Raw genomic sequence first — 60,948 nt, 5'->3', positions numbered from 1 at the left:
AAGGTTCAGACAGGTCAATGTCTTTTATGGGCTCAGCGCTGGCTCCCGAACAACTGGCTTCCCCATAATCTTTCATTAGATGAGAAAAAAGATGTTTTTAGAGAGCCAATAAAGCTGTTGTTGTTTAATTAACGAATGGCTTCCATGTAAATTGATTTTGTACTTTCTCTGTTGACCTGTAACTTTTGAAGAGCTCAACTTCTTTCTTGGTTCGGTCGGCCACTTCCGAATCCTCGTCGTCTGCCGACTGTATGAGTCGTTTTTATACTTCCGAATAATTTGCTTTTGGTAGGGCCTGAATCGTCGCTACAGCAACAAGAAGAAAAATGACTGCTACAAACAACAGAATGTTCGAACGGCTCACTTCAATTCACTTCGGCTCACTTTCACTTGAACAGATTTCAATAATACTCGCTTGAACTTTGCGTCATTTGGAAATTTTTGCATTGTATGCCCAGCTTTGTTTGAATAAATGCAAAACTGGACGACACAACACTTTACCGTTATGAAAAAATTTGAATATATTGAAGCAAACCCTAAGTAAAAAAATCATGACGAGACCGGCAAACAAAGGCTGCGGAGAAGGCTCCTACGTGTCTCACGCCATTATAAAACGAAACTTTGAAGGTACCACCCGTGGCGTCACAGGAGAGATGCCGTCATTCAAGACGGCGAATGTTTCGAATTTGGAAGAGCTTTTGCAAAGTGAAAATTGACTTTTGAGGAAAAAAGAATGGTACCCTTGGTGTACTTGATATATTTACTAAAATCTATGTGAAAAGAAAATAAACGTTTTTTGGGTTTACATGTCCTTTAAACAGAAACCAGACAGCTCGCTATTACGTCAAGTTGAGTTAATAGCCTTGGTTCAGCGAGCATCAGTTTACTATTAATCAGAGAAAAGGTGACATTAGAGACCTTTCATTTACGTTTTTGACCGATTAATGGATATAGTATTTCTTACACAATCATCTTCCAGACAGTTCCTGTCGTCTTTCTTAACTTCTTAAAAATAGTCATCCTTTTCAGTTGCCCGTGTGAGTTGCAACCAAATCACGTTAAATAATTTCACCCTGTGCGATACGAACTCGCTTTCTGTATATTTAAAAACACGAGGAGCCCTTCCTCTTCTCTGTAAGCTCAATTTGTCGTGCATTTATCAAGAAGAAGACAAACCACCCATAGAAAACAAAGGCAAAGACGTTTCAACGAGGGATCTGCGTCATTCTTGGAAACGAAGGAAGACTTGGATATATTCCGCCATTGGAAGTTGCGGCTTCAGGTAAACATTTACTTGCGTTCTACCATCGGAGACCAAGAAATAGAAATATTTCTCTGCGACCTAAAAAAGAAGGATTTTAAGAAAGAAAATGAAGAAATTGGAAAAAGGGATAATAGATAAGAAAGAGTAAAAACTGATAATGTGGATATTATCGAGAAATAAGATATATTGCTTGATTATTCTGTCAGAACAGGTAGTTATACCTTTCATTTATTTCATTCATTTCATTTTTGTTCTTTTTTTAAATTTTTTTTTATTTTAAAGGGGTATTCTTGCATCAAGGAATAAAGCCACATCAACCAGCTGCCATGAATTTTAACTCGTGGAACGTGTTTTGGCGCTGGTGTTTTGCATCATTAGCGACTTTGATTGTTTTTGGAAATAATTTAACCATCTGGATATTTCTTGAACAGAGACGTCGCAAACGTGCTTCTTTTCTTCTAATCAGCTTGTCTTTTGCTGATTTACTGGTTGGATTGTTTTCAATCCCTCTTTTGATAACAGCATATGAAACATCTTCGGTGGCTATACGCAAGATATTCTTTCTTGTTGACGTTTTCACAGCCTTAGCTTCCATCTACACCCTTGGCGTCATTTCCCTGGAGAGGATGTCTGCCGTCGCTTGGCCTCATCGTCACAGAACTTTGAAACTTCGTACTTACACCTTTGCCGTTGCCACACCGTGGATCATGGCAGCAATATTCGCTGTTCTATTTTTAACACTTGACAATATACTGGGTCTTCTTATTTTTTGTCCTGCCGCGCCTCTTTTAGTTATGTGCATTGCATATCATGTTATCTGGAAGAAACAGAGATCATCGATAGGTAACCAAAATCATTTCGGCTTAAGAGAAGCGAGATTAACAAAAACTCTATTTCTGATAGCAGGAGCTTCTCTTTTCGCCTGGCTTCCATTTCAAATTCTAAATGTATTGACATATTTAGGTGTGACCGCACTTTTTCCTCATTTGCAATTGACAGTCTTGCTCGTTAGGTTATTACAATTTAGCAATTCTCTTGTAAACGTTATAATCTATCCTTTCCGAATGCCAGAATTTAGGAATACCCTTTGGCAAATATTGCGCTGTTACCGTCGATTCAGCTCTCGGGTCCATCCACTGACTGGGTCTGGGTCAGTTATATCCCTTTTACGATTCACAAACTTTATATTTTCCTCACAGAACCCCAATCAGGATAGCCCAGTTTGATTCCTTTTTTTATGTCTCTAGTCTTCGATTAACATCGCGACATGCATAAACATAAAAAATAAATTACAGCACGTTTGGGGTTCTGTTTGCTTTTCAGCTGAGACTGTCAGAGTAGGATTGGAGTAAGGCTTAGATTTATAGTGTGGGGTTGATAAAGTTTCCTATTGCTTATAATTAGAAAAGGAAGCACATCTAAATTCTCCTTGTTACGAAAATACTGCATACAGGAATTCTAAATGATCAATGTCTTCAGAACTGCCGGGGAAAATGTTTATTGAAGAGCAAAGTCTGATTTGATAATATTCAAATTTTTAATGAATTTTAAACATACAATGAAAATTAAAAATACCCTTATCCCATAAGTATTCACCTCCATGCACTCGAATTGGAAAAGAACAAAACAGATAAGATTGGGTATATAAAAGCTCTTTGATAAATTTAAAAACAAATATTTGGATAGACATAAGCATTTGGATATATCAAGCATTTGCGCGAAACTGACAATCATTCAATAAAAATAAGAGATAACGTGATGATTCATATTTGGAAGAAACTACATGTAAACGTAATTTTCCATTCATTATCTAGCTTGAGTCGTAGATTAAGTTAAAGGGATGTTACTAAAACCAAGAACGGGGCACTGTTGGAGGGGTGTCGACATTTCCTGAAACAACGCATTACTGTATTTTATTACCAAATTTGATTACCACTCAATTTCTTTTCTCATTTGAATTTAAGGACAACATAATTTTCATAACAGATTCTTATAAATACCCTCGAAATACTTTGATTAGAAGATTGTACTTCAGCAGCGCCTATATGCTATATAACAGAGAAAAACAAAGCGATCTAAAATACAACAAACCACAAACGGCAACCTTTGGTCCCCTATTCAATCGTATTTAGTAAGACTTAAAGTGAAAGTTACCTTTGACTGTGTATTTACTCTGTTTCCGCCTATTCATCCGCCATGTTGGATATTTATGAGAATTGTCATGTCTCAGACTCCCATTCCCCGTTCCTCTCTCCCTGTTCCTGATTTCAGTAACATCCGGTTAAAACCGCACAGGAGTACACAATATTTTTTATTGTGATCAAGGGATGCACCAGGAGACTTCAAGTTACAATTGTAACACAAATCATGCAATTCTGTCGAGTGGTTACCGTCTGTTGTACTTGGAAAAATTTGAATACTCTCCATGTTACTCTACGTTCCCGCGACTTTCAACTCTTCTCAGCATTATTTACCTCACCACTTTTCTATTTCCTATAAATGAGAATTTACAAGAATAGCCTTTAGGAATAGTTAATGGTAATATTTCGTATTATATCATTTCATATTCCCGACCATTGATAAATGGCTTGATTTCCTGTTGCCCGCGACAGAACTTTCCGTGGTCAGTGGAGTAACACTATCTTGCAGGGAAGCTCCGGCACGATACGCCTGTGCACGTTCAGAGAAGATTATCATACACTGATCCATCAGTGGAGGATCAGCATTGAAGAGTTGATTTTAAAGGTACTGTTATAAAGGTACTACTGATTGGAAGTTACATGCAATGCAATTCGCTTTAGATAACAGCATTTGTAGCAAAAATTACTTATCTGCTTATGCTCATTCGGCAGTCATGACGCGGACATTAGCGAAATATTTTAAGCGATGCTGTTCCTGGGAGAATTACAGCTCATACACAGAACCTAAGTTGTTTTACGATTTTGACATGTAGATATTCATACTCTTCAGGTTTGACAATATGTAAGGAAATACTGGAAGACCTCGTATAATTTTTGGGTTCGTAACATCCTTTAGGTAATGGTAGCTTGACAAGAGATTATAAGCTGTCCAGATCGGTCGTTCCTATTCCAGTATTGATATGCCGGTTTCTGGCTTTATTCCTTCTAAAACCAAACCGTGAATAGAAACTTCAAGGAAGTAACGTACCCTTTTTAATGTCGAAAGATATCGAAGATCAGTAGCTTGAAAAAATAAACTGAATCGATCGTCAAACATTGGCGGATTATGTAAGGCGCATTAACAGGTCAAACGTGAGTTCAATTTAAATTTCGAAACCTACCTTTTTATTTACAACAACTTTTGAAAACAGTTTATTTTATGGCTATAATTTGTGCAATAGTCCGCGCTTTCCATCGGTTTACTAGTGCAATAAACCACACGGGATGTTGGGAGAACGTGAGAACAGTTTGTAAATTAATAGCCGGAGGCGGGTGATTTTACAAACATTCCGACTGTTAGTGAAATACGAACACGCCAGCTAAGATAGGAGGAGAGACAGAATTTTCATCAACGTAGAGAAAGAATTCGCCTGATTTCGAAAGTTATTGTGAATGGAAAGATGTTTCAGAATTAAAACTAAAATAAAGTTTGCCTGGGTAAGTTGGCCCTGAGTGCCATAATTATGCATGTTTGTTTTTAAAATTCTCCCTCTTTTGTGAGTTTGGTATGGGAAGAGAACAAACCCGTCATTGACTGAGTCTTGTTGACCATAAAAAACCAGGGAGCGCCCAGGTTTGAATAATCGCAATTCGTGCTCGAATTTAGTATTTCCCATGTCTGCTATGTAAACCGGCCATGTATACTCAGTCGTTGCGTTAGCAGATTGCGAGGTAAAATGATCGTATGCAAACATTTAGGTCACCTACGAAAGCTCTGAAAGATTTTGACGTAAAGAAAGTGCTAACTCTTTCATTTGGTGTGACAGCGAGGGCTCGAAAGTTGGATAAGTTTGGTAATAGTTACTTTAGCTAAGAGTTTGTTTGAGCTCCTTTCAATGATTTCTGCCATTTAGTATTTCCCATGTCTGCTATGTAAACCGGCCATGTCATACTCAGTCGTTCGCGTTAGCAGATTGAGAGGTAACACGATCGTGAACAAACGTTTAGGTCACCTACGAAAGCTCTGAAAGATTTTGACGTGAAGAAAGTGCTAACTCTTTCATTTGGTGAGACAGCGAGGGCTTGAAAGTTGGCTAAGTTTGGTGTTAGTTACTTTAGCTAAGAGTTTGTTGGAGCTTTTTTCAATGAAGTCTATCATGAGTGTTGAGCAAAGCGCCTTCGCTAAGTAATGAAAACTAAAACTGACCTTATAAATGTCTCTTGATTCGTGTACTTGTGTCTATGCGGTATATATATATATATATGAAACAAGAGATTATAAACTGTTGATAATCTCTTGTATGAAAGTGATCCACAGTAACTTCGCAATTTCAACTTTCGCTTACATAATCTTAAGCGTATTTCTTTCTTTCTTTCGTGATAAAGGATCACACAATAGAAGAAAAGGTTTCTGAATTTTCCTTAGACTACGAGCAGTTTCTCCTTCTCGGCGAAGTCCGTCGTGCAAGTCAAAAAAAATTTAAAAGTATTAAAAAAAAAAATTGATTTCAGCGTGCCGCGGGGAGCTCTGAGAGCGACTTCTTTTTTACTTGCGCGACGGGATTCGTAGAAAGGAGGGACTACTCATGGCAAAAAGTTTCTTGTCATCATTTGACCATATTTTGTAAGTCCGACACAACAAAAGAATAAAATTCGAACATTGAGGCAGCCCAAAGGTCACTCTCTTTTCTTCTGATTTGAAATTAAACTCGCTTTGCAAACTCGTTCTCTTTTGAAACCCAAGTGAATGATTTGTACTCCACAATTTTCCTTCCTTCGCTGAACAATAAAACAAACAAACAAACAAACAATCAAACAAAAAAAGAAAGAAAACAAGGACAGCAACAATAACAACAAAAAAAAACACCAAAGCAAGACTGAATAAAACGTGGTTTATTGGTTTCTTTAGAAACAGAAATGATGTCATCACGACAAGAAAACGAAAAATTTCTTTGTTACTTGTCACATGGAAAAAGATGGTTAAATCATTTGGTATATTTTTATAATTTTTTTTTTATTTTTCCACAAAAAGGGTAATAGTGTTGCATCGTGGGAGGAAAAAACAGTTTGCTGCTATGGATTTGAACTCGTGGAACACGTTCTGGCTCCTGTGTTTTGGATTGTTGGCGATACTGATCGTCGTTGAAAATAGCCTTGAAGGATATCAGTTATAACACTTCTTTGTAGAACTCATTTGAAACGTTTTGCTTGTTATTGATCTTTGCTAAGACATCGTCACAGCGAAGTAAATTTTCATTCTACGCTTACATGCACTGATGAAGGAGATTAAAATGCAGTCTCTCTTAGAGCGGTCTTGTGCATTTCGGCTTAAAAAAATCGATGTCTTCTAAACCTCACCCACGAATCTGTCCTTGTCTAAATATAGTCTAAACCACCTTGATTTTTCGAAATATTGCAAAGTAATTTTCTTCCGAGCGAAAATCGCTTAAGCACTCAAAGGCCCATTTTCAACGGCGCCGACATTAAGTAGGTGTCTCATAAATTAATTAGACTACAACCGATTCATGGGTAAAGTTTGAAAGAGATCGATCTTTTGAACCGAAATGCACCGGACCACTTGTAGAGAGACTGTATCTAAATTTCTTGGCTAAGGTTACTATCGACAAAGCAGGGTGCCTTACCGCAAAATCGTCTTACGCGTGTTACTTTAAAATAATTAAAGCATGGAAAATAATAACCATAAAGTAAAGATTCTGGCATTGAGGAAAAAAAAGGTTTTAAAAAGGTTTTTTAATAAGTTGGCAGGTGCATGCCCTTAAACACAAAACTTCAGGTGTCCGCTTAATTGAATTGCCAGCCTCCGCGTTATCGCGGACGTCCAAACTGTATATCTTTTGGAGGATAATAGGCGAACAAAAGTGAGCGGCGTTTTTTTTTATTCCTTTGGTTCCTAAGCAAATGTGTTTTGAAGTTGGACAAAAGAAAATAGATCGATTGTCCTTCTTGTTCTTTGAGAATTATAAGCAGAAGGAAAAGTAGGCAAAGAAAGCTAAGGAAGAAGAAAAACGGTAGTGTGAACGAGCTTTGTCTTTGTGTACCTAAGGCGACGTTTATCTTTATTTCACCCTTTCCATGAAGGATTGTAGTTCTCAACTGAAACTGTGTGGAGCCGTATTCTTGGACCTAGCTAAGGCCTTCGATACGGTCGACCACACAATCATGCAACGAAAGTTGTCATCTTTTGGGGTGACTTCTGACACGGCTAAATGGTTTGAGTCATATCTTAATGGACGAATGCAATGTACATCTTGCGGTTCGGAATTGTCTGATTTGTTATCTGTTACGCATGGCGTGCCTCAGGGCAGCATTTTGGGCCCTTTGTTATTTCTTATTTATATAAATGATTTGCCCACTTTCATCAAGCATTCGGAGGTAGCCCTATATGCTGATGACGCAGTGCTTTATTGCTATGACTCAAACCCAGCTGGTCTGGAGTGCGCCCTAAATGCCGACTTGTTGTTGTTATTTTGGATTAGGACCTCTCTGTAGATCACCTACGGGTGAGAGAGCTTCTTGTTTAAATATCAAATATCAACAAATCAAAAACTAAAATAAAAGAAACGCACCAGTACCGAAAGCGTTCAAATATGAAAATACAAAGATAAGACTTACTTAAGCAACGTAGACTTGAAGGAAGTCTAATAATGTATTGCTCAACATCATCCGCAGCAGGCCGAAAAGACTAATTAGTAAAAGAAAAATGCGTAATACATTAGCGCCGATATCTGATATGCAGATCCAAGTAAAGTGGAAAAACAAAGTATTGGAACTTTTCTGCTGACCAGTTCTGAACTATGATTGTAATGATGATATGTAGACGTGATTACAAGAATGATAAATATAATAATAATATCGACAACTATAATAATAATCATGATTATAATAATAAAGATAGTAAGGATAATAAGACAAGCAATGAAATTGGAAACAAAAAAGACAAAGAAAAATGTTTGATGTGTGAGCTCTTTACAATATTTCCAACACTAGTAATCAATCATGCATTCCATCCGAATATATTGTTAGCATCCTTTGTTTTACATGAGGAAAATATACAGTATATCTTCAGAGGCATGGATTTTTTGTATCTGAAGGAGATTTAGAAAACATCCAATGATTACAGAAATAAAGAAAATACGTGAAAAATACTGAAAAGGAAACAAATCAAAATGGTATAGACAGCGGTTTATAAAGACCTCATGTGATCGATCTGGAAACACATGCAAAACTGCAATCTGCCTTTCCCTTTCGTAATATGGAAATTTTATGACAGGCGTCGGTAGGACGAAGCAATGCATATTCCTATTCCCTGAAATTCTAAAGACGTAAATCGTGATAAATAAATGCTGTTGACAGCAGTCAACCTCTATGTGAAAATTGTGAAGACGGCGAAACATAAAAAATATTTTTCGCCCCTCAGATCCAAAATTTGGTTGTTTTGCGTTTGGACTTTTCTTGTGCTTTACCTTTTGACCGGTCGAGCGACAAATTTTCTCAGTTTTGAATTCGTACCTGGCTTTGACGTGTGCGCCCTTGGTTTCGCAAATCAGAGGGTTCGAGTCGTTCATTTTTGCATAACATTCGCATTGTTTTTCATTGTACGGCTATGCAGTAGTATATTCAGCTACTACAAGGTATTATCCACTACCCATCAACATCAATTGAACACAGCCCCATCGCTCGGTGACAGGACTAATTGTGGAGGAAGGAGTTCATTGAAGGAGATACACGCTACTCGAGTCTTGTTGTACGTAGCCGCTGGATTTTTGTGTTGCTGGATACCAATGTGGGCATTCATCCTTTGGAAGCGTTTCTCTCCAGAAACCTGTCCTAGAAGAGCAGCAATTCTCGTCACGTTTTTCCTTTTTCTGAGCGCTACAATGAATCCTTTTATTTACGCTTTCACAAATTGTGGGTTCCAAACCGAATTTCGTAAACTTCTGTGCTGTGGTCACACATCAAACGAAGTTGTCGCGACTAATGTCAACGAAGCGATCGGAGAGGTGGAGGACGAAGCGAATGTGTAATACTTAAACAGACGGCAAGACCATTGATTTTTCATTTGTATTGTAAATAAGCTTCAGTTTGAGTTCAATCCTTTTTTCCCTTTTTCCTAAGGATAACCACCTTTTCGCCATAGTTTTATCGTAAATTGATTAAGATAATTTTGACTCGGGGGAAGTGAAAGTTTTTGTTCAAATTACCACGAGACATGTTATAAAATGTACCGAAAAACTCTTCTCCTTGCGTGAAACCTATTGTTTAATCGTCTAATGGTCTCGACGTAATCGAAAATTAGCCATAAATGGCTAGGAAATAACTCATTGAAGTCTTTTCAGTTATTTTCATGAATGTACAATCTGTTTTCATACTTGTTAGCGTATTAATAAAACAAATTACGACATCTGAAAATATATCTCCTCAAAGCAGAGAAGTCGCGGTCAATGGAGATGGAAATTGTTTTTACCGAGCTATTGTCTGTCATCCAAATATTGATGTCAAGGATACACGTTGGAAGGACATATTTAAAATGATGACATATCATGACGCTCAGGGAATAATCGAAATACCTCTAACTTCTTTAACATTAACGCTGATCGTTGGAAAACTTTAGTTTTCGACGCGTGTGTGCCTAAATGATAAAGGAAAAAATAAAAAGCAATATAGTGCCCTAATGTGTGGGATGATAGCAATCCTTGAGAGGCAAAATAAAAATACAAATATAGCGAGATAATGTGACGCCTACAGCTGACATGTTCGAACAAGGCAATAAATTTGAAATTTAGAAAGACTCATTGTAACTAGCTTTCCTCGTCATCTGTCACTTTCCAGAACGCGCCGTCAAAAGTTATTTTGAACTGATAATTAGTCAGAACAATTTTTCTTTTGACCGGCTGTTCAAAGGTAATAAATAGTTGGCTTCGTGATGCAAACGCCTTGCTAGACTATGAGCGATATCGCCGTAGCTTTTAAGCGAAACTGAGGATCTATCTAGGAAAGTTCTTGAAAGTGAGGTACGTTGAGACAATTATTTATTTACCAAGCTCCTTCGTTGGTATTACAACAAACAAAAACATCAGCTTTAGAAACTTTTTACGGTGGCCAATATACGTTACCAATTCAAAATTTTAGTTTTCGATGCGTTTGTATGAGCAAAAGGAAACCTGAAAGTATATGCCCTTAGGTAGGATAATAACTATGGTAGTTGAAGCAATCGATTCCAAGTCTCGTGTAAAGTGCAAAAATGACAAAAGCTACGTTCCTAAAAATAAGCTATGTCCTCAATGATATGCAAAATCAAACGATTGCTATGTCATTGTTATTCATTAAAGCTTACGCCACCTTAGCCGAATGCTGTTCTCTCGCTCGTTTCTCTTTTGTTTGATATACCTTTGAAAGTACGCATTTTGGATCAAAGAAAATTTCAATTACGTTGAAAAAAAAAGTGCAGGTAAGACTTACGTATCTTACGAACAACAAAATCACCATGCGTAGACAGCCTGCCTTTGCGTCACAAAAATTATCTAAATAATTCTTGTAAAGACCCTCGAAAAATTTTGACTCGAAAATTGTATTTTAGCAGCGCCTAAATACTATATAACAGAGAAAACAAAGCGATCTAAAATACAAAAGACCACAAAGAGCAACCTTGGGTTTTTCTATTCAATCGTATTTAGTGCGACTTAGAGTGAAACTTGCCTTTGACCGCATATTTACTCCGCCTATTCATCCGTCATATTGGATATTTACGAGAATTACCCTAAACTTCCGTTCCCCGTTCTCCGTTCCTCGTTCCTCATCTTCCATTTCCTGTTCTTGGGTTTAAAAACATCCAGTTAAAAGCGCACGTTAAGAGTACAAAGTATTTTTTTTAATTTTCTTTTTATTATTATTTTTATCGGGATTTAATGGATACACCAGGAGACTACGAGTTACAATCGTAACCAAAATTATACAATTCCGTCGAGCGGTTACTGTTTGTAGTGCATGGAAAAATTTGAAAAGTTCTCTCCCTGTTACTCTACATTCCAGCGTCTTTCAACTTCTTCCTGTTTTTAATTTATCGTAATACTTGGCTTTTTCCTATTTATGAAGATTTACTTGAATAGCCTTTAGGAAAAGTTTATGGTAATTTTTCTTTTTATATTTTTTGCGTATTCCCGACCACTGGTAAATGGCTTGATTTCCGGTTGCCCGCGACATAACTTTTCGTGGTCAGTGGAGTAACACTGTAGGGAAGCTCTGACACGACACACTTGTGTGCGTTCAGGGAAGATTATCATACACTGATCCATCAGTGTAGGACCAGCATTGAAGAGCTGATTTAAAGGTACTATTATCAAGTTGCTACTGATTGGAAGTTGCATGCAATACAATTCCTTTCAGATAACAGCAGGGAAAATTACTTATCTGCTTATTCTCAATCGGCTGTCACGCCAAGAGGCGGAAGTTAGCGAAATATTTTAACTTATGCACGGGACCTAAGTTGTTTTACCATTTTGACATGTAGATATTCATAATCTTCAGGTTTGACAATATGTAGGGAAATACTGGAAGAGTTCGTTTGATTTTTGGGTACGTAACGTTCTTCAGTGATGGTAGCTTGACAAGAGATCATTAGTTGTCTAGATCGGTCGTTCCTATTCCAGTATTGATATGCCGGTTTACTTTATTCCCTCTAAAACCAAACTGACAATAAGAAGTTCAAGGAAGAGACGTCTCTTTTTTAATGTCGAAAGAAGTCGAAAAAACAGTAGCTTGACAAAAAAACTGAATCGATCGTCAAACATTCGCGGGTTGTGGAAGGTACATTAACGGGTTAAAATGAACTTTCAAACTTTAATCTGTGCAATAGTCCGCGGTTTTTATCGGTTTACCAGTGTAATAACCCACACGGGATGTTGGAAGAACGCAAGAAAACTTTGTAAATTGCTAGCCAGAAGCGGATGGTGGATCAGTTTGATATCAGATACTTTAGCTAACAGTTTCCTTGAGCTCTTTTCAATGATTTAAAGCGTCTTCACTTAGTAATGAAGACTAAAAGTTACCTTATAAATGTCTCTTGATTCATGTGCTTGTGTTTATATGGTATATATATATATATATATATATATATATATATATACATAGGCGACATACATTACGCGATCATCGGACAGATTTCATATATATATATATATATATATATATATATATATATATATATATAACTAACTGCAGACATTACTGTTTCGGCCTTCTGGGCCTCATCAGTGCAGTGCTGATGCTAGGATGGAGGTAAGGCTATATAGCCACCCCAAGTGATCTCACACGTGTGGTATCATCTAAGCCATGCCAGAGTGCTCAAACTAGATAAACTAGTGAGCATGCATAATGCTAGCAGCAATGACTCATCCTAATAGAGTGCTCAATTTGGACATGAAAGCAAAGCTTTGTATGCCAAAGAGCTATATAACTATATATAAGTGTGTATGTGTGTGTATGTATATATATGTAATTGTGGGAAATTGTAGCAAATGCTGTTGGAGAGTGCTCAGTACACATGAGTGAAGAGCGAAATACAGTTCTAAATGACTAAATGAAGCATGCATAATTCCCTGTAACTCTGAGTTTCGTGCCTTCGCACTCGTCAGATTTAATTTACGTCAGATTCAATTTACGCACTCGTCGGACAGATCACGAGTGCGTAAGCACGAAACTCAGAGTTACAGGGAATCATGCGTGTTTCATTTTAGTCATTTTGAACTGCATATATATATCTATACATGTATGTGCATATATATATATATATATATATATATATATATATATATATATGTATATGTAACAATCAAGTATTATCTTTATGCAAATTTATAAAGTTTATCAACGACCGTACGAAAATTTTGAACAATAAAATCCTCTGCTGAGTGAGCAACCACAAAACAGGCTTGATGAAAGTATAGTCTCTCTGTTTTTTCCCCTATCGCAACAAATATCACGTTCTACTTTTACGTATCGAGCACTGTAAAACGGAAAAATCAATACACAGACTTCCTATATGTGTATGTATATATATATATATAATATATATATGTGAAACAGATTATAAACTGTTTATAATCTCTTGTATGAAAGTAATTCACAGTAATTTCGCGATTTTAACTTTCGCATATATAATCTTAAGTGCATTTTCTTTCTTTCTTTCTTTCTTTCTTTCTTTCTTTCTTTCTTTCATGGTAAAAGATTACGAATGAAGAAGTTTCTGGATTTTATTAGACTAGAAGCAGTTTCTCGTTCTCGGGTAAAAAAAAAAGTGGAAAAAAATTAATTTCAGCATGCCGCGGGGAGCTCTGGGTGCGACCTCTTTTTACTTGCGCGACGGGCTTGGTAGAAAAGGAGGGACTACTCATAGCAAAAAGTTTCTTGCCATCATTTGACCATATTTCGTAAGTCCGACACAGCGAAAGAATAAAATTCAAATATTGAGGCAGCCCCAGAGGTCACCCTCTTTTCTTCTGATTTGAAATCAAACTGAACAAAACATGGTTTATTGATATCTTAAGAAACCTATAACGATATCATTACAACAAGAAAATGAAATATTGCTGTTTTACTTGTCTCGTAGAAAAATTTATCGTTAAATCATTTGGTATATTCTTATCTTGCTACAAAAAGGGTATTCTTGTTGCATCGTGGGAGGAAAAACAGTTTGCTGAAATGGATTTGAGCTCATGGAACTTGTTCTGGCTCCTGTGTTTTGGATTGTTGGCGATACTGATCGTCTTTGGAAATACTCTAACCATCTGGATATTCCTAAAGCAGAAACAACGCAAACGAACTTCTTTTCTTCTAATCAGCTTGTCTGTTGCTGATTTACTTGTGGGATTGTTGACCATCCCTCTTTTTATAGCAGTATATGAAGCATCTTCGGTAACTGTGCGCATGGTATTCCGCCGTGTTGACGTTTTCACAGCGTTAGCTTCCATCTACACTCTTGGCGTCATTTCCGTGGAGAGGATGTTTGCCGTCGCTTGGCCCTATCGTCACAGAACTTTGAAACTGCGTGCTTACATCTGTGCTATTGCCACACCATGGATCATGGCAGCAATGATCACTGTTTTAGTTTTTACTCTTAGCAACGTATGGGGCCTTCTTATTTTTTGTCCTGCCGCGCCTCTTATAGTTATGTGTCTTGCATACTATGTTATTTGGAAGAAACAGAGATCCCCGATGGGTAACCAGAATCAGTCAAGAGAGGCGAGGTTAGCAAAGACTTTATTTTTGATAACGGGAGCTTCTATTTTGACTTGGCTTCCATTTCAAATTCTTAATATAGTGTTATACTTTGGCGTTATAGGAAATTTTTCGTACTCGGCATTTACATTCCTACTCGTTAGGGTCTTACAATTTAGCAATTCTCTCGTGAACGTGATAATTTATCCGTTTAGAATCCCAGGATTTAGGAAAACTCTTTGGCGGATGCTCCGCTGTCATCAAAGGTTCGACGATCGGGCGCCAACGCCAGCTAGGTCAGAGTCTGTTGTGTCCCTGGGAAGACTAAAGAGTTCCAAATGTTCAACAGGGAACCGTAATCAGGAAAGTGCACTGTAAATCCATCATTGTCTCGATTGTTAGGTAAACTTATCTGCTTTTAGTATGGGGGTGGGATTTATGTGAGGTTTAGTGCTGGGATAGGTTATAAATTGAAGAGGGGCTTAGTCTCTTTTCTTAGAGTCTAGCATCTCATCGGGGGCTTTAACATGTTAAAATGTATCTGAGAAGAGAAACATCAGGTCTTGCCATGGAACTTCCCCTTCGCTTCCACTCTTCTACAAAGCCTCAGTTTGAGCTCGTCAATCGCGCAAAAATTACATAGGTTTACTCCTCCATTAAGTTCTTCGGGGAAGGTCTCAGTGCGGGCAATTTTTTGGCGAACAAGTACTCATTGCTTCTCTATGAAAGGGGACCCTGAATAACGGGAAAACTCTTGTTGCAACCTGTTCCAACGCTTTGTAGAGGATTCTTTAAAAATGGCAGTGCGAACTCTGCATGAAAACGAGCATATGCACGAAACACCACACAAACATCGATATCGATCGATGTCTGAACGTAATGGCGGCGCAATAAACTTTTATAGTGTCTTTGGTTTTTGGTTCAAATAAGCTGATCATGCATTGTTATAGATGTTTCTTATATACATGCGAGTTTGGAAAAGGATCTTTTGGAGGCAATTTTTTGAATGATCTCACTTTTATGCATCTGCATGATTACCATTAATCGACTTCCTGAAATTGATGTCAACAAAATTACCTCTAGATTTGACGTAATGGCTTTTGTAAGACTTTTTCTATCATAATAAAAGCACTTTTAAACTTAAAACTATAAAGAAACATTGTCGATAATTTAGCCGAAAATTTACAGAGTTTCTTTTTGAACTTAGAGCGGCAAATAAACACCTTATGGAGGAAATTCGTGACAAAACTGCTGAAAATGAGAGCTTGAAATCAAAAGTAGCGGAATTGAGTCGCCGCAAAACGATGGATTTTATTTTCTATACAGGATTTCCTAACCCAGCAGTGTTCGATTGTATCTATGAATGTTTAAACCGTGGAAGTGAAGGAGATAACTTTATCCACTAGTATTCAAAATCAGATGATTTAACGGAAAATAAGAGAGCTGGTTAAGATTCCCCTAACTTCCCATTTCAAAGTAGGAATTTTTAAAAACTCTCTGTAGGCTGAGGTAAGGGTTTAGGGAAGAGCATTGCAGCAATTTATTAAATAAAGGCAGACTCCCCTAAGCTGCATCACCATTTCGTGGATAAATTTTATGTTTTTGAAATTTACAACCTTTCCATTGAGTCCTCTGGGTCCTCAAGGGAAAAAGTTGATGAACATATGCCTGCCGACGGCACCGAGGTTCTTTGCCAGATGCGCGAGAGCCTCCTTCTAAAAATAGTGAACTTTATAGCTCATATATGACCTACACCACTCTTAAACGGTTTCCCTGCAGCTGGTATCTAACCAGGAAGTGCCATTACCTTTGTAAGCTAGCTCTCTTCAGGACACATTTCTGACAAAGAGAGTGTCAAGTGGTCAGGAATTCCCATTATGAAATTTGATAGGGTAGATTCTGCCGAAAAGGGTTTGCTTATTGGCAAGCTTATGAATGAAAAATTTAAATCTGCAAGGGTCGGCTGGTATGAACCAAAGGAGCTAAGAGGGCATTTCCCAAATTGAGTGTCTACCAGAGGTAAATTGCTCATAGTGGATGTGTCAAAATTAGCTCAAGGTTGGAGCTGTGCTGGACAAGAGGCGACGTTTACGCCTTGTATGAATAAAGTTCTTGTCTGGGTCGACAAGGAAATGTGTGGAATATTTTTCTTGGAGTACTCGTTCACCTTGGACAAAAAAAAAAGCTCAAAGAAGCGTGCAGTTTGGTCACACTAAGGAATATTTTGATCCAGTCTTTTGGTGAAATGTACGTACTGCATACAGAGTTACCTAACGCCTTTGTTGATAATCCTTTGCACGAATCGCCCCGACATTGTAGCCATAACTAAGTTCAGCATTCTTTAACCGAGACGACGGATCTCTCCCGTTTGAACAACTTTAAGGAATATCTTCATCGGTTCGAAATGAAGGACCGCTCGCAATGTTTTTTCTCGAAGACGGCATCTGCAGCCATTTTTCATGCTATTTTCATGCTATTCGAACCAGATTACCTTGGTTAGCTACTATTTTGGAACAAGGCCAACAATAATAAAAAAACATTTATCTTCCGCAAGCATCCATATTCGTATTCAAAACAAAGTTACATCCCAAACGAGGAGAGGTGGCGTGAACGTGCATCTGTATTCTCATAAAGCATGCTACAGTAAGCCAATCAGAATCTTTGTTAGAATGGTTTAAATAAATCAATCGGTTGAACAAGACTGAAGCTGTCAAATTGTCAAGCCATTAAAGTTCACAAACCATTAAAGTTCACAAATCGAAATTGAATGCCGAATGTCGAATGCCGAATGCAGACACCTGGTTCGATTCTGAGCGTTATCTCTGGGAAGTTATTAAGAACCTGAACACTCATATAGGAAAATTACTTGAGATCAAAGAGAGAGAGGAGTGACAAAAAGATTGAGCTTTTAATATAGGATGCCGTATTGTGACAATTCTGTCTAAAAAGTTTTAGCCTGGAAGGATATCAGTTATGACACTTCTTTGTAGAACTCATTTGAAACGTTTTGCTTGTTATTGATCTTCGCTAAGACATCGTCACAGCGAAGTAAATTTTCATTCCACGCTTACATGCACTAATGGAGGAGAATAAAACGCAGTCCCTCTTAAAGGGGTCTGGTGCATTTCGGCTTAAAAAAAATCGATGTCTTCTAAACCTCACCCATGAATCTGTCCTTGTCTAAATATAGTCTAAACCACCTTGATTTTTCGAAATATTGCAAAGAAATTTTCTTCCGAGCGAAAATCGCTTAAGCACTCAAAGGCCCATTTTCAACGGCGCCGATCATTAAGTAGGTGTCTCATAAATTAATTAGACTACGACCCATTCTTGGGTAAAGTTTGAAAGAGATCGATCTTTTGAACCGAAATGCACCGGACCGCTTGCAGAGAGACTGTATCTAAATTTCTTGGCTAAGGTTACTGTCGAAAAAGTAGGGTTCCTTACGGCAAAATCGTCTTACGCGTGTTACTTTAAAATAATTAAAGCATGGGAAATAATAACCATAAAGTAAAGATTCTGGCATTGAGGAAAAAAAGGATTTAAAAAGTTTTTTTAATAAGTTGGCACGTGCATGCCCTTAAACACAAAACTTCAGGTGTCCGCTTACTTGAATTGCCAGCCTCCGCGTTGACGCGGACATCCAAACCGTATTACTTAGAGGATAATAGGCTAACAAAAGTGATCGGCGTTTTTTATGTTTCTTTTGGTTCCTGAGAAAATCTGTTTTGAAGTTGGACAAAAAAAACATATCGATTGTCCTTCTTGTTCTTCAAGAATTATAAGCAGAAGGAAAAGTAGGCAAAGAAAGCTAAAGAAGAAGAAAAACGGTATTGTGAACTATGGGCGGCCGTCACCACCAAAAATGCAAGGATGTCAAAATAGATCAGCAAGTACAAAGCTGGTTTAAGGATCAGCTGCAGGATAGAATAGCTAATAAAGGAATGGATGGCCAAATTATAGACGGTTTAGTTTTCCTTCATGAAACAGAACACCCTAAACAGGAATAGTTTAGCTGATAAATGATAAACGGTCCAGTTGCCCATGTCGAGTTGGAACATGAAATTGTAACACAGTACACAAACGGTGTAGCGTTGCGTCAAATGGCACAGGGTAATGTCGAGTAGCACAGCGTACGCACAAACGTGAAATGGCTTAGCGTAATGTCGAATGGTACAGCGTTCACGCAAATGGTGTAGAGTTGCGTGAAATGGCTCTGCGTAATATAGAATGGTACAGCGTACACGTAGCGTTACGTCGAATAACTTTGTAGAACATCAGACGCTCTATCTGAACATTAAATTGCTTAGCATTACACGAAATATTTCGATGTTGTGGCGAATCGTCGAGCTTGCTTGTGGCGTGACGTGTAGGCTATCTCGCCAAAACCACCAAAAATACAAACCGCAAATGGAACAGTGATCTGCTGGGGGGCACAACGTCATCGAATGTGAAGACTGTCGCGAAACCCTCACATGGTGTAGTCGCTGTGTTGAAGAGTCTTCACTTCGCTCTGCCGTAAAGCAGAGCCAATTCAGTGAGTTTCTCCTTTTTTTCCCCCGCCGATATTGCATTTATTCGTTGTCGTTCATGAAAGCGTTAATTAAAATAGCAACGAGATTGGATTCTACCATGGTTTGCCGGCCTTCCGGCTTCCCGGTTTACCACAGTTTGCACGCGCTGGTGAGCCTGAATGTTTATAGTATTAAGAAGTGTTAAGACGTGCATTAAATGTCGATTGCGGAGCTCTCTTTTCTTTTCTGACTCGCACTTACTTTTCAATGAGAGTTTAACTGCAAAGGCTCTTTGAACATTGCAGAAATACGTGAGAAGTTGGATTTTGTGTGTGCCTCGGACGCCATGGTAAGTAAAACTGATATCCTTGATCTGTTTTGACATTGAAGAAATGTAAAATGGTTTCCGTGTTTACATGGCCTGATGTAAACACGCGGGAGGCTGGGAGAACACGAGATAAGCGTAGGAAACCACGACGCGAAGCGGAGTGGTTTCCAGCTTATCGAGTATTTTCCCAACCTCCAAAATGTTTACATCAGGCTATGTAAACAAGGAAACCATTTTACATTTCTTTTATAAAATAACTAATGAAAGAGGAACGAAAACTGTGTTTACATACGCTCATGTAAAATGGTTTTATGGCCAATCAGAGCGCGCTTACTATTTGAATTATTTTATAATTTTCAATCAAACATGTAGTGTTTGCCAAAGCAACGTTTTTTCCGAGTTGGTTTTGTCGTCCACACACCACACCGTGGTAGAATTCAGCCTCGTTGCTATTTTAATTGATGCTTTCACGAACGACAATGAATAAATGCAATATCGGCAGGGAAAAAAGAGGAGAAACTGACCGAATTAGCTCTGCTTTACGGTAAAGCGAAGTGAAGACTATTCAATACGGTACCTACGCCATGTGATGGTTTCGCGGCAGTCTTCACATTCGATGACGTCATGCCCCCAGCAGATCGCTGTTCCATTTGCGGTTTGTATTTTTGGTGGTTTCGTCGCGATAGCCTTGGCGGCCGTCACCACCAAAAATACAAGGATGTCAAATAGATCAGCAAATACAAAGATGGTCTAAGGATCAGCTGCAGGATAGCATAGCTAATAAAGGAATGGCATGGCCTTCACGTCATGCAACAAGCAAGCTCGATGATTCGCCACAACATCGAAATATTTTAAGTAATACTAAGCAATTTAATGTTCAGATAGAGCGTCTGATGTTCTGCAAAGCTATTCGACCTAACGTTCCACTATTTGTGTGTACGGTGTACGATTCGACATAACGCTGAGCCATTTCACGCAACGCTACACCATTTGTGCGTACGCTGTACCATTCGACATTACGTGGAGCCATTTCACGCAACGCTGCACTTTTTGTATGTACGCTGTACCATTCGACATTGCGCTGAACCATTTCACGCAACGCTACACCATATGTGTGTACGCTGTACCATTCTACATTACGCTGAGCTATTTCACGCAACGGTACACCGTTTGTGCGTATGCTGTGCTACTCAACGTTACCCTGAGCCATTTGACGCAACGCAACACTGTTTGTGTACTGTATTGCAAATGAGTGCCAAGCTATTCGCAATTGAGCTAGTTTCATGTTCCAACTCGACATAGGCAACTGGACCGTTTATCATTTGGCCGAACTACCCATGTTTAGGGTGTTCTGTTTCACGAAGGAAAACTAAACCGTCTATAATTTGGCCATGCCATTCCTTTATTAGCTATTCTATGCTGCAGCTGATCTTTAGACCAGCTTTGTATTTGCTGATCTATTTGACATCCTTGTATTTTTGGTGGTGACGGCCGCCCATAGTGAACGAGCTTTGTCTTTGTGTACCTAAGGCGACGTTTATCTTTTCACCCTTTCCATGAAGACTCCTAGTTCTCAACGTATTTGAAAGGTTACAGAAACTCCCTTCTTTTGTGCGAAGGGCGATACGATCTAAACAAAATATGCCAATCGAGATCCTCGAGAAGTCAAAACTCTGCTGGACGCCTTTCGGAATACAACAATGATTATAACACGCTATTCGTCACCAGTTCCCCTTTAAGACTCTGTCAGCCGTATCTCGCATTCGTTTTAACATTTTTTTTCGACTTCTGAAAAATGATCAGTTCAATTTGGGTGAAGAAATGGCAAACTTTGTGGTCAGAATGTTAATTTTCTATTTCAATGATGAACTTACGCGAACGGAGAGTGTTGGAAATCTCTCTGAAACAACCTTAAAGAGTTTGCTGGATATCTTAAGTAGCTATGGCAGAGCACGACTGATAGGGAAAGAGAGGTCGGATTCAGGTTGGAGAGGGGTTTTTTTAAAGCAAGTCGCTAACATTTACGAAAACGTGACGAGAAAAGGATGTATGACCAAAAGCGAACATTGTCGCCTCAAGGGTTACCTCAATAAACTTTACAGAAGGGTACGTCAGTATAATCGCCTTCGCAATGTAAAAAAATAAGCTAGTTAACTGTTATCAAATCATCGCCTGAAATACCCTTGTGTTTCTTACGTTTCTATTTGTGTTAAAATTCGCTGTAGAAATTAGCTTCGACAGCATGGCGCGGCTAACAGGGAAGAGAAACTGACCGTGACATTGTTCATTGTGACTTTTTTCTCGTTCCTACTATGGCTGCCTTATGCTATAACTAATTATTTGTCTCTTGCCACTGACATTCAAGGTTAATTTTCTGAAACAGCATTCTTCCGTTTACATTATGGTACAATTTTCTTGCTCTACGCAAACTCTCTTTTAATCCGGTTTTGTATATTTTGAGAATGCCAGGTTTTAGGCGAGCTTTGATAATGTTATGCCGGCAGCGACTTCAGCGCAAAGACAAGTTCAAATCTTTTTCCTCCATGAGATTAACCCACAAATTTGAATTTGGAAGAGCTGAACATTAGCACAGGTTCTGTGAAGGTAAGTTTCAACGGGAAGTGTGCTCTTAACTCTCCAATCTCTGCTCTAAATTAAAAAAAAAAAAAAAAACACACACAACAAAAAACAAAGATTGGCGAAACTTGAATTTATCACGAGTATGATCAGTTATTATTTGTCACCTGAGGGGGAAGGGGAGAGATTTTTTGGGAATCATATGGTTTACAGGGGGAACTGAGGGGGTATCAGTCGTCACCGAGAGAGTCAAAAGGGCTCGAAGGGGGGAGGAGGCTATTGAATTTTGAATGTTAATGACCGGTTCCTTACATTGAATAAAGGGGTAAGTTTCTAAAGAAACTGTGGTGCTGCGTCGGTGGGAGAGTATAGCAGGCAATTTAGTGTTGACAACTGGGTTGAAAACGTAAATTAGCCACCGTAAAGGGTAAAAAAGCTGACGTTTCGAGCGTTAGCCCTTCGTCAGAGCGATGGTTCGTCAGAGCGATCGCTCTGACGAAGGGCTAACGCTCGAAACGTCAGCTTTTTTAACCTTTACGGTGGCTAATTTACGTTTTCAACCCAGTTGTTAACACTAAATTACTTGGTTCCTTACATTGGTTCTCTTTCGCATTTGCTTTATTTCCTCATTTGTCTACTATATTTTCTCTTTAGATCGATATGCATCTTCTCTTTACTGTTTTCGTTATATTTCCAATGGTACTGAAAAGAAAAATTTGGTTAAATTCGAGGGTTGTTGAGTTGGTGATCATTTCCTTCATTCTCGTGTCTAAGGAACCCAAGGATGAACAACTATGCTGGTTCGGTTAGCCGCTAATTATCACTTAAATATTCACTTATTTAAATTAGTCAGAATATTTAATTGAGACTAACACTTACGACATAAATACCTAAAACGGGGTTAACTATCACTTATACTTGTATGAAATAAAGCAAACAGGTAGACGAGTTTTGGAAATAAAAGAATAAGTTAAAAGATTAATAAAAGTCAGTGAATGAATATGAAATGAGCTCTATTTTCTCGCGCTTGGTGATGCGAATGCCGAGCGTGGGAGTCTGATAAAACTAAAAGTGTTCAGCAATGAAGTCCTACGTCCAATAGAAGAGGGCGAAGTTTGCCCATTGTTTGTCTGACTTTCTTTTCCTTAATCTTAGGGAAAGAGAACGCGAACACGAACTTGTTTTGGTACATTGTTACTTTATAACTTATAGATCACGCGAAACGTGACCCTCGTGATCCACTTGTATCTTGTGAAAAAGCTGTGTTACGAAGGTTTGAGGTTATACACATGTAGGCTTGTACAGGAATGAATAAACATGTGATCATTGATAAAAACGATGTTTTTTTTTCAAAAAATCAACCAGCCTTGCTCATTTTGATTTGCTTCGAAGTTGTTTGGTTGATTAATGAGTTTCTTAAAATATCATTACTATGGACGAGATAGCGAAGGGTTTCGCAACCCTGCACGTCTACATAGCGCAAGAAGATAATATTTTTTTCCTCATTCCAGCGGTTGTTGTGTTCCGCCGCTTGGCACGTTCTGCTTTCCAGTTCGTTTACTTCTTTGATTATCGTAAGTCATGAGTAATGTAGAATGGAGAATTAGGATGGGGAACGGGGAACGGGGAACGGGGAACGGGGAACGGGGAACGGAGAACGGGGAACGGGGAACGGAGAACGGGGAGCGGGGAAAGAGGAACGGGGAGTTTCTTTATTGCTCCTTTCTATGGAAAACTGCAGGAAATCACCCAGTGTAATCTATCTGTCACCTTATTGAATTGGTCAAACAAATGTTAAACGACTTTATTGTCTAACCGATCGGAAGGTATGTTCCCTAGCCACAGGCAAAAGTCATCCTTTAGCAGGTCGTCGCGTAATTCAGACTTATTACGTCCATTCTTGTCACATGTCATGAGATCAGAGAGGTAAAAATAAACAAAAGCTTCAATTTCTATAAAGAAAAGGAAAAATTATCAGTCAGCTCACGTTCTACCTCTCCTTGTTGAACAGCTGTGCACAACTTACATAATGCCATTTTCCAATGCAAACGCCTTATTCCATTCTAAGTGTTCTCACCGGAAAACTTCAAGGAACCCGTTTGAGGAAGTCCATTGAGATAAGGTAGGCTTTGGAGATTTTTTTATGTGAAAAATTGCTCTAAACTTTGCATCGATCAGTTAGGACAAATGATAAGGAGCGTCTTCTTTTTCCATTAGTTCTATGGATGTAAGATAAAACATTTTGGATAAGAAATTTTGTATTGCGGCTATTCCGTCTATAATGCTAGGACCAGAAGCCCTCATTTATAACCCTTTCGATGTAAAAAGGGCGTAGGTTTCTGAAGAAACTGTGGTGCTGCGTCGGTGGGAGAGTATAGTAGGGTAAATTTTATTTTCAACTGAGTTGAAACGTAAATTGACCACCGCGGACCCGTTTGAGGAAGTCCATTGAGATAAAGTAGGCTTTGAAGATTTTTTTAATGCGAAAAATTGCTCTAAACTATGCATCGATCATTTAAGGAGCGCCTTCTTTTTTCATTGTTTCTATGGATGTACCTTAAATTCAGGGAAGACTGACAGCAAGGTAGATCTAAAATTTCGGCTAAGAAATTCAATATTGCGGCTATTCCGTCTATAATGCTAGGACCAGAAGCCCTCATTTATAACCCTTTCGATGTAAAAAGGGCGTAGGTTTCTAAAGAAACTGTGGTGCTGCGTCGGTGGGAGAGTATAACGAGGTAAATTTTATTTTCAACTGAGTTGAAAACGTAAATTGGCCACCCACCGTTAAGAGTTTTGCCATTCGCTCTGACGAAGGGCTAACGCTCGAAACGTCAACTTTGAGACTCCTAACGGTGGCCAATTTACGTTGTCAACTCAGCTGATAGTACCATTTACCTCTCGATGTAAGTTTGCCATTTATTCGAAAAATATTTTTCGAATAAATGTTTTCAAACTCCCGCATGCACCGATAGAGACGTGTTAGGAGAATTCAGTGGTAACAAGATTTAGCCGGAGAGCATGCATGGACTGTTTATTGATCTTTCCACATATTTATATTCCATTCCCGACTCTTTGAGGAAAATAAAAGGGTTTGGATGGTTTAAAGCCTTACTTAAGCGACAAGAAAGAGAAGGAAGTCTTTGATCTTTTGCCGGCTTTAAAGAAATAATATTTGCAGATCAACGTCTTCCGTGACAGGAATAAATTACAGATGAAAAAAAAAAAAATATTCAGGTAGAGAATGTCAAGTTTTGACTTTTGCTTTTATGATAACCGTTTTGCGCCAAATTCGTTTTTTTATGAAGCCGAAATACACTGGATAAAATGATATTGCAATTCTGATTCAACGATAGAGGCACTCTGACCCTTTTTCCTAATTTACAGTCCGTTGGGTCGTGTCAATGTCGGTCAGGTCGCGTAAATAAAATAGAAGGCCAAAAATGAATGAAGATATATGACGATACAAGAGAATATCAACTGTTGATATTCTCTTGGACGATATAAATAAAGATATAACAAGTAAATAAATGGATAAACGAATAGAAAGAATTTGTTATACCACAAACGCTTGGAGCGAGTAACGGACTTTTCTATTTTCCCTTTCTATTTTGTTAACTTTTTTAGAAATTTATTCGGTTTTCCTTCTCTATTTCTCTGGTTCTTTATTAAATATTTTTATTCGTTATTTTACTAGACAAGATGTCAGACCTGAAGCTACCAAATCGAAGCTTAGCTGCTGTTATAACTGAGGCAGGCATCTGCCTTACACTGAACATCACAAGCATCATTGGAAACGGTCTGGTTTGTATAACAGCATACAGAAACCCAAACCTGCGATCAACCACCAACCTGTATATCATTGCTTTAGCAGTCAGCGATTTGTTGTGCGCAACAATTGAAATGCCTTTAGCTTCTTCAACGCTTGTTATTGGTAGATGGGACTTTGGCGACGTCGTATGCGAAATTCAAGGCTTTGTTGATGTTTTCACCACATACGCGACCCCAGCAACCCTTGGTTTGACAGCAGTCAACCGCTATGTGAAAATTGTGAAGACGGCGAAACATAAGAAATATTTTTCGCCCCTCAGATCCAAAATTTGGTTGTTTTGCGTTTGGACTTTTCTTGTGCTTTACCTTTTGACTGGTCGAACGACAAATTTTCTCAGTTTTGAATTCGTACCTGGCTTTGACGTGTGCGCCCTTGGTTTTGCAAATCAGAGGGTTCGAGTCGTTCATTTTTGCATAACATTCGCATTGTTTTTCATAGTACCGCTATGCAGTGGTATATTCAGCTACTACAAGGTATTATCCACTACCCATCAACATCAATTGAACATAGCTCCATCGCTCGGTGACAGGACTAATTGTGGAGGAAGAAGTTCATTGAAGGAGATACACGCTACTCGAGTCTTGTTGTACGTGGCCGCTGGATTTTTGTGTTGCTGGATACCAATGTGGGCATTCATCCTTTGGAAGCGTTTCTCTTCAGAAACCTGTCCTAGAAGAGCAGCAATTCTCGTCACGTTTTTCCTTTTTCTGAGTGCTACAATAAATCCTTTTATTTACGCTTTCACAAATTGTGGGTTCCAAACCGAATTTCGCAAACTTCTGTGCTGTGGTCACACATCAAACGAAGTTGTCGCGGCTAATGTCAACGAAGCGATCGGAGAGGTGGAGGACGAAGCGAATGTGTAATACTTAAACAGACGGCAAGACCATTGATTTTTCATTTGTATAGTAAATAAGCTTCAGTTTGAGTTCAATTTTTTTTCCCTTTTTCCTAAGGATAACCACCTTTTCGCCATAGTTTTATCGTAAATTGATTAAGATAATGTTGACTCGGGGGAAGTGAAAGTTTTCGTTCAAATTAAAAGCAGAGAAGTCGCGGTCAATGGAGATGAAAATTGTTTTTACCGAGCTATTGTCTGTCATCCAAATATTGATGTCAAGGATACACGTTGGAAGGACATATTTAAAGTGATGACATATCATGACGCTCAGGGAATAATCGAAATACCTCTAACTTCTTTAACATTAACGCTGATCGTTGGAAAACTTTAATTTTCGACGCGTGTGTGCCTAACTGATAAAGGAAAAAATAAAAAGCAATATAGTGCCCTAATGTGTGGGATGGCAGCGATCCTTGAGAGGTAAAATAAAAATACAAATATAGCGAGATAATGTGACGCTTAAAGCTGACATGTTCGATCAAGGCAATAAATTTGAAATTTAGAAAGACTCATTGTAACTAGCTTTCCTCGTCATCTGTCACTTTCCAGAACGCGCTGTCAGAAGTTACTTTGAACTGATAATTAGTCAGAACAATTTTCCTTTTGACCGGCTGTTCAAAGGTAATAAATAGTTGGCTTCGTGATGCAAACGCCTTGCTAGACTATGAGCGATATCGCGGAGCTTTTAAGCGAAACTGAGGATCTATTTAGGAAAGTTCTTGAAAGTGAGGTACGTTGAGACAATTATTTATTTACCAAGCTCCTTCGTTGGTATTACAACAAACAAAAACATCAGCTTTAGAAACTTTTTACGGTGGCCAATATACGCTACCAATTCAAAATTTTAGTTTTCGATGCGTTTGTATGAGCAAAAGGAAACTTGAAAGTATATGTCCTTAGTTAGGATAATAACTATGGTGATTGAAGCAATCGATTCCAAGTCTCGTGTAAAGTGCAAAAATGACAAAAGCTACGTTCCTAAAAATAAGCTATGTCTACACTGATATGCAAAATCAAACGATTGCTATGTCATTGTTATTCATTGAAGCTTACGCCACCTTAGCCGAATGCTGTTCTCTCGCTCGTTTCTCTTTTGTTTGATATACCTTTGAAAGCACGCATTTCGGATCAAAGAAAATTTCAATTGCGTTGAAAAAACAAGTGCAGGTAAGGCTTACGTATCTTACGAACAACAAAATCACTATGCGTAGACAGCCTGCATTTGCGTCACAAAAATTATCTAAATAATTCTTGTAAAGACCCTCGAAAAATTTTGACTCGAAAATTGTATTTTAGCAGCGCCTAAATACTATATAACAGAGAAAACAAAGCGATCTAAAATACAACAGACCACAAAGAGCAACCTTGGGTTTTTCTATTCAATCGTATTTAGTACGACTTGAAGTGAAACTTGCCTTCGACCGCATATTTTCTCCGCCTATTCATCCGTCATATTGGATATTTACGAGAACTCCCGTTCCCCGTTCTCCGTTCCTCGTTCCTCATCTTCCATTTCCTGTTCTTGATTTTAATAACATCCAGTTAAAAGCGCACGTTAAGAGTACAAAGTATTTTTTTAATTTTCTTTTTATTATTATTTTTATCGGGATCAAGGGATACACCAGGAGACTACGAGTTACAATCGTAACCAAAATTATGCAATTCCGTCGAGCGGTTACCGTTTGTAGTGCATGGAAAAATTTGAAAAGTTCTCTCCCTGTTACTCTACATTCCAGCGTCTTTCAACTTCTTCCTGTTTTATAATTTATCGTATTACTTTGCTTTTTCCTATAAATGAAAATTTACTTGAATAGCCTTTAGGAAAAGTTTATGGTAATTTTTCTTTTTATATTATTTCGTATTCCCGACCACTGGTAAATGGCTTGATTTCCGGTTGCCCGCGACAGAACTTTTCGTGGTCAGTGGAGTAACACTGTAGGGAAGCTCTGAACCGACACACTTGTGTGCGTTCAGGGAAGATTATCATACACTGATCCATCAGTGTAGGACCAGCATCGAAGAGCTGATTTAAAGGTACTATTATCAGGTTGTTACTGATTGGAAGTTACATGCAATACAATTCCTTTCAGATAACAGCAGGGAAAATTACTTATCTGCTTATGCTCAATCGGCCGTCACGCCGAGAGGCGGAAGTTAGCGAAATATTTTAACTTATGCACGGGACCTAAGTTGTTTTACGATTTTGACATGTAGATATTCATAATCTTCAGGTTTGACAATATGTAGGGAAATACTGGAAGAGTTCGTTTGATTTTTGGGTACGTAAATACATAAGTTGTTTAGATCGGTCGTTCCTATTCCAGTATTGATATGCCGGTTTACTTTATTCCCTCTAAAACCAAACCGACAATAAGAACTTCAAGGAAGAGACGTCTCTTTTTTAATGTCGAAAGAAGTCGAAAAAACAGTAGCTTGACAAAAAAACTGAATCGATCGTCAAACATTCGCGGGTTGTGGAAGGTACATTAACGGGCTAAAATGAACCTTCAAACTTTAATCTGTGCAATAGTCCGCGGTTTTTATCGGTTTACCAGTGTAATAACCCACACGGGATGTTGGGAGAACGCAAGAAAACTTTGTAAATTGCTAGCCAGAAGCGGATAATGGATCAGTTTGATATCAGATACTTTAGCTAACAGTTTCCTTGAGCTCTTTTCAATGATTTAAAGCGTCTTCACTTAGTAATGAAAACTAAAAGTTACCTTATAAATGTCTCTTGATTCGTGTGCTTGTGTTTATATGGTATATATATTTATGTTATTTGCCGGCTGGGAGGTCCGTATGGTGAAAAACTGTGACCGAGGTCTTGAAAATACTGCCCGAGGCCGTAGGCCGAGGGCAGCATTTTCAAGACTGAGGTCACAGTTTTTCACCATACGGACCGACCCTTAGCCGGTAAATAACATATTTATTGTTTTTAAACTTGACGAAATTCTTTCCGAAAGAACCCGAATGACTTATCGCCGTAAATACGGCAAGATCTTCCATAAACTGAACAATTTTTGAGTGAGTAAATGGTAGTTAAAATAGAGGTGATGCAAATTAAAGAGAGGTGCCTCAGCGAAACATTTTCATTTCCGTAACGATAAAGATGATTAAAAGGCTTCCAAACAAACTTTGAAACATTATTTTTACAAGTATCTGTCACAATCTGACACCTGTCAATTAGAGAGCGCGCAAGAAAAAAAAAAGCGTAGGAACATTTGAAAAACATCAGAACTAGTTTGGCAAGGACTGTCACGACAATGTTTTCTTCAAAATCAGTCAATGATCTAACGGAAAGTATTATTCACTCTCATCGACCATTCATTCATTTACGAAGATTTACCTTTGTTCATTAAGTAAACGGCGAGGAGAGTAATTGTGAGTAAATTCAATTTTTTTACTTTGAAGTTGTGAGAGTTTGTTCGTTTGTTTGCTGCAATGGCGTGTGTGACTCTGGTCTTTCCTTCACAAAACTAAATTCGAACGGCACACTCCAACGAGACACAAGGGAATTTAATGCGGCCTTTTCTCAAAAAATTCCTTCAATTTCTGTTGTGCAATTTACGGTACAAATGTCTAAATTGAACGGAATTGGAAAGACTCACCAGGAGCGTATATTTGTTGTAGAACTTAAATTAAAACTTCGCTCGCTCTTTCACTACGAACAAATTGCTCGAGAAAATTCAGATATTAAATGAATGAAAGTTCCATCGTTCAGTTTAACTGTAACCAAATACTTCACGTTTCAACTTTCTGGGTACTTTTTGTGAACGATTAAAATTAATTGCAGACGGTTTTTAGGCCGCTTGTCAACCAACGTAATGACACTGTTGTTTATTCAAATTCATTCTGAAACCAATATTTTTCTGTCAACCACAGTGATTTGATAGAGAGAAAAGAGAGGATTCATAAGTTATTTATCGGCTTGAGCAAGTGACCGACGTGTTTGTTTAAAAATACTGCCCAGCGGGCAAAACGAGGTATATTTATGAAAAAATGACAAAGAAAGTTGGGATGTACTCGGCGACTCAAGAAAGCGTTACCGTGGCCCGTGGGCAGAGATAGGAAAATATTGACCGGGTAAAGAACCAATCAGATTGCAAGATTCGTTACCGTGCCCTCTAAAAAAACAATATATATATATATATATATATATATATATATATATATATATATATATATATATATAACTAACTGCAGACTACTGTTTCGGCCTTCTGGGCCTCATCAGTGCAGTGCTGATGCTAGGATGGAGGTAAGGCTATATACCCGCCCCAAGTGATCTCACACATGTGGTATCATCTAAGCCATGCCAGAGTGCTCAAACTAGTTAAACTAGTGAGCATGCATAATGCTAGCAGCAATGACTCATCCTAGTAGAGTGCTCAATTTGGACATGAAAGCAAAGCTTTGTATGCCAAAGAGCTATATAACTATATATATATATATATATATATATATATATATGGTATATATATATATATATATATATATATACATACGCGACATACATTACGCGATCATCGGACAGATTTCATATATATATATATATATATGTAATTGTGGGAAATTGTAGCAAATGCTGTTGGAGAGTGCTCAGTACACATGAGTGTAGAGCGAAATACAGTTCTAAATGACTAAAATGAGACACGAATGATTCCCTGTAACTCTGAGTTTCGTGCCTACGCACTCGTCAGATTTAATTTACGTCAGATTCAATTTACGCACTCGTCAGACAGATCACGATTGCGTAGTACGAAAATTTTTAACGATAAAATCCCCTGATAAATGAGCAATCACAAAACAGGCTTGTAGTGATGAAAGTATAGTCTCTGTTTTTTTTCCCTATCGCAACAAATAACACGCTCTGCTTTTACGTATCGAGCACTATAAAACGGAAAAATCAATACACAGACTTCCAAATATATATGTGTGAAACAGATTATAAACTGTTTATAATCTCTTGTATGAAAGTAATTCACAGTAATTTCGCGATTTCAACTTTCGCATATATAATCTTAAGCGTATTTTCTTTCTTTCTTTCTTTCTTTCTTTCATGGTAAAGGATTACGGATGAAGAAGTTTCTGGATTTTATTAGACTAGAAGCAGTTACTCCTTCTTGAGTAAAAAAAAAGTGGAAAAAAATTAATTTCAGCATGCCGCGTGGAGCTCTAGGTGCGACCTCTTTTTACTTGCGCGACGGGCTTCGTAGAAAAGGAGGGACTACTCATAGCAAAAAGTTTCTTGCTATCATTTGACCATATTTCGTAAGTCCGACACAGCGAAAGGATAAAATTCAAATATTGAGGCAGCCCAGAGGTCACCCTCTTTTCTTCTGATTTGAAATCAAACTCGCTTTGCAAACTCGATCTCTTTTGAAACCCAAGTGTATGATTTGTACTCTACAATTTTCCTTCCTTTGCTGAACAATAAAACAAACAAACAAACAAAAAGCAAAAAAAAAAAAAAACACTAAAACAAAACTGAACAAAACATGGTTTATTGATATCTTAAGAAACCTATAACGATATCATTACAACAGGAAAATGAAATATTGCTGTTTTACTTGTCTCGTAGAAAAATTTATCGTTAAATCATTTGGTATATTCTTATTTTGCTACAAAAAGGGTATTCTTGTTGCATCGTGGGAGGAAAAAACAGTTTGCTGAAATGGATTTGAGCTCATGGAACATGTTCTGGCTCCTGTGTTTTGGATTGTTGGCGATACTGATCGTCTTTGGAAATACTCTAACCATCTGGATATTCCTGAAGCAGAAACAACGCAAACGAACTTCTTTTCTTCTAATCAGCTTGTCTGTTGCTGATTTATTTGTGGGATTGTTGACCATCCCTCTCTTTATAGCAGCATATGAAGCATCTTTGATAACTGTAGACACGGTATTCCTCCGTGTTGACGTTTTCACAGCGTTAGCTTCCATCTACACCCTTAGCGTCATTTCCGTGGAGAGGATGTTTGCCGTCGCTTGGCCTCATCGTCATAGAACTTTGAAACTTCGTGCTTACATCTGTGCTATTGCCACACCGTGGATCATGGCAACAATAATCACCGTTTTACTTTTTACTCTTAACAGTGTAAGGGGCCTTCTTATTTTTTGTCCTGCCGTGCCTCTTATAGTTATGTGTCTTGCATATTATGTCATCTGGAAGATACAGAGATCATCGATGGGTAACCGGAATCAGTCAAGGGAGGCAAGGTTAGCAAAGACTTTATTTTTGATAACGGGAGCTTCGATTTTGACTTGGCTTCCATTTCAAATTCTTAATATAGTGCTACAATTTGGCGTTACAGCAAATTTTTCCTGCTCGACATTGTCAATCCTACTCGTTAGGGTCTTACAATTTAGCAATTCTCTCGTGAACGTGATAATTTATCCGTTTAGAGTCCCAGGATTTAGGAATACCCTTTGGCGGATGCTCCGCTGCCGTCAAAGGTTCGACGATCCGGCCCTAACGCCAGCTGGGTCAGGGTCTGTTGTGTCCCTGAAGAGACGAAAGAGTTCCAATTTTTTACCAGCGAACCCTAATCAGGAAATTGCATTGTAAATCCGTCATTGTCTTCACTTTTAAATAAACTCATCTGCTTTAAGTATGGAGGTGGGATTTATGTAAGGCGTGGTGCTGGGATAGGTTATAAATTGAGAAGAGGCGCCTAGTCTCCTTTCTTAGAGCCTAACATCTCATCAGGGGCTTTAAAATTTTAAAATGTGTCTGAAAAGAGAAACGTCAGTCCTTGTCTAGGAACTGCCCCTTCGCTTCTATTCTTCTACAAAGTCTTAGTTTGAGCTCGTCAATCGCGCAAAAATTATAGTGTTATGAGTAATTGTTGTAAATATAAGCTTCTAGAAATCTCTAGACTGATTAGTCATGCTGACTTACATATCATGGAACTTTCCAAAACATTTCATCAAGTTACGCAGTTATTAGGAAATACTATTAAAAAAGATCTTTTGTAAGCCTCTGGAAGGTTCCATAAAATATGTTAAGATTCACTTACGTAGTAGTAGGAGTAGTTGTTGCTGTCGGAGCGACGACTGTCTTTTAAAGCTATACCGAGAGAGAGTTACTGCGGAAGATTGCTTATTTCAAGGAACTTTGGAGATTGTGTCAGTGGCAAGCTGGGATAAAGACTGTGGTGGTCTTAGTGGGCTTATTAAGCTTAGCAACGATAAGTATTGTACTTCTTTTGGGAGTCGCTCCTTGTTAAGAACATTAATCGCTGTGTAATAAAGTAGTTGAGTTTGTAGGATTGTTGTCTTTTTCTGGCGGTCAGATTATATCGTGACAATAGGTTTACTCCTCCATCAAGTTCTTCGGGGAAGGCCTCAGTGGGGCAAATTTTTGGTGCTCAGTATTTCTTCATGAAAGGGGACCCTGAATAACGGGAAAAATTCTTATTGCAACCTGTTCCAACGCTTTGTAGAAGATTCTTTAGAAATTACCCAGCGAACTCTGCATGAAAACGAGACAACTGCATGAAACGCCACAAAAACGTCGAAGATCTAGATCTATGTTATCACTGATATCATGAGCTCATGTTTAGTGTATGTGTTACAAGCTTAGTCACGTTATGTTGGTCGAATAAAATGACTTTTAAACTTCCTACCATGTCTAAAATGTTTATGATACTAGGTAAAATATGACGGTTGGTCATTAATTCTCAGAGGATGGTGGATATCGATGCCTGAACGTAACAATGGCGCAATAAACGTTTACAGTGTCATTGATTTTTGGTTCAAATAAGCTGATCATGCATTGTTATAGCTGTCTCTTATATACATGCTAGTTTGGAAAAGGATCTTTTTGAGGCAATTTTACGAATGACCTCATATTTATGCATCTGAATGATTACCATATTTATCGAATTCCTAAATTTGATGTCAGCGAAGTTACCTCCGGATAGCTGTTTATTGACTCATTTATGATCTGACATAACGCTTTTGTTAGTTCTTCTTCTCCTAGCGGAATAGAAGCACTTTCAAACTTAAAATTTAAAAGAGGCACTGTCGATAATATAGACGGAGATTTACAGAATTTGGTTTTTGAACTTAAAGCCGGAAATAAACGCCTTATGGAAGAAATTCGTCACATCACTGCCGAAGAGGAGAGCTTGAAATCAGAAGTTGCGGAATTGAGTCGCCCCAAAACGATGTTGCAGGCAAACATAATTACCTTAGACAAATTTGTGGAGTATGATAAGGATTTTATTATCTATACAGGATTTCCTAACCGCGCAGTGTTCGATAGTATCTATGCATGTTTAAACCCTGGAAGCGAAGGAGATAATATTATCTACTGGCATTCACAATCAGATGATTTTATGAAAAATTAGAGAGCTGGTGAGGATTCCCTTAAACATGGCAGCTAAAAATCAAGTAATAATTTTGAAAAAATCTCTGTTGGTTGAGGCAAGAGTTCAGGGAACGGCATTTAACCAATTTATTTAATATATCTCGGACTCCTCTGAGCTGCATCATCATTTCGTCGATAAATTTTATGTTTTTTAATATTATCACCTTTCCATTGTGGCCTTCAAGGGAAAAGTTGAGGGACATATGCCTGCCGATTTAAAGGAAAAAGATACTCATCCACCAGAGTCATCATCGACGGCACTGAGGTTGGGTGCCAGATGCACCAGAGTCTCCGTCTAAAAGTAATGAGCTTTACAGCTCATAAATGACCCACAACACTCAGGGTTGGTTGGTATGAACCAAAGAAGCCAAGAGGGCATTCCCCAAATCGAGTGTCTTCCAGAGGTAAATTGCACTTAATGGATGCGTTAAAACTAGCCCAAGCTTGGAACTGTGCTGGACAAGAGGCGACGTTTACGCTTTGTATGAATCAAGTTCTCGTTTGGGTCGACAAGTAAACGTGTGGAATATTTGTCTTGAAGTACTTGTTCACCCTGAACAAAAAAAAAGAGCACAAAGAAACAAGCAGTTTGGCCAAGTCTTTAGGTGACATGTACGTACCGCTTACAGAGTTACCTAACGCCTTTGTTGACAATCCCTTGCACGAATCGCCCCGACATTGTAGCCATAACATAAAAACAGCATTCTTTAACCGAGACGAAGGAACACTCCCATTTGAACAACTTTAAGGAATATCTCCATCGGCTCGAAGTGAAGGACCGCTTTAACGTTTTTTCTCGAAGACGCCACCTGTGGCCCCCGATGGCTCGTTTTAATGCTATTCGAACCAGATTATCTCGGTTAGCTACCATTTTGGAATGATGCGAACAATAATAATAAATATATGTTATTTGCTGGCTGGGAGGTCCGTATGGTGAAAAACTGTGACCGAGGTCACAGTTTTTCACCATACGGACCGACCCTTAGCCGGTAAATAACATATTTATTGTTTTTAAACTTGACGAAATTCTTTCCGAAAGAACCCGAATAATTTATGGCTGTAAATACGGCAAGATCTTCCATAAACTAAACAATTTTTGAGTGAGTAAATGGTAGTTAAAATAGAGGTGAAATAGAGATGCCTCAGCGAAACATTTTCATTTCCGTAATGATAAAGGTGATTTAAAAGGCTTCCAAACAAACTTTAAAACATTATTTTTACAAGTATCTGTCACAATCTGACACCTGTCAATTAGAGAGCGCGCAAGAAAAAAAAAGCGCAGGAACATTTGAAAACCAACAGAACTAGTTTGGCAAGGACTGTCACGACAACGTTTTCTTCAAAATCAGTCCATGATCTAACGGAAAGTATTATTCACTCTCATCGACCATTCATTCATGTACGAAGATTTACCTCTTTTCATTAAGTAGACGGCGAGGAAAGTAATTGTGAGTAAATTCAATTTTTTTTATTTTGAGGTTGTGAGAGTTTGCTCGTTTATTTGCTGTAATGGCGTGTGTAACTCTGGTCTTTCCTTCACAAAAACTAAATTCGAACGGCACACTCCAACGAGAGACACAAGGGAATTTAATGCGGCCTTTTCTCAAAAAATTCCTTCAATTTCTGTTGAGCAATTTACGGTACAAATGTCCAAATTGAACGGAATTGGAAAGACTCACCGGGAGTGTATATTTGTTGTAGAACTTAAATTAAAACTTCGCTTGCTCTTTCACTATGAACAAATTGCTCGAGAAAATTCAGATATTAAATGAATGAAAGTTCCATCTTTCAGTTTAACTGTAACCAAATACCTCACGTTTCAACTTTCTGGGTACTTTTTGTGAACGATTAAAATTAATTGCAGACGGTTTTTATGCCGCTTGTCAACCAACATAATGACACTATTGTTTATACAAATTCATTCTGAAACCAATATTTTTCTGTCAACCAAAGTGATTTGATAGAGAGAAAAGAGAGGATTCTTAAGTTATTTATCGGCTTGAGGTAGTGACCGACGTGTTTGCTTAAAAATACTGCCCAGCCGGAAAACGAGGTATATTTCTGAAAAATGACAACGAAAGTTGGGATGTACTCGGCGACTCACGAAAGCGTTACCGTGGCCCGTGGGCAGAGATAGGAGAATACTGACCGGGTAAAGAACCAATCAGATTGCAAGATTCGTTACCGTGCCCTCTAAAAAAACAATAAATATGTGTTATTCACCAGACGGGAGGTCCGTATCGGGAAAAACTGTGCCCGAGGTCTTGGATACAGGCCTCGGGCGGTACACAAGACAGAGTAATAACATTTTTATTTTTTTCTAAAACCTAACAAATGGTTGCGAAAAGAGCCCATGGAGCTATGAGCGGGCCGGATGGGGAGAATACTGCCCGCTCTCAGACACGAAGATAAAATAAAATTTGAACCGGGGATAAAATTGAACCACAACGTAGACGTGCAGAGTTGCGAAACCCTTCGCTGTCTCGTCTATAGAAATGAAATATCATAAAAAATCGTTAATCAGCCAAACAACTTTGAAGCAAATCAAAAGAAGCAAAACATGTTTTTTATCAACGATTACATGTTCATTCACCCCTCTACAAGCCCACATGCGTATAACTTTAAACCTCCGTAACACGGCTTTTTCACAGGATGCAAGGCGATCACGAGGTTCACGTTTCGCGTGGTCTGGAAGTTATAATGTAACTATGTACCACAACAAATTCGTGTGCGCGTTCTCTTTCCCTCAGATGAAGGAAAAGAAAGTCAGACAAACAATGGGCAAACTTCTCCCTCTTCTATTGGAAGTAGGACTTCATTGCTGGACACTTGTAATTTTGTCAAACTCCCACGCTCGACATACGCATCACCACGCGCGAGAAAATAGAGCTTATTTCATATTCATTCACTGACTCTTATATATCTTTTAACTAAGTCATTTATTTCCAAAACTTATCCACCTGTTTGTTTTATATTTTTTTAATGTCATATATGTATCAGTAATAATAATCCTCGTATTAGGTACGTATTTGTGTCGCAAGTGTTAGTCTTTATTAAGAAGCATATTCACGGCATGCACGTGCCAACCAATATATATATATATATATATAAAAAAACATTTAAAACCTTTTTTTCTCAAAGCCAGAATCTATACTTTATGGTATGTTATTTTCCATGCTTTAATTATTTTAACACCTCTTCGTACAGGTACAGAAATAATACAGACCAGTTTTAAGATTACTGGGCCGTTGAAAAGTCACAAGGCATCCTGTAGTATGTAATTTCCTGGATTTTATTTTTGAAAATAACCATATATTTCGAATATCGTAAAGGTTACATGAATTTAAACAGCATAACAACCTTTAGTGTTGACTGATGCTAAAAGTTTCACTTTTGTGCCAAATTCACGGAAATGATAATAATTGATTTTCGAGCTTCGTTTTTGCATTGCTTCCTGGACATATCGGCTGTGTTTCGCCCGTTTGGTTGCGTGGATGAAAGAAAAAGCAAAACTGAAAACAAAAAAGATGGAAATCGAAGATTAATAACTTAATCAATGAACGAAGCAATTTATAATTACAGCAAAGTTTGCCAAACCAGGAACACGTGGAGCTGATAGCGCGCGCAATATACTTTTAGGAGTCTATTTTCATTCTTCTTCGGTTAGCATTCATTCCGTTACCAATATTGATCCTTATTGTATCTTTTAAGAAACGAAACATAGTTTCTAGGATAAGTTGGGTTTTGCTAAGATTTCTATTTAGGCGCCAGTTTCAAATTTTCCAGATTATTTTTATATTCCATCGGAATGAATACGAGACTGCTAAAGAATGCCTTTTTATTTTTTTTAAAAAAAGGACGAAATTAGGTTAGGCGTTGAGGATGCTTCAATTTGTTAACGAGATACGAATTATGACTGAAAAATGCAACTGAATTTGCTGAGTTCAGTTGAAGCGTTGCTACTCTTGGCCTATCCTTGGAACCGATACAGTATTATCTTTGGGTTTTGATATGCTCTATAAGATTTTCTAATTCTGAGTTTAGCTGTCATTTTGCTTGTATTGATATCATAATAAAGTTCGGGTGTAATGCGCGTCTTCATTGGTTGAAAGAGCATCCTCGATCAGAGAACAGAGCTTAGAGCTGAGTTGAAGCTGTCACGCCATCTGCCGCTTTATATTATGTCCGGCCTTTCATAGACTTCTCTCTAGCTTTTTTTCGTTAATTAAAAGTGAAACTTTGGAACAAGTGAGCCGCTAAGTAGCAACAGAAGAACTGAACAAAGGTTTGAAAACATGCCAAGCGCCTCAATTTACATTGTTATATCGTGAGCAGAGACGAAAATCCTCAATGAGAAAACGAAGGGGATAGTCCGACTTTTGAAGGTTTTCACGCTCAGTTAGATTGCAAGCTTACTTACGGTACAAAAAAATAAAACACTGCTAATACTTATAGTATACGTAATTTCGTGTTCAAAACAGATCAAGACAGGAATGATAAAAAATATAGCCAAATTAGCACAACTGTTAAAAGTAACTTATCATGCTGAGGTCCATCGCGGCTAGCTCATAATGGCGATCTGCTTAAAGGAAACGATAAATCGTTGAACACAATTCTACGTCCTGGAAATCTCACCCATGCAACCATCTGTTACCTTATTGAATGAGTTAAACAACGCTATTTAGAATTGTTAACGTAACTCATCAAAATAACCGATCAGAGTGTATATAACCAGTGAGAGAAACTATTAACTCCTTTTAAATCCCTAGCCACAGGCAACAGTCATCCTTTAATTGTCGCGTATCATAAGTAATTGAAAAGAAAAAGAAAGAAAAGAAAAAAAAAATTAAAATGGCTTTTTTGAAAAAAAAATGTTAATCAACTCTCAGTCTGCAATTTTCTTATTGAACAGCTGTGCTCATCACATGAAGGTTTTGCTATGCAAGCACCCTGTTCGATTCTAAGTGTTATTCCCGGGAAAATTATGAAGAGATCGAGGATCCATATCATTGAAGAAGGTTTTCATAGATGAGGTAAGCTATAAAATTATTTAACATCAGATGACAAATTATTTCAGCCTCGGGTTAGTTCACTATCCATATGTTTTATGGATCCATTCTATTTTTTTTACCATGCAGCCTTTATACAAAAACCACAGAACAGAAAATCATGCGTCCATTTTGTAGATATTGTTAAATATTATTATTCAGTGCGCGATCTACTGTTTTCTTATTGAACGGCTTTGCATAACCTATAAAATGCTGAATTTTGCAATGAGAAAGCATTGTTTGATTCTGAGTGTTATCGTCGGAAAGTTATTAAAAGCTTTTACATGGAATGACAAAACGAGATATTCGATAATAATCGTTTGCATTACTTTTGCGGAGTTCTGTCTAAGAACGTTGTTTGAGATAAGACAAGAGAAACTGTGCCAATTATTTACTTCACAAATAACTATAACAATAACGACACCATCGTTTTTCAACGTTTCGATGAATCTTCTCTAATTTCACCTGATGCATCTGATTATGGCGGTCGGAAAGTGGATTGGGAAGCTCTCTCTCTTTGTTTGACGTTTGTTACCTGATATGCTTTCGATTATTATCGCTTCTACAAACGCTAAACACGGACTCGATACCACCTCTTCTACTCTTTTGCTTCTACTTGTGACAAGCATCAGTACCTGTGCCGAAATTTGGGCCTCAATCCCCACTATAGTTCCGCCATGTTAGAAGGAAAGAGCTGACGTCAGCTTGGTCATGTTATCTATGGATATGTGCTGAATATTTGCTGTCCATTGATATAAGCCTAAACCTGGGCCCTACAAATAAACTCGAAACTGAAGCATTGAAGCGCATTTTTTATCAAAATTTATGCCAAAGAAGCATCCTCATTTAGCGTGTAAGATCTGCAAGTGAATCTATCATCTTAATTGTCTGCGCACCGATTTTTAATTGAATCGATAGCATCGTCAGTGCAGTGAGAGCAATCCAGAACCTGAAGAGACCAGTGAGCTGGGCGAGCATTTTATTCCACCGAAGCTGCGGGAGGTTATGATACTTTGAGGCCTAAATTTGTTCACCAAACCAAACAGGCTCTTAGCGAGAAAAGTAAACACTGAGCAAAGCTTCGCCTTTTGTTGCATAGACGGTACTCAAGAATACAATTGGTAACTTCGTCTGAGACATGGGGCCCGACAGAAACGACGGTTAATTTGGGATCTCGGGTTACAGGCTTTTCAGAAAGGACAAATAGGTTAAATAAACCCTGGAGTGATTTTAAACGAGCGTTCGTCACGGTTACTGACCGACGCGCGCAAGTGATACAGAAGTGTGTGCTATTGAGAAGAGGCTCAGTGAAGAACTGTATAAAATTGAACGCTGAATGTCTCAAACACTGAATGCATGCTTTAACAGGGTTCACGAGTTTGGTTATCTAGGCGTGGAATTTGATGATCGCCTTAGTTGGAGCAGTCATGTTAGGCAAATGATCTTTAAGGAAAGCAAGTACATAGGCATATTAGGCTCTCAACAGTAATTTCACAGCTCAGAGTGTCAGTGATGTCTACAACTCGCTAATTAGACCAACATTAGATTATTGAAATACAGTGTGAGGTTGCTGCGGTAAAGAAAATCTTCAGTCATTAATTTTAAGAGTGAATTTTCAATCTTATGCATGAGTAAACATTGATTTTATGCAACTTGTTTATATAAAATTAATCTGTTGTAACTCTGAAATAACGTGTATTCTAAGTAACATTTGCGTAACATTCAATTTATTCAACTTTTATATAACATTCATTTTTATGTAAATTTTATTAAAACAATTCTCTCTTACCGTGCTTAGGGCTCTTATTGAATCAATTCTATGTTATTACGCCCAGGGTTCCTATTGATAGTAGGTTGTATTCAAGCGGCTGAAAAAGACCACCCTGAGCCTTAAAAGTAATTAAAGGTGCCTTCTGTCTGTTTTGAACATATTAGGAAAGATTATTGAGAGCTCGGCCGAGTACAGCTTATAATTTAAGTGCTGATATCACAAAGCAAACTCCTCGTTCGATTCTGAGTGTTTTTGCCGGAACATTATAAAGAACCCATGGATTCATATAAGAAGTTTTTTTTTTTTAATGAGGTAGGCTATGAAAATTATTTACTTATCCATTCGCTTTTAGCTAAAAACTATTTTCGCAACTGAGGAGCATCACCATACTCTTTAATATTTCTAGTGATTCAACCAAAATTCAGGAAGAAATGATTACAAGATCTAGCTTCTGAACTACAATGCCAATCCGTGACAATTACGTCTAAAATGCTTGGACTCAGTGAAGACCATGTTCAAACCATCTAATACGTTTTAGTTGTTATTTGTTTATGTAAAGATATTTTCAAAATACGTTGTCCTCTAACCTTATATGTAACGATGGAGATGTGTTCAAATAATACATTGATAACAAGATTTAACTGAAGAGCATATATGGCTGCCTAAAATTTATGTTGATTTTAACTTTATGCACGACTCGAAACTGTTATGAAAGATTGGTAGGTGACGTGCCTCAAACATGCATTAGGACCGACCGGAAAACACATGCTTGATGCCGTGATTGTAAAAAAGAAACGAGCTTTTCTAGACAGCCTAACGTATTGGAAAGAAAATCAGTTATTTATTCACTTATTCATTCATTGTGCTTTTTCAGGTAGACAAGATGTCAAACTTAGAGCTACCAAGTCGAAGCATAGCTGTTGTTGTAATTGAGGCAAGCATTTGCGTTGCTCTCAACATTACGAGCCTTATTGGAAATAGTCTGGTTTGTGTAGCAGCCTACAGAAACCTTAACCTGCGATCCACTACCAACCTGTACATCATTGCCTTAGCAGTCAGTGATCTTTTAGTTGCAACCATAGAAATACCTCTGACTTCTTCAACCCTGATCGTTGGAAAATGGGACTTTGGCGACGCTTTTTGCCAAATTCAAGGCTTTGTTGCTGAATTCGCCTATTACGTGACCCCAGCAACCCTCGGTTTGACAGCGTTTAACCGTTACGTCAAAATTGTGAAGACGAACCACTACAATAAGATTTTTTCACCCCGAAGATCTAAGATATGGCTGAGTTGCTTGTGGCTTTCCCTTGCACTTTACCTGCTGATTGTCCGAGTCACAAATTGGATCACAATTAATTTCGTTCAAAGCTTTGCATTGTGCGCCTTTTCTTATCCAAGCGATGAAAGTCAAATCGTTCATTATTGTATCACTGTTGGATTGCTTTTTGTTGCACCGCTGTGCATCGGTACTTTTAGTTATTATAGGATATTTCTCAAAACCAACGAGCATCAACAGAATGTGGTCAGTTCGCTACAAAACAGAACTGACAATGGTGCGTTAAACAACTCAGTGAAAGAAACCAATCTTACTCGAATGCTGTTCATCGTGGCCGCGGGATTTTTGTGTTCCTGGATACCAATGTGGGCAATAGTCCTCTGGTTTCGTTTTTCCCCTGAAACCTGCCCTAGAATTGCAGCTTTGGTTAATATTTTTATCTTTTTTTTTAAGTGCTTCAGTAAATCCCATTATTTACGCTTTCACCAATGGCGTGTTCCGGAAGGAATTTCGAAAATTGCTCTGTTGCTGCCGTGAAAGGGTAAGAATGGTGCCAATCGGTAACTAAAAACGATTGCGTGGAATGGGAGGAACATTGAGCGAATTTTTATGTCTCGTAGACTCGTGTCAGAGCAATATCATCTTTTGAAAGCTGGATAGAATTTTTATTTTATTGTTTTTTTTTCTTGTTGATTTCGTGGTTCGGTCTCTTTGATTTGTTTTGAATTGCGTGTGTGGGTGTGTGTCTGCGTAATTTTTGCGGTTTTATTTGTTTACGTTATAGAATTACTAAACGCTTAATGGTTAACTCATATGTAAACGTAGTACTTTTAAAGTTGACCACAAATTTCATGATAATTGGCCTGAAAATAATTGAACCAAATATAGATAATAAAATCTTTCCTTACTGGCCTGTGTTGTGTAGCTTGTTTCAAGGCACTCACGAGCGACGTCAAGAAGGTTATACAGGAAGGTTTGGAAATATTACGGAAAGTCCGATCGGTTTCCTCCAAACGCACATTTCTAGTCCCCATACCTACTGATAGTCATAGTGGAGCGCTTAGAGCTTAGCCCCATACTTATGAAATTGGGCCAGTAACCGATCCAGCCGAGAACGTTTGTTACTGTACGACCGTGCAAGCATCCAACCGTCTGCACAAGATTCTACTTATGGCATGCTTAAACAGCTACTCTTGTTTAGCTAACGACTCAGCATAACGCGCGCGCTGAATTTACACAGGGCGGCAATAACAGTTACTCTAAACCGAGATTGGTCGGAATAAGGTTATTCTTAGAATGCCTCACTAGCTGTATTGTGGGCTCATTGACACCACCACGTTCCCCCTAATTCAGCAAATGACTCGTGATTCTGGCTTAAAGTTGATCAACCAGCTAGTCCCATTGCAATTTTCTGTATTCTTTCGCATATTTTTGCTTAGCATACAGAGAAACGTATGACAGTTAGTATTAATCTAAGTTTTTCATTGTAATTTCAACTACCTATCAAATATTGTAGATGACAGCATGAATGCATCGAAGGAGCAATAGCTAGAAACAATACAGGCTAATTGAAAAAGACGTTATATTCCTAATAAATAGTGCCGATGAAAAGTCGTAAACCCGCAGAATGTGCAGTAATTTTCTGAGATTCATTGTCGGAAATTACGCAGCATCTCAAATACACTCCAACAATGTAAAAATTTTTTTTCCTTGAAATCCTTATCAGACTTACAGATGTTAGGGTCTTGAATGCTTTCAGGCTTTTTTCCCACCGTTGAGTGAATTGCAAATGTCACTACGGGGAAGTTCAAAATGGAAAAAAAAAAAGTTCCTGGTTCATCAGCTGGTCTTAAAAATGAACAAAAGCATGGTAGGCGTTTACTTAGCAGAAATCATAATTTAAAATGAATTTTGATATGTTGAATAATTGGAAGTCACAATGTTTAATTCATTGATGAAAAGTATTTCAAGTTTGAAGGCGGAATTAAATAACTTGCGCGCACTCGAAGTCGGCAGATCTCGGGCAGCGCCTGATGTCCATTTGTTTTTTTTTTTCTTTCGTTTTCTTGTCTCATTGAATTAAAATCCAGTACAGAATTCACAGTTACGAACTCAAATTAAATGAAATTGCGAAGCTCTTTTGATTGCAGTCACCGTGGGGCTTTTGTCCTCGTGTAAAAAGACTTTTAGAAAATTCTTAAAAGATCAAATACTCTTTAAATAATTCAGTTCCTTGATTTGAAATTTTTGGGATATTTCTTTTCCTTGTCCCCATTTTTGTGAAGCCCTTTCACCTATAAATTAAAACCCATGGCGAGACGGATATATAGCTCGGCTGCACGTCAGATATTTTGTTGATCATCGAATTGAGATGATAATTTTTCTTGAAACAATGGGAAACTGGAAGCGGATGCAGCTTTTTTTCCTTCAGTGAGGTGGAACTCCAAAAAAATTCCACTTATCACTCAATTGCTTTCGTCCTTTTAATTTTCGATTCCTTTTTTAATAGTAACGACGTATAAGACATACGCCTGGAAAAAGTTGAACGAAACGTTGGTGGATTCGAATTCATGCACGATTCATGAACAATAGAATGAACAGCACCTCAATGAGGGAATAAACTTTAGTCGAGTGTTGTTGTTCGTAGCTGCTGGGATTTTGTGTTGTTGGATACGAAGGTGGGCACTCATCCTTTGGACGCACTTTTCCCGGAAACCTGTCTATGAGTAGCAATGCTTGTTGTTTTAATTTTTTCCTTCTTTTTTTAATCTAAGTGCTACAATGAATCCCATTAATCCCATCGTCTTAGTAAATGAATTAAAAGAGGCGCTTGGCAAAGTTTTGACATTACTTGTAAAATCAACCAATCAGTAGAAATAGCAATATCTGTATAAATGAGGTCAAGGTTTTGAAAAGCATTCAGCCCCTTGGCACCCTCAGTCATTGTGACCAGTTATCCCTGTCATCTATCACAAAAAATTTGACAGGTGTCTATTCTGTCTTGGAACATAAATCATTCAGAAGACGATTCTTGTTCTGCAGCTCATAGCTTATAAACAATTGGTTTTGTGCTGCAAATACCTCGCTTGAGGACGAGGAGTCAAAAAGTCCAAAAGGTCACTGTTTTGAGTTTTTTTTTTGTTTAGGAAACCCACGCACCCTTTATAGTTCCACGCGCGTGTGCGTAAATACTAATTTAAACGAAGGAAGAATGATCATTTTAAAACCCTTTTATGAGGGATGATAACAATCTTTGAGAAGTAAAAAAACAAAAAAAGGAAACAAAAATAGTGAGATAACGTGGCGTCTACAGCTTATATATTTCATTGAGGTAAATAATTGTGAATTTATAAAGACTCCGTGCAATTAGCTTTTTTGGCATCTATTATCTTTCAAGAAAACACAGCCTTTTAAAGGTGCCGATTTTGTGTTGGACCGATAATTATTCCGAATGTGACCTATACTTTTGTTACTGATTGCTTGTTCCTAGGTTATAAACAGCTGGTTTTGTGATGCGAACGCTTTACTCGATTATAAGTGATATCGCCGTAGCTTTTTGGCAAAACAAAGAATCCTTTAAGGAAAGTTCTTGAAGGTGAGGTATGTTGAGACAATTATTTAATGACCAAAGTCCATTGTTGAATATTTCATCAAACAAATGACTTTTTATTTTAATTTCTTCTGAAGCATATCTTTCCAAATACAAATAACATATTTATTTGTATATTGATTCATATCAAACACGGGGGAAACTATCAGCAAAATAGAGCCCTTTTGAAAAAAATTAAAAAGCCAAAACCAACAACAGCAACAGGAACGTCTTTACGTTGGCCAATTTAAATTACTAACTCAAAACTTTAAATTTTAGACGCGTTTGTACGCAAATAATAAGCAAAAGGAAACATAAAAGTATAAGATGAAAGATGAGATAATAACTCTCGTTAAGGAGACAATTGATTCCAAGTTTCGCGTAATGTACAACCTTGAAATGGCATGGTTAGAAAAAAGAACGCATTTTTTGAAATGAACAATGTTAACACTGAAATGCCAATATCGAATGATTGCCATGTCATTGTTATGCATTGAGTTCAACCCCGCTTTTGCTGAATGCTGTTTATTCTTTCTCGTCCCACACTGACATACATACTGCATCTCTTGAAGAGCACCTTTTGTGACGCTTGCGACGAAAGAGGAAACTTCGAGGGGTGTCGCTATGCGTGTTTTCTAAGTGTCGTTGATGTAGGGACTATTTTACCGGTCGTAATGAAACCACGAAAACCAAGATGACTATCAACGGTGTTTATTTAGATCACGGTCACGATCACGATCATAAAATATCGGTCCCGCTTGTGCCAAAGGTTTGGAACGAAAGACGAAGTTATTGCTGTTCAAGGTGAAAGCTTACGAAACTCTGGCTTAAAGGGACGCTAATTTAGCTTTTATATGCGCGTGGTGACGCTAAAATATCCGATTTTAAACCAATAGGGAAAAAGATAAACATCGTAACTAAGATCGTAACTAGGCACGCAAATTAAAGAAATTGACAATTGATCTAATCAACAAAAGGCTGTTCTTTGTTCGATATCATTAACATGGCTCCCCTGAAATATTCATATTTCACTAATCAATACATCTGTTAATCTCTTGGTTAATCTACCTATTATTCTATTAATTAATCAATTACTGTTCTATAAGTTCCTTTTTCATGGATCAGTTCATTTCTTAGAAGGCTCCTCGGCTGGGAATTACCCCGGATCTCAATCTTTCTTTGACGCTGGCAACAGCAATACCAACTTCTGTACTGGTCTCTCCAGGTACCGCACAGTTCTGATCCTCTTGCCTTTGCTGTCCAAGCAGCTATCCGCAAGAGCTACTTAAAACCTTGCGTACTTGGCCATCGGAACTAGGGTAGACCACTGATACTCTTGCTAGCTGCCAGGCACTCCGAGGAAGACTTTCATCTTTCACTATGACTAGATCACCAACAATCAAGTTTCTCCGAGGGCGTGACCACTTTTGGCGCTGCTGTAAACTGAGGAGGAATTCTTTTCTCCATCGAGTCCAGAACTCGTTCGCCAAATGCTGGACTCGCCTCCAACGCTTTCTACAATACATGTCGGCTGGTTGGAAGGCACCTGGTGGAGCAAGAACGACCTTTGACTTCATTGTCAAGAGGTGGTTGGGAGTGAGTGGACTGGCTGAATCTGGATCAGTAAGCTGGGTCACTGTCAAGGGGCGGCTGTTGACAATAGCTTCTGCTTCGCACATCAAGGTTCTAAGAGACTCGTCGTCTAGCTGTTGTCCATTGTCTTGTAATAGTGATGCGAGGACGTTACGAACTGTTCTGATTTGTCGCTCCCAAACGCCTCCCATGTGGCTCGCCGCTGGGACGTTCATTTTGAAGGTGAACCAGTCACACTGTTCTTCGAGCAGCTTTTTCTTGATTTTGTCTTGGTTCACCTCAGCTAATGCTTGGGTGAGTTCTGTGCGAGTTCCAACGAAGTTCGTCCCCTGATCGCTCCTTAACTGGCGGATAGGTCCTCGACGACTTACGAATCTTCTCAGGGCATTTATAAATGAGTCAGTCTCGAGGGAGTTGGCAATCTCGATGTGTATTGCTCTTGAAGCCATGCAGGTGAAGAGCACGCCATAACGTTTTAGTTCCTTCCTTCTCACTTTGATGACAAAGGGCCCAAAATAATCAACGGCGCAGTATGTGAAGGGTGGAGTGGGCTCGAGGCGATCTTCGGGTAAATCTGACATCCTTTGTTCTTGCACTGCTCCGCGCAGTTTCTGGCACTTGACGCAGGATGAAATCATGTTGGCGACTACCGATGAACCGCTGACCACCCAGAAGCCATTTTATCGTACTTCATTTAAGGTCATCCCTTTGCCTTGATGTTGTGTACGTTCATGAAAATGCTTGACAATCAGCTTGGTGACGTGGCTGTTTCGAGGCAGGATGATGGGAAACTTCACGTCTTCTGTCAAGCTTGCACGTCTGAGACGTCCACCGACTCGCAAAATTCCGTTTCCATCCAAGAACGGGTCGAGCTTGTAGAGCGAGCTGCTTGTTTTCATGTTGGTCTTTCTCTGTCGGGCGAAAACTCTACTGTCAGGGTCGGTGTTTTCCTGCTTCATCTTCTGTAAAACTTCTATTACCTCTTTAAAGGCTTTAATCTGTGCATCACAAATGATTGCGCTCTCGGCGTTCTTCAAATCACTGACGTTCAGCACTTGCACTTCTTCATGGACGCACTTCTTCTTGAGCGCTCGATCTCTCAGAACTCTGACGTAGCGTTGACATAGGGCAACTGCTCGCTTGGCTCGATACCAGTCAGAGAAATATTCTATTCTTTCAGCAAGGCTCAACTTTTCTGAATGTGCTTGCACTATTGTCGTGGTTGCCATGGTGACAGACTTCTTAACTTCTGGGTCGTTTTCTTGGAGTTTGTGGTCTTCTTTGGGTAGCCACTTGTTTTCGTTCTCCCAAAGAAACGCTGGCCCAGTAATCCAGCGGGAATGTAACAGCTCTTGTGTCTTCAGGCCTCGAGACGCTTCATCTGCTGGGTTTTGTTTTGATTCGACGTACTTCCACTGATCGATTGAAGTGTTTTCTTGAATTTCTTGAACTCTGTTGGCGACGAACACGTGAAAACGCCTACTCTCGTTGGCTATATATCCAAGTACCACTCTACTGTCTGTCCAGAAGTATTCTTTATCAATGGTGTACTCTAGCTCAAGTCGCAACTGCTGTCTGATTCTCACTGAGCACACGGCGGCGGTAAGTTCCAGGCGTGGTATAGTTACAGGCTTCAACGGTGCCACTCTTGACTTTCCCATAACAAAGGAGCAATGAACTCTTTGGTTTTCGTCTACGAGGCGCAGGTAACTACACTGACCATAACCTTTGACGCTCGCGTCCGAGAAGTGATGAAGTTGTGCGCTCACAACACGACCAAAGTCATCGGGCTTATAGCATCTGGGAATTGAAATGCGTCGAACTTCTAACAAATCTGATCTCCACTTTTCCCACTTAACTTTGATGTCTTCTGGTATCGGATCATCCCAGCCTACTTCATGGCGACACAAATCTTGAAGAATTGACTTTCCATCCAACAAGAGCGGAGCAACGAATCCGAGCGGATCGAAAATCGAGCTCACAGTGGAGAGTATACCCCGTCTAGTGCATGGCTTATCTTGTAGTACGATAGCGAACTGGAAGCAGTCAGACTCAACACACCAATGGACGCCGAGTGCGCGCTCTAAGGGAAGTGAATCAAGGTCTAAGTCTAACTCTTTCACACCATCTGCTCTGTCTTGCTCTGGGATTCTTCTGATGACTTCTTTACTGCTGGACACAAACTTGTGAAGCCGGAAGCCTCCTTTGCTGCACATCTGCTTTACACTTACGATCAGCTTCACTGCGTCGTCTACCAAGGGAACGGACTTCAAACCGTCGTCAACGTAGAAGTCCTTACGAACGAAATCTGCGGCGCTAGCTCCAAATTCTTCTTCAAAATCATTGGCCGTAGATTTCAAAGCGAAATTTGCGCAGCCTGGGGACGAGGTGGCTCCAAACAAGTGTACGGTCATCCTATACTCTTTCGGTTCTTTGGTGAGGTCGCCATCTTCCCACCAGAAAAAACGCAACAAGTCTCTGAATTCTTTACTCACTTTTACTTGGTGAAACATGGCTTCTATGTCACACATGAAAGCGATTGGTTCCTGTCGAAACCTGCAAAGCACTCCAGTCAAATTGTTTGTCAAGTCGGGGCCTTGAAGCAGGTGCTTGTTTAGCGATTCACTTTCGTACTCAGCAGCACAATCGAAAACTACACGAATCTTATTGGGCTTCTTAGGGTGATAGACTCCATGGTGTGGAATGTACCAAACGTTCGCTTTCTCTTGAACTTGAGCATGGGATGCATGTTCCGATTCAGACATCTCTGGTACCCTCTCAGCGTATCCATTCTTTATCAATTTCTTCATAAATTCCGAGTAGTCCGTGTAGTATTTCTGGCCGTTTCTACCCACGAACCTTCTTTTTAGCTGATTAAGTCTGCGAAGCGCTACTTTCTTGTTGTTTGGAAGCTCAATGGTTTCGTTCTTCAAGGGTAGTGGGAGCTCATAATGGCCATCATCGCGATGTTGAATTCCCTTTTCTGCTATCTGAATAAACTTTCTGTCTTCTTTGGATAGACCATGCTTCGATTTGTTTTTGTGTTCCAAGAAATCGAGCTCGAACATCTGATTAATGGCTGATGGGTTTATGACCTCCTTCGTTTTCCCGTGGAGAATGAAACTCAACTGGTTAGCGCTGTCACTTGCTCCAGAAATAACCTCTCTCGTCAAGGTACGATGACAGGTGGAATCTAGGGCGTGGCCGTCTCTAGGGGTGTCTGATGTGGCAACTGGTCCCACGATACTCCAACCTAGCAAGGTTCGGACAGCGTAAGGTTCCTCTCCTTTACCGCGAATGACTTCTGTTGGTGTGATCGCTTTGGGGCAGTTGCAACCAATTAGCAGGCCAATATCTACGTCTTCATCGTACGGAGGAATTTTGCCTTGGATCCTTTTAAGGTGCGGCCAGTTGTTCACGGTTTCTGGTCTTGGAATTTGGTCTCGACGGGAAGGAATGGTCTGCCTTGAATACGTCTTGGGTAGGTCAACTTCGGTGCGTCTGTCAAGTCGCTGAACAATCAAGCCATCAATTCTTTCAACTGCTATCCTCTGTCGACCAAGCATCGTGCTTAAATCTACACTAGTTTCAACACCCTTGATACCGAGTTCACGCTGTACTTGGGTGGTCACGAAGGTTGTGTCACTTGCATCGTCTAGGAGGGCGTAGACCTTGATTGCTTTGGCTGGGTTATCCTTATGGAACAGAAGAACTTGGATGATTCGACAATTAGTGATTACGCTGGCAGACTCTGTAGCTGAGCTGTGCGTTACACTGATCAGGTTTGAGCTCGCGGATCCTGAAACTGGAGGTTTCTCGCTGAGTGGTTCATTCTTGTTAGATGGGCGCTGAGTTTCTTGTGACTTGCGGTCAGGCTGTGGACGACTCTCGGTGGATTTTGGTTTTACGCCATGCAATAAGGTGTGGTGACGTCTTCCACATTCTTTGCAAATGGATCTATTACGACATCCCGAAGACATGTGACCTGACTTGAAACAGCCGAAACAAAGAGCTTTACTGCGAATAAATTCACTGCGTTCATCTACCGAACTCTTGAGAAATTTGCTGCACTTGACGAGGGCGTGCTGACCGTTGCAAAGGGGGCAGGCCTGATCTGGTTGATCTGCAAATGGTTTTGTCGACGGGGCAAGATCGCTGGGGTGTGGAATACCTGATGTCGCGAGTGAATTGGCGCTCAAATTACTATCGTCCTTCTTCTTTGACTTGTTCTTCCATCCCCACTTCGGCTGGGTACCAGTCTTCTTGCGTTCCGCTTTCAGGGCATCAGGTGAGAAGATGGGGTCATTTGCAAGTTCTGCTTCTTCTCTGACGAAGTTCATAAAGGTGCTAAATGTGATTATTTTCTTAGACTTGGTTTGCCTTTCATGAGCATGTCGGCACCATTTCACAGCAGAGTAAGAAGGAAGTTTGCTGCTGACAAGGCGGAGAGTTTCTGTTGAATCGAGGTCTCCCATTGACTGCATCGTCTTCATTGCTTCTTCGCATCGTATGAGAAAATCAGAGAAGTCCTGGAGGCCACTGCTATCACCATCATTTATCTTTGGCCAGTTTCTTAGACTAGACTTGTAAGCCTCAGCTACGTGGACGGGATTCCCGAAACGCTGGTCTAACATCTTCCGAGCTTTATCGTAGGCACTGTCAGAGCTCATAGCCAGGAAACCTTTCACTACGTTGTTAGCCTTGCCTCTGGTGTACTTGTCAAGGAAATACAGCCGGTCTTTGTTCGATGGTACATTACTGCAAATGATGGAATCGAAGGCGGTCACGAAGGCTGGATATTCAAAGTAATCTCCGGAAAAGACCGGCGGCTCTTTAACCGGGAGGCTGCTAATCTTCTGCTGATTGATAATTAATGAGCTCAATTCGGCCTGCTTCGCTTGTAGGCTGACGATTTCTTGAAGAGTGGTATTAACGCCGTTCTCTTGAAATTGGGGCGTGAACGCAGGGTCTGCTTTCCGAGGCTCAAAGGGTGGCGTTAGATAACTTCCAGGAACGAACGGAGGAGCGTACGGGTTAGCCTTAAAGCTTCTTTCTTGTTTAATGTTCTCGTCACTAACGTCTGGTTTTAACTCCTGTTTAAGCGCGGGATTAACGTCTTTGACACTTGACTCCTCTTTATAGCCCGCTAGTCTTTCTTCATCTAGGATTCGCTTTATCGCTACTTTTTCGGCGCTTGCGATAGCTATCTCTTTCTCAAGATGCAGCCGCCTTAATTCTCTTTCTTTGTCGAGAAATTCCATTTCGGCCTGTAACTTGGCAGCCTTGGATGCGGCGTCGAGTGGCGCAAAGGAAAGATGCTTTGTAGAGGAAGTACTAAATTTAGACTTTCCAGATGCCTTTGATTTCATGCTGTGATCAGATTTGACAGATCTCACTGACTGTGCCCGACTGAGGTATCTTTCAAGTGATTGCATACGTTCACAAAGTCTAACTCTGCACTCAATAAATTCCCGATCGCGAATGTCGAACCGTCGATATGAATCTTCCTTTTCTTTTTCTGACTGAATTAGATCGTCGTGCTCCTTGAATGCGGTATTGAATTTGTCTTTCAAGTTGTCCAATTTGAATCTCTCTTCTTCTAATTGTTCTATTGTTGTCTCGGGTAAATCGCGCAGCACATTAATCTTATCCATATGTTGTTTTAATTTTTTGAAGGCGGAGTTCCGATTAAAAAGTTTTGTTTCCAGCTGATAAGCCAAACCCTTTTCGGTCATTACTCTTCTTCGTCCAGTTGTTTTGGAGAATTCGAATCGTGAAAGTTCTATGCCCGCCACACTCCTGGGTGGCTTTGGTATTTGAGGCGTCGCCTCAAAGTCCAACTCTGATGGTGTCCTAATACGTCCGAGGACCGGTTCGCTAAAAACACTCATCGTTCCTTTGCCAAGAAACAAAGTACCAAAGGATCGAGTCGAAGTTTAAATAGAATTCGAAACCATTTGGCGGAATTAAGCAACGATATTTTACTGTGACGCTTGCGACGAAAGAGGAAACTTCGAGGGGTGTCGCTATGCGTGTTTTCTAAGTGTCGTTGATGTAGGGACTATTTTACCTGTCGTAATGAAACCACGAAAACCAAGATGACTATCAACGGTGTTTATTTAGATCACGGTCACGATCACGATCATAAAATATCGGTCCCGCTTGTGCCAAAGGTTTGGAACGAAAGACGAAGTTATTGCTGTTCAAGGTGAAAGCTTACGAAACTCTGGTTTAAAGGGACGCTAATTTAGCTTTTATATGCGCGTGGTGACGCTAAAATATCCGATTTCAAACCAATAGGGAAAAAGATAAACATCGTAACTAAGATCGTAACTAGGCACGCAAATTAAAGAAATTGACAATTGATCTAATCAACAAAAGGCTGTTCTTTGTTCGATATCATTAACACCTTTCTTATGTCTCTGATATACTTTTGAAATTCGATTCAAAGAATTCAAAGAAAATTTCACTTTCTTGGAAAAAAGGACAGACAAATATATAAAAAAAGGGAAGATTAGGCTTACGTGAGTTGAGAAACAACTAAATAATCATACATAGACAGCCTGCATTCGAGTCTGTGTAAACTTTATGCGAATCTTGATTTTATAAAAATCATCTCCTTTGGAAAGAAGAAAAATTATGGAAAATCTACCAACAGTGTATGTTGCAAAAAAATAAAACTATGTAGAAACTGATTAAGTGACATTATTAGAAGAAAGCCTTGAAATTAAGCGGTGGTCAGCTTTAAACAAATGTGATACGCAAATGAGCTTCTTTCATGGATTAGAAATATCGAGTACAAAGTACCAAAGCAGAGAAATCACGTGGCGCTTACGGCTAATATCTTAGATTTAGGTAAATAATTGTGAATTGAAAACGTTAGTCGAGATGTCGCGAACACTGATAACAATGAAGGTGAGCAAGTAACTTCTTCTACCAATCTTCTTCTTTTTGAGTCTACGTTTCCCAAGGCATCGTAGACTCCTTGTTATCGTGCCCGTGAGTCCGTCCGTGAACATTCCCATCATTCATGGTGGCATTGTATATGCAGGTTGTTACAATTACTCATTTGACAAAACGGCTGAAGAAAAATTTCTAAGTAATTGTTAGGATTCACTCCTCGCATCTATCACTCAATCACTCCTTCTCCTTCTACGCTAGCGTATAAGGCTTTCACGTGTTCAGTTAGAATTCCTGCACGGGCCTTAACTGAAAGCTAAGAATTGGTCAAAATCTTAACAACCTGCGAAGAAATTATATTTATTTAACTGCGACTAGAACATTTTACGGATGGATGAAACAAAGAACACCATCGACTTGTTTATCCACTGGGTGCTTAATTTTTAACCTGTATATTACTGATGAATCTGTCTACATATTTATTCATAAATTTGCGTATTTACTATTCATATATATATATATTTATATCTATTATTTCTAAATCATTGATTTGACACTTTTTGGTAGACACGATGTCAAACTTAGACTTACCAAGTCGAGGCTTACCTGTTATCATAACTGAGGCAAGTGTGTGTGTGTATGGTGTTGTGTATCATAAGCGTTACTGGAAACAGTCTGGTTTGTATAGCAGCATACAGAAACCCAAACCTGCGATCAACCACCAACCTGTACATCATTGCATTAGCAGTCAGCGATCTGTTGTGCGCAACAATAGAAATGCCTTTAACGTTTACAACGCTGATCACCGGAAGATGGGACTTTGGCGACACCTTATGCCAAATTCAAGGCTCAGTTGGTGTATTCGCCAATTACGGTACCTCGGCAACCCTTGGTTTGACAGCGTTTAACCGTTACATGAAAATTGTGAAGACGAACCACTACAATAAGATTTTTTCGCCAAGCAGATCTAAAATATGGCTGAGTTGCTTGTGGCTTTCCTTTACTCTTTACCTGCTGATTGTCCGAGTCACAAATTGGATCAGAATAGAATTTAACCAAAGCTTTGCGGTGTGCTCATTTGCTTGCCCAACAAGTGAAAGCCGAATCTTTCATTATTGCATCACTATTGGATTGCTTTTTGTTTCACCTTTGTGTGTCGGTATTTTCAGTTATTACGAGATATTTTTCAAAATCCATGAGCATAAACAGAACACAGTTTCAACGCTTCAGAACTCGCCAAACAGTAGAATGAACGACAGCCCAGTGAGGGATATAAGCGTTAGTCGAGTCTTGTTCTTCGTGGCCGCTGGCTTTTTGTGTTGCTGGATACCAATGTGGGCACTTGCACTCTGGATGCGTTTTTCCCCAGAAACCTGTCCTAGAGTTGTGCAACTGATTGACGTCTTTTTTCTTATCTGAGTGCTTCAGTAAATCCACTTATTTATACTTTCACAAATGGCGAGTTCAGAAGGGAATTTCGCAAACTTCTCCGTTGCCGCAACGAAAGGGCATGGAATGCATCAAACAAAGCCATTTCAGCTGGTGACAAGGGTGACGGGTTACTTGACAGGCGAAACAAACATCGAAGTGTTGTTGGCTTTCCAGCTGTCTGAAATATCACCCTATTTGCTAAGGTTTAGGTGGATTTTTTTATTGCTGTTGTCGTTATTGCTCTTTCGATCTTTTCCGTTCCGTCATCACTAGATATTCATCTTTCTCTACTGACTTTTTATGTTTGTTCCATTGCTGTTTTGTTCTCTAAATTCATTTTAAGAAAATGGCTTCTTGCATTTGGAAAAAATTGCAGCTGTTTAGCTTGTTCGTCACTTTTCATTCCATGTTTCCCAGAAATGTCCATGATTTTTCTCCTTTGTGACTGATGAATAAGTGTAAACTTATGTAAATGTATAAAGATGAGATGCTAGTTTCCTGGGTCTGTTTATTTGCAAAGAATGTGACTTTGAGGAGATGAGAAAAATAATAATAACAGCAGACATAAGCCCTCTTCCAAACCAAAAGCTTCCATTTTTTATCTATTTATATAAAAATAAATTATTATATAAATAGATAAAAAATGTAAAGCTTTAACTCTCATGGCAAAAAGCTGAATTATTTCTGTAAATTAGAAATTGATCGAAGACTCTCGCATGATCAATCGGCTATGGTCTCTTAAACTTAATTCAAATCCGTTCAGATGGAAAACCTTGCGCAAAAAAAAAATTATTATGCTGTTCTCCTCAACTACAATTCCATTAGGAGTGTTTTGTTTTATTAATCTAGTTCGAGAAAGACAAGCATGGAAAATTAGTCTTCGGGGCTCCTACTGATGGATTGATTGGGGGTGCTGTGTTTTACTAATTTAGCGCAACAGAGACAAGTGGGAAACAGGGCTCCTATTGATGCATCGATTAAGGGGGTGTTGTGCTTTACCAATTTAGCTCGAGAGAGACAAGCGGGAAACAGGGCTCCTACTGATGCATCGATTGGAGGGCATTGTGTTTTACTAATTTAGCTCGAGGGGAACAAGCGGAAAACAGGGCTCCTACTGATGCATCAATTGGGGGTGTTGTGTTTTACTACTTTAGCTCGGGAGAGACTAGCGGGAAACAGGGCTCCTGCTGATGCATCCATTGCGGGTGTTGTGTTTTTACTAATTTAGCTCAATGGAGACGAGCGGGAAACAGGGCTCCTACGGATGGATTAATAAAAAGTATTGTGTTTCACTAATTTAGCTCGAGAGAGACAAGCGGGAAACAATAGTCTTCAAGCAACTGAAACGACCACCTGAGCCTTAGATTAAATAAAGGTGTCTGTCTGTATAAAGCAAACACTTGTTTTTTCCATGCCAAGTAAGCTTGATTAAAAATACCGCTGAAGAGAATTGGGAATTGCCATAATAGATTTGCGTTGAAAATAACTTAACTTTTAAAAATATTTTTGACAAAAAAATTCTATTAAGAGATCAAAATGACAAAATATAGTGTCAAGTGCCACTAGAGGGTTTTTTTAATTGTTTTTCATGTCTGGCGTAGCACAGGTTCTTTTTGTAGAACAAGATTGTATCAGGATGCATATACTACAATACTGACTGACTCATTAATTTAACTAACATTTATTTCAATTGTTACCGCGAATACCTTCAGTTATATAAGTATCTAACCTTTAAATAGCAAAAATTAGTTCAAAATTAGATGGTCATATTTCGACATTGTATTATATGATATTACAGTAGTATGAAAATAATGCAATCGATTATCGCCGAATATCGTGGTTCATTCCTCCGAGATATCGTCGATTATTGGAGATATATCTTTGCATTTTATCGCCAAGAGAGAACGATAAATCGACGAGACGGCAACACTTCAGCAGGCGAGTAAATTTTTCTGGGAAAACAGTAAGTGATTCATATCATACCTACGACCGACCTGAAGCTATATACTCGATTGCAAATGTGCATTTAAGGTCCGTAACAATAAAAAAAAAAAAATTGAACTTTTCTAGTTCATCTCGCCTTCGTCAATCAAAAGCACTTTGCCTAAAGTAGGTAACAGTGATTTCACCAGTTCATCACAATAGCTTAGATAAAGAAGTATATGCAGTCTAAAGAGCACAAGCGTTACGAATAATGAAACCAGTTCCAGCGAAATGATTATTATTGCTTATTTTCATCAAAACTCTCTAGCTGTTTCCGAGTTTCATTAAGTCTCTGTCCAATGAAATTAAGGGTCATAAGGATTTTTGTTCGAGTCTTTAAACAGCCCTTCTGTCGTATTTTTTAATAACTCTAGTGGATCACGTACCGGTTTGAAACAAAATGTGCAAAAACGATGAATAGAAGAATAAATAATGAAAAGAAAAAAATCCGTCGCCGCTTCGCGAAAACCTGAGAGCGGTGAAGGAGCTTGCAAGGGAATTAGAAAGTTAAAAAAAATATTGTTATTTTCCTTGGCCGCGGCCGCACTTGACAAGTAAACCGGGTTACTTCTAATAAATCAATCGCTTTTTCGGCTTTTTATCGAACGGAATCTGCGTTAACGGTAACCAAGAAGTTAACGTAGAACGAATCGGAAGGAGGATCATCTAATCCGTGATTGCAGAGAAAGAAGTCGAAAAGAAAGAAAGAAGGAAGAAAATAACATCGTGGCCCTCGAAGTCTGCATTTTTTTTTTTTGGTTTCCCTATGATGTCACGTTCTCCCACTTCATAACCCAGTTCAGTTCCGTCTTTCAAAAATAAAGCCCCTTTATTTCATCTTTACCAACCTTTTACCGGGTTAAATTTTTTGAAATTTTAACCAGGTTTCTAAAAAATAACGCAATTAACTATCTTATTGCGGCCGCAGCCACCAGTTTAGCTGTAGTGTTATTTGTCCATCGATTTATTCAATCGATTTATTTATTCACGTTCTTAAATTTTAAATTATTGATCAAACTTTTTGGTAGAAAAGATGTCAAACCTAGAGTCACCAAGCCGAAGCTTACTTGTTGTCAAGGTAAGTGTTTGTATTGCATTGAGCATCACAAGCATCATTGGAAACAGTCGAGTTTGTGTGGCAACATACAGAAACTCAAACCTGCGATCAACCACCAACCTGTATATCATTGATTAAGCGGTAAGCGATCTGCTGTGTGGAATAGTAGAGATGCCGTTAGCTTCTGCCACGCTGATCATCGGAAGATAGGTCTTTGGCGACGCCTTATGCCAATTTCAAGGCTTAGTTACTGAATTTACTTATTATGTTACCCCAGCGACCCTTGGTTTGACAGCGTTTAACCGCTACGTGAAAATTGTAAAGACAAGCCATTACAAGAAGATTTTTTCGTCCCAAAGATCTAAGATATGGTTGAGTTGCTTGTGGCTTTCCCTTGCACTTTACTTGCTCATTGTCCGAGTCACAAATTGGTTACGAATTGAATTTGTGCAAAGCTACGTAGTGTGCGTCTTTGCTTTCTCAACCAGTGAAAGTCAAGTCTTTCATTATTGCACCACTTTCGGATTACTTTTGTTTTACCGTTGTTTGTCGGCATTTTCAGTTGTTAAAAGATATTTCTCAAAACCAGTGAGCATCAGCATAGTGTAGTCTCATCGCTACAGAACGGGAGTGAAAATGGTTCTGTAACCAACTAAGTGAGAGAAGTAAAGCTTACTCGAATGTTGGTCCTTGTGGCAGCGGGATTTTTGTGTTTCTGGATACCAATGTGGGTATTTGTCCTCTGGTTTCGTTTTTTCCCTGAAACCAGCTCAAGAATTGTAGAATTGCTTGTCACTTTTTTATTTTATTTGAGTGCTTCAATCAATCCTATTATTTACGCTTTCACAAATAGCGAATTTCGAAGGGAATTTCGCAAACTGCTCTGTTGCAGGTCAAGAATTGTGCCAAAGAAAGCTGCTGCGTTTACTGGTAACGATCTCGTCGAACGAGAGGAACAAGAAGCAGACTTTTTAATTCTCATGAATTTGTGCTGGTGAAACATCATCTTTTAAAAACAGGACGGAAAAGTTATTCCATTCTTTTTTTCTACTTTAGTTATTGTTTGTCAAAGCAAGCTTCTTAGATGTCGAAAGCTGTGTTGCTCGTACTAATCAATCATAAATTTATGGTGATGTCTCCTTGCCAAATGCTGAG

The 60,948-nt window shown here is 38.9% G+C and overlaps 7 protein-coding genes, 1 long non-coding RNA gene and 4 pseudogenes across 11 annotated transcripts in view; 9 read left to right on the top strand and 3 right to left on the bottom strand.

Moving 5' to 3' along the window:
* The first annotated feature begins 1,142 nt into the window (after positions 1-1,142).
* On the top strand, positions 1,143-3,014 carry LOC113672258 (adenosine receptor A3). The gene is made up of 2 exons (XM_089200698.1): positions 1,143-1,282; positions 1,547-3,014. The coding sequence occupies exon 2, from the start codon at positions 1,591-1,593 to the stop codon at positions 2,488-2,490; it is 900 nt and encodes a 299-aa protein (XP_089056824.1). The 5' UTR covers positions 1,143-1,282; positions 1,547-1,590; the 3' UTR covers positions 2,491-3,014.
* Positions 1,462-4,842, bottom strand: LOC149049306 (uncharacterized). Its single transcript, XR_016185046.1, has 2 exons — positions 3,419-4,842; positions 1,462-2,081 (listed from the first exon to the last, which is right to left on the bottom strand). It is a non-coding gene; the product is annotated as an uncharacterized LOC149049306 (long non-coding RNA).
* A 3,902-nt stretch (positions 4,843-8,744) lies between these two features.
* LOC149049305 (adrenocorticotropic hormone receptor-like) lies at positions 8,745-10,191 on the top strand. The gene has a single exon (XM_089199605.1). The coding sequence runs from the start codon at positions 8,745-8,747 to the stop codon at positions 9,426-9,428; it is 684 nt and encodes a 227-aa protein (XP_089055731.1). The 3' UTR covers positions 9,429-10,191.
* A 758-nt stretch (positions 10,192-10,949) lies between these two features.
* LOC113672261 (galanin receptor type 1-like) lies at positions 10,950-17,164 on the top strand. Of its 2 annotated transcripts, XM_089200693.1 has the most exons (3): positions 10,950-11,731; positions 14,059-14,645; positions 14,832-17,164. In XM_089200693.1, exons 2-3 carry the CDS (start codon positions 14,101-14,103, stop codon positions 14,992-14,994), a joined length of 708 nt encoding a protein of 235 aa, XP_089056819.1. In that variant the 5' UTR covers positions 10,950-11,731; positions 14,059-14,100; the 3' UTR covers positions 14,995-17,164. The 2 variants fall into 2 exon arrangements, with proteins under 2 accessions (XP_089056819.1, XP_089056818.1); XM_089200692.1 differs by having other exon boundaries at positions 14,059-17,164.
* Positions 17,165-23,910: 6,746 nt separating this feature from the next.
* On the top strand, positions 23,911-27,180 carry LOC113672260 (beta-4C adrenergic receptor). Of its 2 annotated transcripts, none has more exons than XM_089200689.1 (2): positions 23,911-24,157; positions 25,738-27,180. In XM_089200689.1, exon 2 carries the CDS (start codon positions 25,738-25,740, stop codon positions 26,731-26,733), a length of 996 nt encoding a protein of 331 aa, XP_089056815.1. In that variant the 5' UTR covers positions 23,911-24,157; the 3' UTR covers positions 26,734-27,180. The 2 variants fall into 2 exon arrangements, with proteins under 2 accessions (XP_089056815.1, XP_089056814.1); XM_089200688.1 differs by having other exon boundaries at positions 25,733-27,180.
* A 134-nt stretch (positions 27,181-27,314) lies between these two features.
* On the top strand, positions 27,315-34,355 carry LOC149049304 (adenosine receptor A3-like). The gene is made up of 2 exons (XM_089200691.1): positions 27,315-27,498; positions 32,403-34,355. Exon 2 carries the CDS (start codon positions 32,446-32,448, stop codon positions 33,337-33,339), a length of 894 nt encoding a protein of 297 aa, XP_089056817.1. The 5' UTR covers positions 27,315-27,498; positions 32,403-32,445; the 3' UTR covers positions 33,340-34,355.
* Positions 34,356-42,107: 7,752 nt separating this feature from the next.
* On the top strand, positions 42,108-44,476 carry LOC113672274 (melatonin receptor type 1B-B-like; annotated as a pseudogene).
* A 3,621-nt stretch (positions 44,477-48,097) lies between these two features.
* Positions 48,098-49,060, bottom strand: LOC149049303 (uncharacterized). Its single transcript, XM_089199604.1, has one exon. The coding sequence runs from the start codon at positions 49,058-49,060 to the stop codon at positions 48,098-48,100; it is 963 nt and encodes a 320-aa protein (XP_089055730.1).
* Positions 49,061-49,102: 42 nt separating this feature from the next.
* Positions 49,103-54,313, bottom strand: LOC149049302 (uncharacterized). Its single transcript, XM_089199603.1, has one exon. It carries the CDS (start codon positions 54,311-54,313, stop codon positions 49,103-49,105), a length of 5,211 nt encoding a protein of 1,736 aa, XP_089055729.1.
* Positions 54,314-55,894: 1,581 nt separating this feature from the next.
* LOC113672265 (melatonin receptor type 1A-like) lies at positions 55,895-57,311 on the top strand (annotated as a pseudogene).
* A 2,458-nt stretch (positions 57,312-59,769) lies between these two features.
* LOC149049301 (allatostatin-A receptor-like) lies at positions 59,770-60,933 on the top strand (annotated as a pseudogene).
* The window catches only part of LOC149049300 (melatonin receptor type 1B-B-like), a 2,962-nt pseudogene continuing 1,832 nt past the window's right edge, over positions 59,819-60,948 (top strand). Inside the window, exon 1 of the transcript XR_016184521.1 lies at positions 59,819-59,934. The product of XR_016184521.1 is annotated as a melatonin receptor type 1B-B-like (transcript). The remainder of the gene's footprint in view (positions 59,935-60,948) is intronic.

Source organism: Pocillopora damicornis, chromosome 3 (genome assembly GCF_964200805.1).
Source record: "Pocillopora damicornis chromosome 3, jaPocDami1.2, whole genome shotgun sequence".
Taxonomy (NCBI): Eukaryota; Metazoa; Cnidaria; class Anthozoa; order Scleractinia; family Pocilloporidae; genus Pocillopora; species Pocillopora damicornis.
Note: the sequence above shows the minus strand (reverse complement) of the source record. Positions and strands in the feature narration are given on the sequence as shown.

What these genes read in the sequence shown, in the direction of transcription:
- LOC113672261 (XM_089200692.1), top strand. Translation starts at nt 14,101, where the DNA reads ATGGATTTGAGCTCATGGAACTTGTTCTGGCTCCTGTGTTTTGGATTG.
- LOC149049304 (XM_089200691.1), top strand. Translation starts at nt 32,446, where the DNA reads ATGGATTTGAGCTCATGGAACATGTTCTGGCTCCTGTGTTTTGGATTG.
- LOC113672258 (XM_089200698.1), top strand. Translation starts at nt 1,591, where the DNA reads ATGAATTTTAACTCGTGGAACGTGTTTTGGCGCTGGTGTTTTGCATCA.
- LOC149049305 (XM_089199605.1), top strand. Translation starts at nt 8,745, where the DNA reads ATGCTGTTGACAGCAGTCAACCTCTATGTGAAAATTGTGAAGACGGCG.
- LOC113672260 (XM_089200689.1), top strand. Translation starts at nt 25,738, where the DNA reads ATGTCAGACCTGAAGCTACCAAATCGAAGCTTAGCTGCTGTTATAACT.
- LOC149049302 (XM_089199603.1), bottom strand. Translation starts at nt 54,313, where the DNA reads ATGAGTGTTTTTAGCGAACCGGTCCTCGGACGTATTAGGACACCATCA.
- LOC149049303 (XM_089199604.1), bottom strand. Translation starts at nt 49,060, where the DNA reads ATGATTTCATCCTGCGTCAAGTGCCAGAAACTGCGCGGAGCAGTGCAA.